This window comes from Leptodactylus fuscus, chromosome 1 (assembly GCF_031893055.1).
Source record: "Leptodactylus fuscus isolate aLepFus1 chromosome 1, aLepFus1.hap2, whole genome shotgun sequence".
NCBI classification, from domain to species: Eukaryota; Metazoa; Chordata; class Amphibia; order Anura; family Leptodactylidae; genus Leptodactylus; species Leptodactylus fuscus.
The window spans coordinates 241,189,291-241,255,566 of NC_134265.1; the positions used below are offsets into that span (position 1 = coordinate 241,189,291).

Genomic DNA, 66,276 nt, shown 5'->3' on the forward strand with positions numbered 1-66,276 from the left:
CCCCAGCACTTGCCGGTCCTGATTTCAGCTCATCGGCGTCCGTCGGACGCCGATGAGCTGAATACTTAAGCGATTAAAGCAGGAGCTGTGACAGCTCAGCTCCTGCTTTAAACGCTGCTGGCCGTCTGTAGGCGCGATGTGATGACATCATCACATCGCGCCTAAATTATTTCAGTGGCGTGAGAGAGGAGCGGTGGGGGATGCCATGGAAGAGGTAAGTGAAGGGGCCCATGAAACAGGGGGGCAAATGAAGGGGAGGGGGGAACGGCATGGCACTGTGGAAGATGAAGGGGGTGGGGAGAGCATGGCATGATACTGGGGCAGATGAAGGGGGGGGGGAATGGCATGACACTGGGGCAGATGAAGGGGGAGAATGGCATGACACTGGGGCAGATAAAGGGGGGAGAATGGCATGACACTGGGGCAGATAAAGGGGGGAGAATGGCATGAAACTGGGGCAGATGAGGGGGGAACGGCATGACAATGGGGCAGAGACGGGGGGACATGAAACTGTGGGCAGTTGAAAGGGGGAGAACAGCATGAAACTGGGGACAGAGATGGAGGGGGGACATGAAACTGAGGGCAGAGGAAGGGTGTATATGAAACTGGGGGAGAGATGGAAAATGAATGGGTGGAGTCAACAGAAAAGTGGGCGGGGCCCAGACACTTAGGCTGTATGGGGCCCCAAAATTCCTGATGGAGGCCCTGCTAGTGGCTGCCATATTGGGTTTCAATAAAGCTATAGTAGCCTCCCAAGTTTTCCTTAGGATCCCCTCAGATCTGCAATCCATTAGGTTCCAAATCTGAGAGGCATCCTCAAATGGCAGAGTGATTTCTTAAACACTTTGGAAACTTGCACATCACTCTTCAGGATGTCATCCGGCAACTCTGTATCCTCTTTAGCAAAGGGAAGCCTTATTCTAAATTCTTATGGAACCATAAGGTTCATTTCTGGATTACATCATTCATCTTTAATTGAAGAATATTCTTTTGTACAGGAAAAACTTTACATTTCTGAGGGTCTATACCAGCAAGTATGACACCTTGGATGAAGAAGGACTGCTCTGTTTCCTCTATATCCATGATAGCATGGGCAGTTTCCAGGAGTATATCAGTGTCTTCAGAAGTAAGGCTCCATTCACACAGAGTAACGTTGGCGTTTCTTGTGCTTATTTTGGCACATAGCGCCGCGTATACGTCGCGTTAACGCCGTTCAACGCGACCGCAAAATTGTGCGGCGCAAACGCGGCGCTATGTGCCAAAATAAGCACAAAAAACGCCAACGTTACTCTGTGTGAAGTAGTATTTTTTTTTTTTTTTACTTTTTCAGACCTTGACGTGAAAGGAACCTCTCCCTTTTCCAATGTATCACACTCTAAGGATGGAAGACTGGACTCCGAATCAGATGAAATAACCATATTAGGCTTTTTTTTTGCCAGAGGAGGACCAGAAGCTGGTAGATTAAAGGCTGCTAGAGATGAGCGAGTACTATTCGAAACTCCCGTTTCGAATAGCACGCACCCATAGGAATGAATGGAAGAGGACAACACGCAGACTTTGCAGGCGGCTTAACCCCCTGCGTGCCGGCTACGTCCATTCATTCCTATGGGTGCGTGCAATTCAAAATGGGGGTTTCGAATAGTACTCGCTCATCTCTAAAGGCTGCTATTGAAGCCTGGATTTCTTTTCTGATACATGTTCAGAAGCAGAGGATTTCTCCTGCTGCTCAATTTTAGAAGCACAGACACAGCATAGAGGCTGTGAGAAGGATACAGCATTCTGGAGTCCAGATGTATCAGCTCCAGGTTTCTGACATATGTGTGTCCAGGGCGGGTCTCGAGTAGGCCTCTGCACAGGTGTAGATTCTTGGCTCATTACTGGGCTAGTAAAGGTTGCAGCTCCTGCATTCCAGTGCAGTTCCATGAGGTGAAAGGAGGTGTATGGTTCTGTCCTGTAACCCTGAGTCTGGTGAGACAATATTGCGCTTGTTTTGTTTGTGTGGCTGAAAGTATGCCACACGTATAGTTAGGTTATCAGTTCTGTTTAGTTAGTTGCTCAGATAAGCAGGTTTTTTTTATTTAGTTTTTGCCTGAAGTACCTGAAGTTAAGGCTGTATTTTGTTTTGCTCATTTTGTGCCTGAAGTCAAGGTTTATTTATTTTTTCCTTAAATAAACCAGTTTGCTGCATTTTGTGTCCCTGTCTTGACTGTTTAGGTTCGCACCACTGCTTCTACTGAGCTAACTTCCCCACAAGGCTTATTTTTGTTTACCACTTTTGTGGGGGACCTTTTCCTCCCTATGACACAGTCTGAACCACCATGAACAAAACCATCAAGCATTATAAGAGGAACCCTGGGGTAACATTTCCCAAAGGACTTGGTACCAGAGCAGGATCTATAGCCTGAGCATGAGGCGCAACTTGACCTTTTTGTGTAGACATTTTAGCCACACAAGCATCTATAATTTTATCTGGTAACCTTTTAAAGATTTAAAATTTGGTGCCAAAAAAACATCTTCAGCTCAAAGCTCTGCCTTCCCTTGTTCAATGTCTTGATTTCTGGCTAGGAAATGAAACATTGGTGGTTCGGTATATGTGGAACTCTGATCAGAGAACAAAGCCCCTCCCAAGCAGCACTGGAGTCTGTGGCCATCAGACCAGGATATGAGGCCAGAAGTGCAGCCTTGCATAATCCCTGAACGCCTGGCTAAAAAGGTTAGGGGGAGCATGGAGCGAGCTAGGAATAACCTCCCTGAAGTGTCCTGGATCAGATGGCCTCCAAGCACCACACCACATATAAGCCTAGATAACCTTAGTGGGGCACAGTAAAAGGAGTCAGGTATTATTATTATTATGCTTACTTGTATAGAGCCATCATATTCCGCAGCACTTTACAGACATTGTCAGTCACCGTCCCATTTAGGGCTTATAATCTACGTTTCCCTATCAGTATGTCTTTGGAGTCTGGCAGGAAACCAGAGTACACAGAGGAAACCCACGCAAACACGGGGAGAACATACAAACTCCTTGCAGATGTCATCCTTGGCAGGACAACCCAGGACTGCAGCACTGCAAGGCTGCAGCCACCGTGCTGGACCTCACAACAAAGGGAAGGTTGACAGTCGAGTTCCATAGAGGCTGTGAAAAATAACCAATTCCTCTGCTGTTAGGATAAAAAGAAAATGAATGTACACTACCAAACACTGGAGTCCTCGTAGTGACCCAATACTAACAATAACAGAAAACACTGGGGAAATAAGTGAGGGTGGGCTCTGGGTTTCTAGTACAGAGCAGTGGATTCCCTACTAATACATATTTCAAAGTTTGGAACCCAGCAGGTGCCAATAAAGGATGCTTAGAAAATTGCATACAGTTATACACTGAAATCAATAATAAGTAGTGGTAGCAGCAGTATGAAGCAATGTTCCTCTAGTGGTGGCTACAAGGTAGCCACCATGTTTCCTTTCCAACCGGCTATGCAAAACTTTGAAGTTCTAAATTACAAAGAGTAGCTCTAAAATTTGACTCTCAAAGGGTAAACTCCCCTTTTGCTTGGCATTTCACTAAATGCCATACTTAAATTTTGCAAACTATCACATATTTTAATGGTGCTGCACTGATTTAGTACTACATGATATCTGTTTTGGATTGTGGTACATAATGGTGAATCGGATATAAAACATGGTGACGTATTCACCAAACAAAGAAAGAATGCAACCATTGGTAAGTAAATGCATTATTTTATTTGTAAAACATGAAATTAATGTAATTCATATTTTCACTCTTTTAAAACGTCATTCTGTGGCTAAACCTCTATGGCCTGACTTGAGCCAATAAATTATATAACTTTATCGGAACAGTGAACTAGTGACAATGGCAACAAGTATGAAAATATTTATCAGGGTGTCAAGTGTTTTAAGCAACCCTCCTTCCATGTTAAAAGACATTTGGTGCAAATAAAAGAAATAAGGATTTTACCAGGACTACAAATACTGATGCCTCCACAGGTTATGCTAAATAGGATAGGATCACTGAGGAACGCAGCTGTCTCAGGTGTGAAGGCACTAGACTTACATTTTAGGTCTACTACACTTGTATCAAAACACTCTAGAATTACAATGGGAGTAGGGAACAGTCCATCCCCCATTCCTTACTATGTCTATCTCTATATTAAGAGAAATCTTTTCAGTGTTTGCTGTGAAGAGGCCATAGCAGCAAGTTTCAGCGGAGACTACTAGATGCACAAGGGCTGAGGATCAGTTGACATTGCATAGCAATGTTTTGCACTTGGCAAGGGAAAGAGGGAGCACCAGAGAATAAGGTGCAATAACACTGGCAAAGAAATAAAAGACCAAATTTCCAAGCCATATTACTAACAAAAGAAAGACTTGGAAATGTGTGTACTATACTGAAGATGCATGGCAACAACTCTAAATGACTCCCTTTGGTTTTCACCTTCACATTGCCTTCATATTGTCCAATAGGTTCAATTAGGGGAATTACTAGAGAGTTTTATTACGGTAAAAAAACAAAATCAGGAAATCTGTTTGCACAATAAATGTCTCTACATATCGTCATCTCTGCTGTCTTCATCGTCCAAGTCATCTTCATCACCTGCATCTCCAGACTCCAAATCATCTTCATCCTCGACCTATAAAGAAGAAAGATGTTGTATTAGTCATAGAAAAAATATACCTTTGTACAGTATTAGCCAGTGGAAATGAAATGTAAAGATTGAGAGTTCTTAGTAGTTGATACCTTTTTTAATGGTTAACAAAAAATGATGACAAACTGCAAGCTTTCGGGACTGCTAGGTCCCTTCATCAGGCTGGTATAACACCATTTCTGAAGGCAAGCACATTTATACAGGAAGAGAGTGTTTGGACTCTCAATCTTTACATTAGGTATTAGAGTCATTCATTTTTTGCAATTACTTTATAAAGTTATATCTTTATTTATTGAATAACAGACATTTTGGTCACAAAAACTAAATAAAAAAGAAAAACTTGTTTCTCTGTAACCTCTCCACTCAGGAGTGCGAAGCCATCACTGTGCTAACTGACAGAAGTACCCACTATTCTAACCACCTTTACTTTAGCGCCAGTGTCTCACGTCTTACTTCATTTTAACCTTAAAATGCCTAACCTGTTCTCCAAGTTCTTTCAGTTTACTCTTCAGGCTGAGGATTTTTTGGTCTTGATCAGCCAAAAGTATCAAAAGATCATCTTGTTCCTTCTTGGATTCGGTAACTTCTTGCACTAGTTTAAGTTTCTCGTCTTGTAAAATGGCTGCAGTGCTGTGGGCTGAATCAAGCTCCCGCTTTAAAGAAGTCTTCTCCTCTGATAGTCCTTTAACTTCATCCTGAAGAATAAAAAAAAGTGCTGATTGTAAGTTTTACCAAGTTGTTTTAGGGGAACTCTAATATACATGCGTCATATAAAGCACAATATACAATAGTTATCTAACTCTCTATGCCATGGCAAGTATTGCAAGTCCACAATCTGGTATCCAATCATATGATACAATATTTCTGGCTGATTAGTCAGGGACAACCATTTAACTTAGAAAATAAAGAAATCCATACTGCTCCCACCTCTTACATGCTGTAGTCCATATCCTATTTATATTCCAAGTGTGATGAGGTACACAATAGGTAACACCATATTGTAGATCCTGACATTACTATTACAGTCAGCAATGGCTTTCCACCATCACGATCCAGATTGCCACAATAACGAGAAACAGAAGGAGACTACAGCTTGATATATTTCCTTAAGGTCTATTGGCACAATTGTTAGAGATAACCCTTTAAATTCACACTACCAATTATAGATAATCCATAGGGTTCAGTACTGTTTTAGATATTTTTTCCACAAGGTTCACATCATAACAGAAGCTAGTGGTATGCCAGGTCTGCTGCATGATTGGTACCGGGGGTACTCGATGCTCCACACTGAATAATTATGGGATCCATAAAGTCCCACCAAGGCGTCGCTCATTTTACTGGAAGAAATAGCATCGATGATGTGAATGCTTTTAGAATAATTTGACCCAAGTTATATTTCAGGGGTACTTTGGAAAATAAAAGCAGCAACAAAATTAGATGCAATTAGTCAAAGAAAACATTTGCTGAGAAGTAATAGATTCATATGATATGAGAAAATAAAGCAATATAATCATAATTATCCTCTGTATCTATAAACGGAAGAGAATATAGTGATCACACACATTTTTCAATCCCCGCTTAGGCTAGGGCTACACATCAACTTTGGTTGCTTCTCCCAACAGGCGATTGTTGAGTCACGTTGAGATTCACTAGCTCACGTTAGTGAATGAAGTCACATCGCAATGCCGAGGGTGCCACGTCTGAGACTTCCTGTTCTAAAAAGATTGGACATTGCAATGGGCCAATCCATTCAGAGTTAAAGGAAATCCCGCAATCTTTGGTTGAAGGAAAATAGTCACAGTCAAAGACACAGTGTACTTTTAGCATTATATGTTGCAGGTTTGCTGTAGACGTTTCTTTGTCTGTTCCATACATGTACAAGCTGCAAAAGCAACCTCAACCACATGTATGGGAACTTATTTTTAATGGTTGAATATTCTGCCATAAACCTGCCATATGTGAACATACCCTTACTATGCTGTCTTTCAGTTCAGCCTTGTTCTTAATATGCAGGTGTAGCATGCACTTAACTACAAGCAAATTGCTGTTACTGACAAACCTTTAAAGATTTAAGCTCCTGTAGCAAACTTGCTATTTTCTCCTCATAGTCATTATTTTTGGAAGCAGCGGTAGCACTTTCACCAGATGCTGTAACTGTAGTCTGTGGTAAAAATGAAGGAATAATATTATCTACTTGTATTTATTAACATAATAACTTTATTATTCAATAAAAAAAAAAATCAGACAAAAAAAGTGTAAACTTGTGATCCCAGTCTATAAGTTAAAGTTGACTAGTGAGCTGCAGTCTACTGTAACAGTCTGTGTGGGCTGGAATTTTTATTTATGTGAATAGTGACAAAAATAAAACCACCACCTTCTAAATAACATATACCAAAAATAAAATCTGATGGATGTGATGGATGTAAAATGCACCTGTTCTTGTAATTGGTCGGACCCCAACTGATTGGACAGTTACACCTTATTTTGTATAAAGGGGGTAACGTCATACCAGAATACCTCTTTAACCTAACAAAAGTGCAACTTACATTGGCTTCTATTTTTTGGAGTAATTCCATTCTTTCTGCTTGTAGTCTGTTGATTTCTGTAGACTGAACATGGAGCTGGGATCTTAGTGTTTCCATTTCCTGTAAAATTAGTAGACTAAATAATCTGTACATAATAAAGATTATCATCAAGTTTACATGATTTCAGATGTTTCCTGAGGTTTGTGATTTGACGCCACATTATAACTTATACATGTGAAATAATTCACAATGTTATTACTACTAACAGTAGTTATAGTAGTTATTAATAACTACTGTTATTTTTAGAGCAGTCATCTGCTGTTATCTGGTCTTATCAGTGTTAAGAACATTTATTAGTTTTTGTATATGTTATTTATATGTGCACAAGTTTAAGCACATGTAAATTAAATGCCAGTAACAAATGAACAGTACCTTTTGGAGCTCTGTGACTTGCTCTGACACTCCAGTGGTTTGATCTGTCTGACCTCCAACTTGACTGCACTTCTGTAGACAAATATAAAAAAAAAGCAACTTAAAGATGATGAGGAAGATTTACTAATACTGTCTAAAAGGTAAGAAAGTGCAAGTGTACAGTTAACAGTAAAAGTCTTAAAGTGAGCCAGATGTATTGAAATATCTACTGCTGAATGAAAATCGGGCATATATTTTAAAGGGATTCTCCCATGTCAGTCTTTCAGCCAGGCTGCATGCACTGTCTGCTTCTCCCCTCCTGTATTTCTTCTTCCCCTCCTGAACGGACACAGAACACGTAAGCAGAGCAGATAATATGCACATTCTTGTACAGAAGGACTCAGTGTTATCTGTGTGTTTACAGAGAGAGATAACAGACTCGGCTTTATCAGCAAACTGCAATTAGCTGAAAGGAGGCACTGAGTACAAGTGGCTTCACTTGTCCTATCTCCCAGGTCCGTGGTTATAGCAACGCTGTGTAAATGATGGGAGGAATAAGGTCACATTGCAGGCAAAGAAAGCAGAATTTCTAAAGCAATATGTTTAGGAAAAGTCTTCAATTTACATAAGCTACCAGTATAGATAGGATCTTTGAGATGGGCCATCCCCTTTAAGTTGGCTAAGTTTCCAATAAAAAATAAAAATTGCACAAAATATTTTGGGCATGCAATACATCTTTAAAAAAACAAACAAACAAACAAACAAACAAAAAAACTTTAGCAGTATATCACATTCAAGATTAAAGGGGTTTTCCAGCAAATGATTTTTATGCCTTAGCCTTAGGACAGGCCATCAATATCAGATGAGCAGGGGCCTGACACAGTGGACAAAGGGAAATTTGGCTCTGTTCTGTGTGTATTCGAATAACTGTGTATTCGAATATCAGCTTGTGTTCACTTGTATAGAAGATGAGCTGTAGTGACTCAGCTCAAAACATCTGATATTCGGGGGTCCATGGTGTTGGACTTCCAACAATCTAATATTGATGTGACTTATCTTAATGATAGGGAATCACTATTTGCCAGAAAAACCCCTTCAAATTAGAAAAACAACAACAACAACACATCTTTGTCTCCATTGCAAACCCAGTATCTCCATTGCATTCCCAGTTTCCTATGTAACCAAATAATCAAAAGATTTGCTGAAGATGAAAGGTCGATTTCCAATGTAAATTCTATAAAGCCACTGATAGTTTCTTCTGCAACTCTATGTTTTATAAACTCTCCCCAGCGGAATCCGTAAATTAAGAAAAATCTTACCAAGTTCTCTATAAGAGCATTCTTTTCAGAAACCTCTCCTTGTAGTAGTTCATGCTGTTTCTTAAGTTCTTCTATTTCCTCTTTTAACCGACTGACCTCTTCAGACTGGAAGCCATTCATCTGTGCATTGTTGTTAAGCGTGTTGTGATGCTGGCTATCTTTTCCTAGTTATAGAAATAAGAAAAAAAACTGGTGATTGGGCCTCGGCCTTTAACAAAAAGAAGAGAATAAATGTACGGTGGATTATTATAAATCATTTACTGAGAAAGGTCACATTTACCTCATGTTAGATGAAGCCATGGTCTAAAATAATGGTCTAGTCCTAATCTAATAGAATAGGCATCACTAAAATGCTGTAATGGAGACACCAGACATTATCATGTGGCTGCCACCTTATATAAAGCTTTATGTGTGTTAATTTAGAAAAATAGGCAGCTATCCCTTCATAGACTGTGTGAGTGGATGTGTTACCAGTATTGCTGTTTCCACCATATACCACGTAGGCCTGTCTATGTCAAGCTTCACTATTGTTTCACCAAACATCAGGTCAATGTGGCCTCTATCAGTGATACAATTTATAATAATGTCCCTTTCAGTGGCTAGCTTTTCATTTTAGCCTAGGGACAAGTTATGAGGATCTTTCGAGAACTTGTGCATTTTGGCCAAAATATCTAACTTGATGGTTAACTTATCCTTTGCAGGATGTAACAGTGCCCTCTAATATTGGATGAAGCAAAATGGCGTGCTGGTATCAGTGGGGTGTACATATACAGATGCTGAACAGTCCACCTGATCTAAAAGTAAGAGTAACACTAATAAACTGTAACCCAGAATTGTGAATGCCACATTATCATGTGACTGGCATCTTATATGAGTTTTATCTGTGTACATTTGGAATACCAAACATCCAAATACCCCCCATAGATTGTATGTGTGTGAGTGGATGTTATATCAGTATCTTGGACTTGTGCAACCTCCACCATACACCACTTGGATCTGTCTGCATTCTGCTTCGAACTATTGCCTCACCTGTGAGAATACACAAGGCATCTTCACAAAGAGTTTCACTTACATAAAAAGGACTGATACTCTACATATTGGTATTTATGTGAACATTACCTAACTGCACCTTGAGAAGATTGTACTGATCTTTATGTTGTTGAATCTGAGCCAGCTGCTGAGAGATAGTAGTCTGGAACTGTTCATTTTTAGCTTGTAAAGAAGAGACTGTTTGTTTCAGTTCTTCCAGATTTATGTCCTAAAAAATAGAAGAAGTATAGAAGAATAAATATTTGTCTCCACCCCCTAAATGTTCTTCAACTGCAAATGACCACAAGATTAAGAACGCTCCACTAAGCTTTTTAAACTATGCATAACATAAGAAAGTGAGGAGTGAGATTGTAGGGTAAAGGCCAGGCCACCATAAAAGCTGGTGCACAATGGCCCATCTCATTTTAGTAGTAGGCCAACTAAATAAAGTGTAGCTACTACACTATTTCCCCAAAAATAAGTCATCCCCCGAAAGTAAGACATAGCAGAGGTTTTGTTGAATTGCCTAATATGAGACACCCCCCGAAAGTAAGACATCCCCCAATAATAATAATCATTCTGTGCAAAGATTGTATGAAGCTGACACCGCTCGATACGCTCTATCCACTGTTCCTGCTGCTGTAGGATGAGCTGGGAGATGCCCGCTGTACATACACTAAGCATCGTATGTGGCTGGGTGGGGTGGGGTGGGGGTGGGGGCACTCTCCCAGCTCATCCCACAGCGGCAAGAACAATGGATATAACGTACGGTACCACAGCGTTCAGCCAGCTGCAATGTTTTTCTTCATACAGTCTTTATGCAGCAAGCACATCTCAGCGTAGCTCAGTGGCGGCAGCAGCACACAAAAATAAAATAAGACATCCCCTGAAAATAAGACATAGCAAATCTTTAAGACCAAAATTTAATATAAGAGACTGTCTTATTTTCAGGGAAACATGGGTATTATTCCATGAGTATGTCTTCCTTGACTTCCATTTACATTCAACTAGAACTACCATATTAGTTTACTGTATGTATTATGATATATATTTATGAAGGCAGGCGTATTCAATGGCAGTCCTCATATCCTCGGCGCTTGTGGAATAGCTGCCTCATTTTGCTTTGCTGGCAAAAATGATTAATAATCCTCTCTCTTTTATTTTCATTCACCTGCTCTCGGATGACGGTTTTATAGTGAGATATAATGCTATCATGCTGCTCCAGAGACTTCTTCACTTCTTCTTCTTTCTTATCTTCTTCACTGGATTTGTAAATAGCTTTTATTATGATCACTGGAGCCAAAAAGAGTGTAAGAGTTAATAGTCCATCTCTCTCCATACAACACCAGCTAAATAACGCGTCTTTTCTAAGCTCAAACACATAGAAATGTATAAGTCTACTAATTTTATGCATTACAATGCAAACATTATAAGCACATTATATAAACATAATATATATTAATATTACAATACATATTACAGGTATACTAAAGATGACCTTTCACCATTTTTTTTTTTTATAGGTCACAGCATTCTGAGCAATTGTTACAGCTAAAGCAGGGTTCACACTAACGTCGTGTCCGACGCTAATGTCCGTGCAAAATCTTGCACGGACATTAGCATCGGACACTAGCTGTATCCATTACATTTTGCATTATTTTAAATGGGACACCATGCAGTGTCCTTTACTGTTCGTGTCTGTCCTTAAGTGTCCGTTCACAAAGATGTCCGATTTTTCAAGCGAACAGCTAAACCTTACATGTAGGATTGACAGTATACAGCCTATCTGGGATGTTGGGCACAAAGCTAACAGCACTGATTACTTGGGAACTATGGAGGCTAGGGAGAAAACTGCACCAGAATCAGTTGAGCAGTGCCTATTAGAAGGATGAAAAGAGCTGGTTGGTGGAGGTAGTGAAAAGTTCTCTTTAAGGGCTGGTATCTTTCTGTGAACATAGGAATTAGCTAGAAAATTTCCCTCCACCAATAGAGTGTCATTACTTGCTTAGCTAAAGCTATGTTCAGATGTGTATGGGATGCACTGTTAGGAGCCTCCATTTCATAGTCTATCACAAAGATGGGGAAAAAAAAAAACTTAAATAACAAAATGTGCGGCATGCAGAAATATCTCTAGCAAAATGACAAAAAAAAAAGCAGATGGCTCCCTTTTTATTCACTGGGTCCATTGTATCCAATGTGATGGATGCTTTACTGCCAACATTTTTGGTTTTCTGTTCCTATCACTGAACAGAAAACCAAAGAAATCAAATGGAGATGTGAACCCAAATGAAGATCTTCAGGTTATTTCAGTTATATCTTTCGTATTCTTTTAAGAAAGTATATCCTAGAGATCCATGGAGTTATGCTTTAACAAATACTGTCAACGTCACTGAAATATATAAAAAAGTAATAATACAGATAGGTGGCTTACCCTCTAATTCCTTAACCAATTTGGTGAACTCATGATCAAACATCATGTGGTCAGGACTGGAGAAACTTGGTTGAGGTTTCTGAGCAGCCTTAGAATAAAATTCATGCTTTGTAATGAAGCCCAGCTTTTCCGTAAAGATTTCCTTCCCTATTCTCTTTTCTATCAATTGCTTCAACTTTTCTCTAAAGAAACAAACAATTTATTGAGGTTACCAAAAATAGCAAATCTTAACACATTTATATTTACACATCCACAAAAATATAAAAGTCCATAACTGAAATCCCACTAAGAAATAAGACACATAGGAGATCTATAAAAACTGGGACAATACCAGCACCCTATTGTAAATCAGCCCTTAAAGGAGTTGCACCATTAATGTAAATAAGGAAACTGAATATGTATTTCACATTCTCCTGTTTTCTTAGAAGGAGGCATATCATTTAGGATGAAAATAGGCTTTCTTTCTGTTGCCCACAGAGAAAAACTAGAATGGACCGTAGCATTTGTTACAGTAAAAGGTAGATTCCACACTTACTTGGTATTGTTTTCAAGCGAGTTATCATTATAGTATATGCAGATTCCCAGGAGCAGGGCACACAACCCCTGAACAAGCTGCTCCTCTTCTCCGAGGTTCTCTGATATCTGCGCTGTCAGCTGTATGTCCATTAAGGAAGAAAATTCTCAAAACAAATATAACCAGCTTTTAAGCTTTTAGTAATACTAAAGTTGAGGTCTGGGGGCAGTGGAGGGGTACTGCCCATTCTGAATCTGGCTATGGGGCACTGTCTTCTGTCTACGTCCCTAGGTACATTAAATTTGTTTATTATTTTAATACAATGATAGCTTTGATATTCTCTTTTCATTACTAAACTTGTGTTAGAAAATGATAATAGCATTGTTATTGACAATACACACTCATAAAAGGATACGAAAGGCACATTAGATGCATTGTGTAGGAAATGTGTAACGGCAATGGGACAGTTGGTTAGCCAAGTGCACAGCAACATTAAGAGTCCAACTCTGGTCTGCACCTTGCTACCCTATAGAAGTAAGAGACAATCAAAAACACTTAGCAAATCGTGCTCACCCTCTGTCCAGTGCTTAATAACAACAGACAGACTAAATAAAGCAGGTAAATGTCTTCTTACAGCCATTTTAGTACTTTATAGCCATAATAATCAAGTATATAAAACAATATTATACTAGACAATGGAAACACATATTTACGCATTAGATGATTGTCGGTCGAATCCACCATTTTCGGCAGGACCAGTCTATCACCTAATGTGTGGTGGTTGTCTCCATTTCGAATTTCAACATGCCACAATCCTTTTGTGCTCATGAGAGATACAAGGTATCCTATTACTGCACTCTTCCTTCTAAAAACAGCTGAGTGTGCTTGTGTCTTGGGATTTGAGGAAGTAAAAACAGACCGCTTACATGTATTTAATATGCCATCAATATCTGATCGATGTAGATCTAACTAGCAGTACCCCTGTGCTGAATAAAGAAGTCTTAGCCCTCCAAAAACTACTTTCTCTTCAGTGCAAGCAGCACATTTCTCTCTGCACGTTTCGTGCTGAAACCGAACGAAAACCACACGGACCCCATTATAGTCTATGGGGTCCGTGTGTTTTCCCAGGTAACCGCTTTTCTATGTGTATAGGTTTCCATTCAGGGGGTCCCCAAACGGAATCCTGAACCCAGATGTGAAGCGGGCCTTAGTGTCACAATAGGAATAATGGTAATGAACACTATTTTATCTCGTAGATGTTGAGATACTACTCGCTCACCATTGCTGAATCACTTCATTTTTCTGTTTGCTTAATTTAAGTTTTGGAACAAAAGTTGAATAGTAGTTAAAAAAAAGACTTTGAATACGACCATCCACACCTAAAGAGAAGAATTCTGAGCACAATGCGTAGAGCAAATTAGGGTGTGTTCACATGGAGGAATTTGCTGCAGATTTGTGGGTAGATTTTGTTTCTGAATCTGGAGCAAATTCCTCCTGGAATCCGCCTCAATGGGAGGCAGGGATGGCAGTAGGACGCAGAAAAAAGAAGTGTCGTGCTCGATCTTGCCGCGGATTCTGTGGCTGATTGAGTAGCGGGATAAAGCGACAGAATGCTCATACACTGCATCAGCATCCCTGCACAGCTAGACTGTGGCAAAAATGCCGGCAGCAGAAAATTTAGAGGAATTCCTCTTCATTTTCCACCGTGTGAACAGACCCTTAAAGGGAAGCTGGCGTTTTTTTAAACAATAAACTGGCCCCAGCATGTGTGGTATCAAGTAATGACCTTTCCTATAGCGCCCTTCACTAAGCTTTCATTTGCTTTAAATTGACATATGCAAATTAACCTTAGCTAATTTAAGGGAGGGGGAGCACATGTCAGGTCCAGTTTAGGGAAAAAGCACTTGACAGGTTTCCTATAAAGTGGTCAGTCACAAGATTTCACAATACATTATTAATTACGGTAGATGTCTCAGACCTATCAAAATTGGAGTCCTTAAGGTACAGCCACATGGTGCAGATGCAAAATACGGCCAAAACCCTACCCATCTCTGAAGACCAATGGTTGCATGAGTTTGAAGGTAAAATTTCCATTTTGTCTGCAAAATCACGCACACATTGGTGGAAAGGATGTGGACATTGTATGGTCTCGGGCACATGGCTTTATTTTGAAAATCCATGTCAAAAATGGCGAGATAACTCTTTTAGAAAGTTTTCTCACTTGATGGTTAACATGAACATTTCATGCGTTAACTTGCATGCCTTCCTTTTTCTAACTGTGTACAAGACATAACATACCAATAATATGTCTTGGCTTCTAGTAGTCACTATTCTTTCTAAAATCTTATTTCTAATAATCCGTGGGCACATCCATAAGTGAAAACTGGTAATTATTATTTGCCCACTTTTTTTTTAAAAGAAAAAAAAAAAAATCGGGTAAATAGGAAGAGTGACAAGTGAGGCTTCTTTGTGCACACAACAGGAAAAAAAAAAAAAAACACTCATGATATGATCTAGTTATAATAAAAGAAGGCCATTGAACAGTAACAAGTTAGCAAACTGTTTAGGTAGGACCACAATGCAATTGCAAAACAATTATAATGAGGTTAGTGCAAGTCAGTCAGTTTAAGAATCCATTGTTATACAAATTGTTATAAAACTTTCCAGCAATAGTAGTAATTTAAACATAAAAAAGTAATATTTATACTGCAACCATTCACATACAAGCAATACGGATGAATAGTGCAAATCACAATTTAAAGAGGACCTGTCACCACTTATGACATGCCTGTAAATACTTCCATTCCCCATTAAATAATTCTGGAGCAACTAACACAACCATGGGTTACCCCGTCAGAATAACATAGGCTTTGAAGACAATCACTATTATATCATGCAGAATCTCTACTTCAAATCAAGAAAGATTATCGAGCCTGTTATGTTCCATTCACATATGCCAATCTTCCCCTAAATTACCTATGGGATTTTCACTATATTTAAAATTACCAGTGCTCCTCAGAAATCACAGACTGAAAAGGAACTGGTTAACCTTGTCTGGTGCCATAGTCTACAATATTTACACCTTTTATTAAAGAGGACCTTTCATGTCCTCGGGCACACGTGGTTTTATACACTGCTAGAAAGCTGACAGTGTGCTGAATTCAGTGCACTGTCCTCTTTCCTATTATATGCCCTGGGACTGGAGATATCGGTGCAATTACCGATAGCTCATCACTGTAAGAAGGGCGTTCCTGACAGTGTAGCTGGGAACGCCCCTCCTGACAATACTTATCCATAGCGCTATACTGTCAGAGGAGGCGTTCCTTACCGTCCATTTGTATTCATTTTAAAGACCCATACCAGTCTATGCTCGCAACTGCACTATTTTTCAGTTTTTTATGGATACATCACAAAAAAAATGTATTTTTTCTGTACCCAGCTGCTGTTGACATCCTTGATAAAAAAAAAACAACAACAGATCTTGTGCATTCTACAAAGGAAAGTATGCAAACTGATGGTTTTAAACATCCATTGGAAGCAATGGATGTCTGAAAGGATCAGTTCTTATTGGTTCTTTGGTTCCTTTGATGGGACAAATAGCCGATTAACAAAGGAGGCCACAACACAGACATGGACACACCCCAAGGTTGGGTTTACATCTGTGCTGGACTCTGTCATCGTTGCTGCCGAAAATTCCCAGGGAAAAAAAGTGTTGCAAGTTGAATTTTTTCCTCTGGCAGTGTAATTTAAAACAATGGACAAGCAGAGGATCCCATTAAAGTCTGTCGGGCACCACCGGCATCCGCTGTTTTAATGGTCCATGTGTCTGTTGATCTGGTTGTCACAAGGACTAGAACAACTGACATCTGGGTGCAGATATGAACATAGCATAACCCCTTACGATGGAATAAAAGAATAAAGGCGAGAAAAAAAATTAAGAAAGCATAAACACTTTCTTCCCACAAATTAATGATATAAGGGAACATCTTCTTGCTAACAACTACTTCTTCAGTTTTTGTGATCGAATAAATCTTTTCAATGGCATGACCTTATCAGGTGTGCCAAGAATTACTTGTGGACGACAGTGGGGCACTGCAACGCTGAGGTGGGTCAAAGACAACTGTTCACTTTCCAGAGACATTAGATAGTACTTCCTTTAAAGGGATTTCAAGGAATTGAGTAACCCCTGTGGAGGCAGGGGGGGGGGGGGGAGATGTCCGTGTGGTCTAATGCCATGGCCTTGTTGTTGGATGTCCTGAGTCATACATGACTGCTGAGTGCAATCGGTGACCTCAGTGGTCACTGGTAAGGAACCCATGATGTTTGCGAGTCCCTCTTCAGCAACTGCTGAGGCTACTGGTTGGTCTCAGTGGTCACATGAGGCACAGGACTTCTGGCAAGGTGACACTGACACGACAAGACTGAACGAACACTGGCGGCAGACAACAGAGCGCTGGGGACAGTATAATAAATGTTAAACATTCCCTGGACAACCACTTTAAACCAAGAGAACCAGGTTTCACACAAATTCACTAAGCGTCTGCATGGGGATAAACGATAGCAAGACAGAAAGGAAGGATTTAGAAATGAAACTGTGCCTCAAGTTAAAGAAAGGTGTCAAGGACATTGAAACAAGATTTGGCTTGCTACTTTAAAGATGCAACTGTGGACCTTAACATTTATCTATATGATGATCAGAAAGCATCTTTAAAGAAGAAAGTAAGAGCTCTGTCCTTCACTTCTAATTTGGGAAGATCACAGGGTAGACTGTCTGAAAGAAAAACTCTTAGACAATGACAGTAGAGCTTACTTTTCAAGAGCAAACTGGGAAATAACAGTTGTTTTGTGCTTGGTTGCTATGAGCAACAAAGACAGTGCTTTCTTTAAGACAGCTTCATAAAATATCCCTAATAAAGTCCAGAATTATGGAGTAGTCATGCGACTATCTGTAAGCACCAGTGATGAGCCCAGCACCCTATAATAGGAATACCACTGCAGAGGAGAGACCATGTAAGTAATAGTCAATACAAAAAAGGGATTAAAAGGGTTAAAAAAGAAACAAAACCCATACTGGAGAAGCAAGTAAAGAAGCCCTGCAGTGTCAGCAAGCAGTGCCAACATATACATACCCGTCTGTCGAGCTTATCCCCCTGCAAATTATACGTCATAAATTTAAATTATTTCAAAATGATTATCAACATGAATATTGCAGTCATAATATTTCTAGAGGAATACATCTCAAATTACACAATGGCACAGTCAAACCCACCCCCTAGACTTGCCATGTGTATAAAAGTTACACTATGAAAGATCAAAATATAAGGATTTAAGTAGTAACCTTGTGGTCACACCTTGCCCCATCAACAACCATCAATTAAAGGGGTTGCATATTCTTGAGAAACGGTGCCACTCTTGCCCAACATTGTAGTTCAGTATCATCCAGACCAATGCGGTAAAGCTGTATTACCAGACACAGCCCCATTCATGAGAGTGGTGCTGTTTCTGGGTAGAAAAAACAGACACTTTCCCTTCTCCTATGTCCGATTGTATATTTTTTTTGCTAGCCCTAGTACATCTTCAGTTTACTTCAATAGAGATCTATTTCAGTCTGACTATATATATGTATTCCTTTTGATCAAGTACTAGAATTAATGACTAGTGAACGTATGGTTTATCAAACAGTTTTGTAGAAATGCTGCAATACCCTAAGACTGCTTTGACTTATTTCAGATGTGACGTGTATTCTCATACCTGGGCTAAGATGTTGGTACACTGCTGAAGCAGGGATACCGGTGGATTTCCAATACTTGTAGCCAGCTGGACTCTCAGCAATTGTTCTTTCTGTGTAGCATTCTCTAATAATGCATGAGCCAGTGCGACCGCAGCACACCAGTTTGAGAGAGAATCTGTAGAAAACAGACCTCCACAGAGGAGCTGTCCGGCAGACAACGAAGTAGCTGTGAGAAAGAACAAAACATGAATGTGCAGCCATCTCTTCTCTGTAACAGTCCCTAACATTGTTACACTACACATCAGCAGAATCCCATATCCATAATCACCAGATTTTTAGGAATAGTGTTTTACAATTAAGACCGTAAAATGTAATATAACCATAGGAAACGAAGCCTCCATAGAATATAACTGATTATTGTCAAATAATTGTGAAATATGACTCAGATCTTGGCCAAATCTGAGCTTGTGTCTTTTATTCAGCTGCAGTCTCCAGGAGGAGGAATAATTTAGAGTTTTGCAAGTAACTGGGCACATTTGTTTATGTTGCTTACATTTGCTCTAAGTTGGTTTTCCCCACCACAATTTAATGGAGTGAATAGATACAGTATAAATGTCTGGTTCGTAAGGTTAGATCAATTGAAAAATGCTTCCAGAAAGACCACTTGTCCTTGTGTCATTACACATGCACTGCTGGTTTGGATGTCTAACTTCCTAAAACGTCTATGTCTGCACATGTAGAATTGCGGTTCACCATGTGGTCACTAAAGCAATGGTTGTTCCACCATCATACTATCAAATGTATATGGCCACCTAAAGTGACAGTCACTTCATTTAAAGGTGTTTTCCGATCCCAAACTGATTTTTCATATGAATATCCTATGCACAGGACAGACTAGCTGTTCTAGAAGCTTCTAGTGGATGATGAGCATGTGCAGCACCACTCCTATTCAGGTAATATAAGTGACGCAACAGCCCCATCTTCTGCACAGTGTTGATTATGAGGAATTGAGCACAATTACTATTACTTGAATAAGAGTGGTGCTGCTTGAGCTTCCCATCCACTATCAGTTGTCAGTACCCGGAGGCTGCTAAAGAAGCTGATCTGTGTGGGATCTAGGTGTCGGACCCTGACAGATCACATACTGTTGACCTATCCTGTCACTTCAAGTCTTTTGGAAGATTTTAAAATACACCTACATACATTTTAATGTGGTTTTCCGGTTCACAGGCCAGTTTTGAAGCTCAGTGAAGAAGTGACAGCATTAGCATAGTCACTCTCCACTAAAGGGGTTTTATGGTCCCTAGACCAATTTTGATATGAATGACCTTTCCTCAGGATAGGTGCATGGAACCCAGAACAATCATCTGTTCAGTGCAGCTTCCAGTGCCAGAACATATACAAGGATTGGGACAGAAGTAGAAGGCTCCATCCCATGTATAGCGGGCATGCAGGAACAATGCAGATCTTCTCTTATTCAAGAAAGGTTTTGGTGCCAGAGGCGGCCAGGAATAGCTGATGGTGAGGGGTGAAGTGTCAAACTTCCAACAATTTGATAGGTCAGTAGTATCAAAACTGGACTGGACACCAGAAAAAACCCTTTAAAGGAGAGTTACCATCATATACTGTGCATGTGATGACAACATCTGCGGTCATCACTTGTAGGGGCACCTGTCTTTCTGTGGATTGATGAGTCCTTAGGGGAAGCACTCCCATGATCACTCTTTCATAGCATGTCTAGTTCATATGCTATAAAAGTCAACTGTGGTCCAATCATTTTAAACAATCTATATCTAAACCATAATATACAAATCATAAAGAATGCACAGAAACAGCCTTTACCATCAATAGTTGAAGGGAGAAGAGTTGCTACGATTTCTCCTTGACCCTTCTGATTCTTGTACAGGAAGCACTGAAAACAGTAAAGAACGGCACATCTCAGGACAAAAGGTTGCCTTTCATTCACCATGGACATTAAAAGAACAACAATCGCAGGCCTTCAGAGAAACAAGAAGAATAAGAAATGAAATTATAAGTATGAGAAGATGGATAAGAGCATAATTTTAACCTAAACTCCTTTTTCGGTGATAGGAATGATAAAATACCACATGAAAACATGCCACCACTTAGAATAAAACTGCCCTGCAAGTTCATTCCGATTACCAAGGATATTACCTTTCCACTATTTTAAGTTATAACATCTAAAGGGAAACTGCCAGCAGCATGTTAAAGAGGACCTTTCACCATTTTGCACACAGGCAGTTCTATATACTGCCGGAAAGCTGACAGTGCACTGAGTTCAGCGCACTGTCGGCTTTCCCGCTCTGTGCCCGGTGTGAAGAGCTTACGGTCCGGTACCGTAGCTCTTCTATGGTCAGAAGGGCGTTTCTGACACTCAGTCAGAGACATCCTTCTTCACAGCACAGCCAATCGCGCTGTGCTGTGAGAGCCAGGAGGAACGCCCCCTCCATCTGCTCGCAGTACTCGTCCATAGACGAGCATTATCAGGGAGGGAGGGGGGGAGTTCCTGCCGGCTCTCACAGCACAGCGCGATTGGCTGTGCTGTGAAGAAGGACGTCTCTGACTGAGTGTCAGAAACGCCCTTCTGACCATAGAAGAGCTATGGTACCGGGACCATAAGCTCTTCACACTGGGCCCAGATCGGGAATGCCGAAAGTGTGCTGAACTCAGCGCACGGTCAGCTTTCCGGCAGTATATAGAACTGCCTGTGGGCAAAATGGTGAAAGGTCCTCTTTAAACAGCAGGGCGAGTTCAGTAGACTGATACTTAGTTTAGTGGGAAAATATTCTGTATAGTTTGACATTTATTCACTACAATCTTTTCCCATTCAGGGCTTAGGAGTTCAATGGGTAGTCCTAGTCAGTTATAGACTGTCATACAGAATGGATTGTCAATCACTGAGGGCCGCCCACTTGTCAACCAAGCAAGTGGAGAGCAGGTATTTAAGGAACTGACTAGGGGAAGTTTCCTTTATATAACACATCACAGCTGACATTCATTGAAGACGTTCTTAGAAGTAATCTTAAAGTGTAACTAAACTTTCGGAAAACTTTTGATTTTCTGTATTTGTGTCATTAATTCATTTTGTTATATACTTCTTTAACAAATTTTCTGATTTCACTACCTGTGAATTCCTGCATTTTTAACTCTTCTCCTTGTGTCTTATATTGAGAGCTGTGTCTGCCACTCACTGAACACTACTGTGTACGGGAGTACGGGGCAGTGTAGCATGTAGAGAAATATAGGGGAGGGGAGGGTCATTTCAAATACTTATACCTCAGGTAAACCTTCTTTTAGCGTCATATGAAAGAGGAGATTCTCTTTTTTCATGTGACAATAAGGCTGCAGTGCTATGTAAACTATTTCCAGATAGATCACTGATTGAAAACAGATTCAGGATTAGGATATGTATAAGCATCTGTAAAATATATATGATACGAAAATCCCAATCCTGACTGTGTTTTCCACCAGTGAATTCCCTGGAAATGATTTAGATTGTGCTGCTCTTTCATATGACACCAAATGCAAGTGTATAGGTTTTATAATGTCCGAGATATAATTGTTGGAAGTGACCCTCCCTCCCCGCTCATTTTCTCTACATATTACACAGCCCCGTACAGAAACAAGGGAAAGAGTGAAAAATGCAGGATTTCACAGAAAGGATCCAAAATTTGTTAATAAAATATATTACAAAATTTATTATTAATTACATAAATACTGCCAGAAAATTAAAAGTTGTCCTAAAGTTTAGTTACACTTTAAGGGTTACCACACTGGAGACACTACTTAGAATGTTTTAAAGATTACCTTGGAGGATTTGATGGCGCATTTACAGATGCAAAATAGTCTTGATTAACTTGGCTGCCTCGAATGACCTCAGAGACTGTGTTTATGGTCTGTTAAGCAGAGGTAAATAACAATACTCAGTTTACATGTATGAAGTCTGCAAAGAAATATCATTACAAATTCAGTTTATGAAGACTACATAACATGGCTCAGGCTGTGTAAGGTTCAGACTTCATACAGTGCTGAAAATCAGATGTGAGATGTACCAGGTCTGTAGAGAGGTGTACTAGGCCTGTAGAGAGATGTACTAGGCCTGTAGAGAGATGTACTAGGCCTGTAGAGAGATGTACTAGGCTTGTAGAGAGATGTACTAGGCTTGTAGTGAGATGTACTAGGCCTGTAGTGAGATGTACTAGGCCTGTAGAGAGATGTACTAGGCCTGTAGAGAGATGTACTAGGCTTGTAGAGAGATGTACTAGGCTTGTAGTGAGATGTACTAGGCCTGTAGAGAGATGTACTAGGCTTGTAGAGAGATGTACTAGGCCTGTAGAGAGATGTACTAGGCCTGTAGAGAGATGTACTATGTCTGTAGTGAGATGTACTAGGCCTGTAGTGAGATGTACTAGGCCTGTAGTGAGATGTACTATGTCTGTAGTGAGATGTACTAGGCCTGTAGTGAGATGTACTAGGCCTGTAGAGAGATGTACTGGGCCTGTAGTGAGATGTACTGGGCCTGTAGTGAGATGTACTGGGCCTGTAGTGAGATGTACTATGTCTGTAGTGAGATGTACTGGGCCTGTAGTGAGATGTACTAAGTCTGTAGTGAGATGTACTGGGCCTGTAGTGAGATGTACTGGGCCTGTAGTGAGATGTACTGGGCCTGTAGTGAGATGTATTAGGCCTGTAGTGAGATGTACTATGTCTGTAGTGAGATGTACTGGGCCTGTAGTGAGATGTACTATGTCTGTAGTGAGATGTACTATGTCTGTAGTGAGATGTACTAGGCCTGTAGTGAGATGTACTGGGCCTGTAGTGAGATGTATTTGGTCTGTAGTGAGATGTACTAGGTCTGTAGAGAGATGTACTAGGCCTGTAGTGAGATGTACTGGGCCTGTAGTGAGATGTACTATGTCTGTAGTGAGATGTACTAGGCCTGTAGTGAGATGTACTAGGCCTGTAGTGAGATGTACTAGGCCTGTAGTGAGATGTGCTATGTCTGTAGTGAGATGTACTGGGCCTGTAGTGAGATGTTCTGGGCCTGTAGTGAGATGTTCTGGGCCTGTAGTGAGATGTACTAGGCCTGTAGTGAGATGTACTATGTCTGTAGTGAGATGTACTATGTCTGTAGTGAGATGTACTATGTCTGTAGTGAGATGTACCGGGCCTGTAGTGAGATGTACTATGTCTGTAGTGAGATGTACTGGGCCTGTAGTGAGATGTACTAGGCCTGTAGTGAGATGTACTAGGCCTGTAGTGAGATGTACTAGGTCTGTAGAGAGATGTACTAGGCTTGTAGTGAGATGTACTAGGCCTGTAGTGAGATGTACTAGGCCTGTAGAGAGATGTACTAGGCCTGTAGTGAGATGTACTAGGCCTGTAGTGAGATGTACTAGGCCTGTAGTGAGATGTACTAGGTCTGTAGTGAGATGTACTAGGTCTGTAGAGAGATGTACTGGGCCTGTAGAGAGATGTACTGGGCCTGTAGTGAGATGTACTGGGCCTGTAGTGAGATGTACTAGGCCTGTAGAGAGATGTACTAGGCCTGTAGAGAGATGTACTAGGCCTGTAGAGAGATGTACTGGGCCTGTAGAGAGATGTACTAGGTCTGTAGAGAGATGTACTGGGCCTGTAGTGAGATGTACTAGGCCTGTAGAGAGATGTACTGGGCCTGTAGTGAGATGTACTAGGTCTGATACCAGCCAGTCAGGTTACTGAAACCATGCAGTGCACAGAGCCAGAAGCAGACAGCTCCATCCACTATATGTTTGAAAATGGCTCACGGACGCCTCTATCTTTCTTTATCTTTTGTATAGATAATGCCATTAGTAGCATAGCTTTATTTATACAACTTGCTCTGCACATTCTTCAGCTTTGAGACCAATATGCAAGGGTCTTAGGGTATGTTCACATGACTGAAGTTGGAGCTGATTTTGAGTTGATTCAGCCTCAAACTCCGTAAGTTTAAGCCATTTTAAACTTAGTACACTTTTTTTTTTTTTTAATGTAGATTGTGAGCCCCACATAGAGCTCACAATGTACATTTTTCCCTATCAGTATGTCTTTTTGGAGTATGGGATGGAAATCCATGCAGACACGGGGAGAACATACAAACTCCTTGCAGATGTTTTTTTTGCCCTTGGCAGGATTCGAACCGAGGACTCAAGTGCTGCAAGGCTGCAGTGCTAACCACTGAGCCACCGTGTGGCCCCCTAAACTTAGTACACTTTGCACATTTTTCTGTCTCATAAATTTGTCAAAGTTATACACTTTTAAACTAAGCTTGGTGTACGTGTCAAGTCATTCGTATTTTTCTGTTCTTTCTGGTGCACACTGTTCATAAATACCATGCACCATAAATTTGATGGTAAATGTAAACAGAATAGTGTTGGATTTCTATTGATAAATATGCCTCATTGTATCTGAAACTAATCAGTGGGGAACGCCTTGGTGGAAAGCACATAAGTGGAAAATGGAGAGTAATCTGTGGTGGAAGTCTGCCTCAAATTCCTCTTCACCTTCAGCTGTATGAACCCAGCCTAAGAGTCTTAAGTGAACAGAATAAGTGCATTTTCAGTCATATAACCAGTCAATGTATGTGGCTATGAAGATACTTGCTTCTGTTAATATATCGGCAGGGACTCCGGTTGCCATCAAGATTATGCAGAGCTGCTGCAGCAAGCCACACTGGTACATGAACTTCTGACAGCTACTGGTTGCGCCTGGAGGATTCCCTGGGGATACCAAAACCCTTACTAGCTGCAGAAAAAAAAACCAAAATCAATTAATAGTCATAAATCAGAAAGCTTGTACATTATGCAAATGTAAAGTATTTACCATTAAATTAAACGTGGCAAGTTTAATTACTAAATTCTCTCACATCAAAAAAAAAAAAAAAAAAAAAAAAAAGAGAAAGAAAGGCCCCTCTGCTGTCTCTGGAGCCCCTACAGAAAGAAGGAGGATCAGATTTGGCTTTATATTGTGAGTCTCCTTTACGCTCACTTCACACAATGGCAAAAGAAGAAGAATTTGTCTGCATCAGATTCCTCTTCATTTTCTGCTCTTTCGCCTTCCGCAGCTCTCCACAGTAAGGGGAGTTATCAGAAGAGAGTCTTGACCCACGGAATCAGTGGAAGATTGAGCAGGATGTATATCTTTTCAGCGTCCTGGTCCTATGAGGGTGGAATGTGCCGTGGATTTGGGGGTTGGAATCCACCTCAAAATCAGCGGCATATTCTGCTGTGTGAACAAGCCCTTACTATTTAATCCTGCACAGCAGCTTCCTGGACACCCGTTGCGCAGGGAAAACTCCGAAGAAGATTCAACACTAAATCAGACCTATTTCATTTTCAGGAGCGGTAAGAGGCTAACCCGCTTGTAAAGTGAAGGCATATTTTAACTGGCAAATCCTTTATTTAATGTACAACTTGTATGTCCTTTGCTAATTAGAAAAAAAATCCCATTTTACTTCACTATTTTAGTAAGCCAATAGCTGTAATTATGGAACATCAGCCTCTGCGATCACACTGCTTTAGTCACTCACAGATACATATCAATATGTGGGAATTACCTCCCGCTAATAATATACAGGTACATCTATTTGCAGGAATGGGTTTACTACACTTGTTAATATCCTGGATGTATACCTGCAGCATCAAATGAAGATTTGTTACTTTCTGTGCAGACCAGCCAGAGTTGTCATCACCCACTTCAAACCATGGTTTCATACGTTGAATGTAGGAGCCCTCTTTAAAGAAGTTTTGATTGGAGTTGTTATACTTCAGTAGATTCTGGAGCAGAAGTAGGCAATCTTCTACTACAATACCTAAGACAGAAATAACACAAAGAAATCACAGTGAATAATAGTGTACAGTGCACATATTGTAGTAGGTTGGTGCAAATCACAAAGTGTGAACTGCAGTTCATACACTTACCACCATCGCTGTTTCCTTCTTCTGTAATAATGTCAAGGAGTCTCTCAAAAGCATTTTCAAATGCTACAATTTTCTGTATAGCAGCATTGCTTTTTGTCAATTGCTGTAGTAAAAGAAGTCCCTACAATAGAAGATAGAAATTCATTTTCCGCTCAGGTGAGTAAGTTTATGCCAAGTCATTACTGCCAGAGCACTAAATTATTTTAATGAATACAAGAATGTGGTGTTACTTTTATATAGAGGCTCACATTAAATATGAGAAACAAAGAATTTAAAGAAATAGACATCTTGGAACAAAAATAAAAAATCAAGCAATTCGGACAGTAAGCATTTATGGCACATCCACAGGAAATGCCACAGATACCTAATATCTGCTAGTCTTCTGGAACTCTCACCTATCAGCAGAAAGGGAATCTAGTGACCCCCCAATTACCAATTGTCAATGGCTGCAATTTCTGTATAATTCAATGCAGAATAAGGTGTTCTTGTGCAAGGTCCTCTCCATTAAGGTCTATGGCAATCATATCCTGCACCTATCAAGTATTTATGGCATAACCAGTGTGGAGATGCCAGACCTGCCAAAGATGGTAACACTTGTTGAAAGGTCTGCCTGGGAATAAAAGTTGTACCAAACACTGCACCTGGCAGTCCTAAGTAGCACATGGACAAGTAAAGAACATGTCATTTCAGGCCAGTTCTTCACAAAAAATACTGGAGCTAAAAAACTAGACTCCATCAAAACATAAACTATCCAGGGAAAACAACATTCCTCCAGACAGAAAAGCTATATCACTATGACAGGATAAACCACATAAACTGCAGTTACAACCAGCTAGATAGATGTGTCACAAGACAAGGAGACATAAATCAGGATCCAGAATAGGTGCCTAGTCTTTGACTTACATCATTACGGATCACCTCTCTAGAGTCATCAAGCAAATCCATGAGCCTGGAAACACCTGAAAAATATTCCAGCATTTTATATGTCAATTAATAAAATATTGGTCACAAACTTACGGTAGATACTACAAGAGACTTCTTTTTAGTCTTAATATTTGTTACCTTTTTTGGTTATTTAGTGGATACAATAAACCCTCTATTTTAGTCCCATTCAGGTAACATACTTGATATGTAATTTTTAAGGGGTGTTTTAGTTCATATATTTAACTTTTCCCAAGGCTTAAAATTAACAAACAATATAGACTCACCTCTCCGTTTGGCCAGGAATCCAGCAAAGAATCTCTATTTGTGCCCTCTCTTTTTTTATATTTATGTGACTGATACAGCATCACTGTTCAACCACTTATTTGCTGCATCGCTCACCATCGAGTCAAACATCAGGAACACCAGAGATTTAAAGTGAGACTCTCCACTGGAACCCTGGCTAAAAGGAAAGGCAAGTATACAGCCTTTCTTATCTTATTTGTCTTGTTACAAGTTAAAATAATGAACTGAAATCTCAATATCTATATCAGTCCCATAGAAGTGAATAAAGGATGGTCATGCATGTGCTCCTCTACCTCAGGGACACCATTCTTATGTAGGATGAAAGGAAGGGAAAGGTTTGCAACACTCCTTGGGTCTTTAAAAATCCACTTTAATTCAATCCATTAAAAACAGGGATAAACAATGAAAAAAGGTGCAAGAAAAACACAACAGGGAGGTGTGTTAAAAGAAACCGCTAACGATCAGATGATCAGAGGTCATGGCAGTCAACCCATCCATCACCCACCCTTGAGAATATCTAAAAAATGTATGTTATGGAAAACCTCTCTAAAGATGTCTGCAATAGGGATACATTGTCTTTAATAAATCCAGACTACAAAGTAGGTGAAAAGTTTAGAAAAGACCACAGTCAATGGAGCAAACATCACTTACCCATAGGGCTGACCAAAATAATCTGCTGAACTTGAGGTCCCTGTTGTTTCAGAAGACTTGTCAGTAGTTTTACAGCTGGCCAACGTACATGGAAGTCAAATTCCTGCAAAAGTCATTGAAGTAAAGATACATTTATCTGTATTCTGAAATAAAGCAAACAGGGTTCTGACTTTAGCACCACTTCACCAAAAGGACTATTAACAGAAGTGAAGCACTGTCAAGGGGAAACAACGTAATGAAAAAAAAAAAAAAAAATGATAAAAATAAAAAACAGAAATGTTGAAAGGAAAATCTCTGATGCCCTGGAGACCATCAGTATATTGAATTCAGAGGCATTTATCAGAGTCACTAATCCTTTATGTAGATAAATACATAGATGGAGTTTACTTCTCAGAATGGAATGAAAATGATCTTTAATAGCACAGCTATGATAATCTCAGAAAACTTTTGATGTTTCATAGTGACACGTCAGAGCTTTTGATTGGATGGGATCTGGGTGTTGAAATGGCTAAAGAAAGGTGCAGATACACCCAGCTGAGCGCAGTCCCTTTGCTTTGTCAGCTTGCTTGTCTGTCCATGTCAAATACTTCTGGAAGATAACATGAACACTCTTAACGTAAAGACTATCATTATGCACCCTTTGTTGAAAACAAGTTGACAAGAACAAGTTGGAGACAAGATACCCGGTCAGCAGGTTCAGTAACATAGACGTCCATCATGCTGCATTAGAGCTGGTCAATACAGTAACAAAGAAGGTGGTAGGAAGCAATGGAGGATGGGGGGAACCGAATAATAAATGCTACATAGAGGGATAAGGACAGATGTGCAAATAACTTTATCATGGACCTCATACACAGAGATCTGTAACAGGCCACTCTTACTAGTTTAGATACCACTGCAGTGCTCAAACCACTCACCTCTTAAGAGTTTTAAGGAACATGGGCAGAATGCCAATCCATGATAGAATATTATACATGAACTGTGGCATGACTATAAAATAACATTTAGATATAATTTTTGTTATATCTACAGACATGCTGCATCTATACATAGATACAACAATCTAGGATCAGATTTCTCTTTACCATAGACCCTTTTAGTACTGATGGCAAGCAAAGACTAACCTCTAAAATAGACAGTAACATTGTCACATTTTCCTGTTGTTTAATGAACATTTCTGTGAACTGGACTCCCAGATCATCCGTCTGTGCTTGCTGGTTCTCTTCTGTAAAAGGATTAAGAAAAACATTAGGAAGAAAACAGTAGAAAACTAGAATCAAAAAATTTCCGGTTATGCAATAATATTTGGCTTGTTCTCTGCTTGTCAAAGAGCAGATACAGTATAGTGGTATCTTCTGCTGGCACCTACATAGTAACTGCCAGCTTCTCATATTGTGAAGGTAAAGTGTTCAATACTTTATCTAAAGTATCCAATAAGGAATCAGGATTGAGGAGCTGCAGCTTTGCTACTTGCCCACAAGCCCCGGCACTGAGAAGCTGTTTAGATTAAATTTCAATAATAAAAAAATTGTATCCAAAAACATGTTTAAAACATTGAAATCTGACATTTAGGTGAATGTGAAAGGATTTACACAGAAATGGATTCACGGGATAATCTGTGTAAGGTCTATCTCCATCATCCTGAACTACCAAAGCTAAAAAGTTATAATAATGCACTTATTTTGTAAAAATACCACATCTCCTACACCTTGAACCACTTTTCTTCCCCAGCTCATATTTTAACATATTTTGAGCAGACTCATGTCTGTTTTACTCTGTCTCAGATTAGGCATCAAAGTAGTCTTTGGTCATAAGATGTACGCCCCACCCACAACCGACACTTACTGTTAGTTTTCTTCCTATGCTCAATCTTCAGGCGAACTCCCAGTGAAGTGAATGGGAGGCAGAAAAATGTGCAATTCTGCAGAACATTTCATGGCCGAATTTGGTCCAGCAGAAAAATTCAGCTTACTGAAGCTGAATTTTGTAGCTTCACAAATTCTGCCATGTGAACATACCCTAAGTGTTCAAGAAGCTCAACTACTGCCCTTCACAATTCTGGATCCCCCTATATGCTCCCACTAGTTTAACTGCCACTCCTACTTTTCTTGGATATGTTACAGGTTCAACAAAAGGAAGTATTCTATTGCCTAGCATTGCATGCATTAACACAAATGTGAAGTCCACAAAATATTTAGCTGAATATACTGGTTAGAAAGTCATAGGGTTAAAACTACCAAAGGCACATGGTGCCATATAGAATAGACTATTTTGCTGACTGGTTCACAAAGCAAGAATGTAAAGTTTTCAATATTGGTAATAGATGCTTGGTAGATGCAGGTCCCACCTCTTGGTCAGTCTCCAAACCCAATCCTACCTGGTGAGATGGCCGCATCGAGATCGAGGTAGAGTCAACGGAGAGGTTACTATGCCATACGTTTCTGTCTATTCACTTATGCAAGAGTCATACAAGCACACATGCTTGGCTAACTTCTACAGAAGTGAATGGATGGAGCCACACACATGCATCTCTCCATTCAACCATCCACTTTCTGCCTGGATGCAGAAGTTGGTGGCCACTCTGGCAATAATATGGACATGTTCTAAATATCTTTGATAGAAATACCACTTCATTTATATTGCGGTTATTGTTGTTTCATATAGTGTGTTAGTGTAGACCAAGAAGTGTTCTACTTATCTTCTAGTTACTGGTCCATCTGGAGATTTATCATTACAGCTTGATAAAAGGATCTTCCAGGATTATGTTGATCTATATCACTTGAATGGCAGTTGAATTGTAATAACCTGGCTCAGCCACTACAAGGTGTATGGAGCTGTGTACTTTCCCCAGTACTGTTGCAATAGATATGAGCTGATCGGTAGGTTGCTTGGTGTTCAAAATATTCTTAAGTAGATCCTGGAAAACCCCTTGTAAGTTAAATGGAGTCTACCACCAACACAGCCAATTCTAAGCCAGTCTGTTTTGGTTGAGGCACTGGATGACAACCACAAAAGAAAATGGATTCTCTAATAGGTGCGACCCGAGCACACTGGTAGCTTATGTGCACATGAAATAAAAGTTGACTTTCTCAGCCGTAAGGTTGTACTCAGAAGAAATGTATGTTCATTATGCCACTATCCAGCCGTATAACAGAAGATAAGTGGTTTAGAAGGGATTCTGGTCCTGGTAGACTTCCTTTAAGACAAAGTTCCACACAGCGAGTTGCAGCCAAAAAGCGAAATGCATTGCTTTTTTTTTCTGCAAGGCTTTTTACAGAAAGTGAACAGAGTTTTCCTCTGTGGACTTTCTCATTCTATTATACCAATACAGAAAATGACAGCTTTTTGTAGGTATAATGGACATACTGCAGTGATTTTTTTTTCTGCAATGTGTGATTGGAACCATCCAGAATCCTATCCACATTGCAGGTACTATAAAATGCTGCATTTTTTGCCGCAACGTTTTCTCAACGTGGGGCCTCGGCCTAAACGGATTTTTAAATTACAAAAACAGGGCTCCTTCCTTCTCCAGAAAGAGCACTGCTTAAATATTGCATTCCCATGAATGGAGATGAGCAGCAATACCAGAAATACCAGTCCATGGATAACAGGAAATAAGAAGTAAACCGTTTTTCTGATCTCATAAAATCCTTCAAATTCACCTGGAGCAATAACTGGTTTCAGTTGTCGCCATACAAGTGTAATAAAGTCAGAAGGTTTCAGTGATTAATGAATTAGTTCAGTAGGGAAATGGAAGAATAACACATGACAAAGCTAAGCCAACACCAGGGCAGTTAGAGAGAAAGAGGACTAAAACACCATGCAAACACTAAATTTTACCTTCAGATTCGGCTGCAAAGACATGAAAGAAAGAAAGATGATAAGTTTATAACACAAGAAAGATCAATGAAGGCTATAATTACCAATATAACACATCCTGTGATGATTGTAGCAAGCCATGTTAATAAAGCAACATTGTACCACATATTACAGGCAGTCAGCATTGCAAAACTGCAATAACGGAGCTCCTGGGTTAAATTAACATGATATTACACATTTATGGAGTCACTCTGATAAAGCAGATACAGAAGGAATTCTACTATCTAATACTAAGCAGGCAAAAAGCATTTTGCAGTAATACATAAAAAAACGAAAAACACAAACTTTCTGTAACAATGTCCGATAAGATGCTGCAGCGGACAATGATACGTGCATGCGTTGAGGTCATTGGACCAACAGAAGCAGCCTGTCTGTTTGCCAGAAGCAGTGTTTTCATAGGTGGCAGATCACCTGTATCTCTGGGAAGGAGGCTCCATGAAGATAATCGACCAACTGCATAAATAATTTGGTACAGGGATAGTGGGGAAAACATAAGGGAGCAAAATCAGAGTCGAAGGGAGTAAAGTGGCCATTACTAAAAATGTTAAGTTTGACATATCGCTATCAGATCTAATATAAACTATAAGTCACTTGAAAATACCATGAAAGATCTGTCCTAATAGTATCGACTAAAGAGCATACCATACCACAATTTCTCAAAGGTAAGTGCTGTCCAGTACACCCACCTATGAGAACAAGGGTCTATGTCCTTATTTGAACCATCTAGGCCCCGTTCACACAGAGCAAGAGGTGGTGGATTTTGACACGGAATCCAAGTCATAATCCGCCCCCTCACAATGGTGGTCTATGTAGACCGCTTGTATTCTTTTTTCCGCTAGCGGCAACCTGAGCTGAAGAAACGAGCTGCCCTCTATTCAGGCGGAATCCGTGGCTGATTCAGCCGTGGCGTCTGCCTCGCAGCAGCACGCTCCTTGCTAGGCCCATTCATTTGGGTCTACGCCGGACCCAAGTGCAGCGACTGTCAGAAGTCGCGGCAGGCGGATTTTGGCCATATTCTGGTGCGGATTCCCGCGTCAGAATCAGGACCAAAATCCGCCATCCACTCCCCGTGTGAACGGGGCCTATGGCCACAATGAGGAGAAGAAAATGCGGAAAAGAAGCCAGCATAAGCACGGTCTCTTTAATTGTAGTACAAGCAGGGTTACCAAAATAGCTTGGCAACCCCCATCTGCATACAAGTTTTGACACACAAAGGAAAATCAGGGAACAATTTACCGTATATACTCGAGTATAAGCCAAATTTTTCAGCCCAGATTTTGAGCTGAAAAAGCCCCTCTCGGCTTATACTCGAGTCAGCAAAAAAAAATATTTTTTTTTTTTTTTTTTTAGGAGGGTGGGTCTATGACCAACCATAATACCAATGTATAGAATCTCCCATAAAATAGTGCAAAAAAAAAAAAAAAAAGTTCTAAATCCCTCCTTTCCCTAGAATACATACAAAAGTAGAAAATTACTGTGAAACACAAACACATTAGGTATCCCTGTGTCTGACAGTGCCCGGTCTACTGAATATAGGGTATCTGAAGTGATCCTGTTCCGTTGGGAAGGGGTTAATAGGAGCACTGCAGATACCCTATATTCAGCCAGACTGAATTCCAAGTGGGGGAAGAAAAAACAGTCCTCAAGCTCAGAGAAGGGGCAGACAGACAACCAAAACACCCCCTCCCCTTTCCCAGCAACTACTGCACCCAAAAACTCCGACCATTTAAATTTTTGAAATTTTCCAGTAACTGCTGCATTCCCCCCCCCCCCCCCCCCTAGGCTTATACTCGAGTCAGTAAGTTTTCCCAGTTTTTTGTGGTAAAATTAGGGGCCTCGGCTTATTTTCGGGTCGGCTTACACTCGAGTATATATGGTAACTCCATTTTCTAATGTATGAGAATTCCAGCATGAGCTTCTCCGTCTAAAAGACATTCATGACGTATCGTAGGAGCAAAATCAGCAGTGTATCCAAAGCCAATATGACAAGGTTCTTCACCCATATAACAAGAATGGCCACCAACCAAGCCAAATTCTAGATGGAAAAACGTAATAACACAAATATATGCAATGTTTTGACCTCCGAAAGGTCTCTCTGGCCACCATGAAAATGTTGTATAAGCTGCAGGCATCATGTTCTAGAACGAGGGAACTAAGCAGATTGATGCATAGGTTTGCATAAATAGCACCTGACATTTATCCATTTAGGTCTATTTTTCCATGCTTTAAAAGGAGTGTTTGAGGCCAATGCACAGTCCTTTCAGTAACTGAAAGCTATCTCTGTATGTATCATCATAGAGGGGAGGCTTTTAGGTTGCTGTTAGGACCACCCACCAAACTCAATTACAAAAATATATAAATGATGGGTTATACTAAATCTATTCCCATAACACATCAATGTGCTCAGCTTCTTTTCATCTACAACCTTCTGCCGGCAGATTAGGTTGCATTTTCATGGTGACAGGTTCCATTTAAGATTCACTTCTAAAACCTGGAGTGTTGTGGCCTGTTCCTTCTTGCTGGTCATACCCCAAAGTCCGTATACCTAGTGTACCGCCCAAGCAAAAGGCAGATCCTGAATTTTTAGTTCATGTCTAATATTGATGTCTGATATTCAGAATAGAACAGCTGATTTCTCAGATCTAATATTGAAGGTCTGGGACATGATCCTTATTTTCCATAGAAAATGAAGCAACGGCTTTAGGTAATGCAGCGCTGACCAATCAATTGCAGGGCTACACTTTGTATGGTGAGTGAGCACCATGGATCCTGGCATGTAAACATTACCAGACGCCCCATTGTCCCAGAACAGCTGATCTGTGGGGTCCCAAATGTCAGACCTCCACAGGGACTATTTTTGACAACACATTCTTAGTAGAGATGAGCCGATCCGAACAGCACGCACGCATTGAAATGAATGGACATAGCCGGCACACGGGGGTTAAGCGGCCGACCGCCGTCAAAGCGGAAGTACCAGGTGCATCCATTCATTTCAATGCATGCGTGCTGTTCGGATCGGCTGATCCGAACAGTACTCGCTCATCTCTAATTCTTAGTTGAAATATCTATCATTTTTTTTCTTGCTACATTAGAAATTGATTGGTTGGTAAAGTACCTATCGCTTTTTTTCCCCATACGAGTTTGTCCACAAGTGAACCATACCTTAAAGAGGACCTGTCAGCTTTCTGAAAATGTCCGTATTAGTAACGGTGTCTCCTCCTCTTTCATTCCTACTGGAGCTTCATGAATAAATTGGGAATTAGGTGTTAACAGTTGAGGGACATTTCACTACACACTGCCACTGTCCAACCAGTGCCGACAGTATAGATTTGTATGGACACACTCCTAGTTGCAACTTTCTCAAATTTTTATTTTATTTTGCTGTAGTTCACCTGCAGATTTTATTGTATTATACGGATGAGATTTGTTTAAGCCTGTGCACAATGCTAAAGCTGTATATCAACGAGGGCTAAGCCACCTACAAATCGGTAGCCGCTAACCCATAACAAGTTCTCCCAGAGTGTCACCGGCCTAAGCATATCCTGATCTAGCAATATTTCAGGTTAAAAATAATTAGCAACATTTACATTGGAATAATAGGGATGCCACACCACTGTTCAGACCAGAACAGGCCCAAACTTGTTGGGATTATTTCAGAAAATTTGACACACTTCCAGCAAATTCTGGGTAGTAGGCAAGTATGGGTAAAAGTTCACGAAATAGTTCACTTTCATACATTCTTATTCCAAATTTATTTATCGCTACCACCTGGGATATGTTGAAAGTGGATTTCAAAAATCATTATTAAATTTATAAGCCCAAGAATTATTTTTTTTATAGTGTTCTGCAGTTCCTTAGTTATGACTGTATGATTTCTCTCAGATATGGAAAGATAGAAACAGGATGTGGCAGCCAAAATGGTGCACATAGCCTTTAACATCTATTGACTTCTACTTGCATCCTTTGCACACTAGTCCCATGATTTCTAAAACAGAATAGTTGGAATAGATGGAACTATTTCGATTCTAATGGTTTATTGGATCAGTCATCTTTCCATACACTTATCAGAAAACAATAATGCGGCAGACTACACTACTGCTATTGAAGCCTTAAAACAGCAAAGAAAACCTGAACAAGTAGACCCCCACTGTGTGAACAGGAAAAGTTAGACAAAAGAATCAAATAGGTAACAGGATTGTACACAATTAGAAATACATGGCTGCTTTCTTCTAAAAACACTGCTATACTTGATCACAGGTTGGGTGTGGTATTGCAACTTAGCTCCACAGAAGTAAATAGGGCAGAGCTGCAATACCATGCACAATTGTTTTAGGAATAAAGCAGCATATGTTAAAATCCTGCGCAACTTCTTAAAAAACAACAACAAAAAAACCCCACAAACATGCCAGCTATGTGTTTCAGGCCAGTTTCATGCTCTGTTTGTAGTATGATGTATACCCCGGAAATGCTGACGACGTAAGCCATAATGCTACTCACTATGCTTTCAGTAAATGTTTTATGCCTAATGCAGCACAGGACACAGTGTAAGTAGATTCTGCCTGCTCGATGTGAGCTAGGCAGTCTTATGTCATACAGATTATGACACCATGGAAGCAAATGGCACTGCAGAAATAAGACTACAGTGGTCAGAAAGCTACTTTTTTTTGAAGATTGTGAGCCCCATATAGGGATCACAATGTATATTTTACCCCTATCAGTATGTCTTTAAAGTATGGGAGGAAATCCACAAAGACACGGAGAGGACACACAAACTCCTTGCAGATGTTGTCCTTGGCAGGATTCGAAACCAGGACTCCAGCACTGCAAGGCTGCAATGCTAACCACTGAGTCACCGTGTTGCCCCTCAAAAGTTACCAATTATCCCTTAAAATCCACATTTAAAGCATCTGAACATTGAGAACTATGCATGTATCTTCTGCACAAAGGATAAGAATTCCCTAACAAATGCATGTACCTATACCCATATAAAAATGATCTATACATACATAATATATATAGAGAGAGATATCAGTGTAGGAAATAAACTTCTGGCTACAGGACAGACAGGCGCTTTCTGTTAGCTGAATCATGTAAAAAATTATTTCAGTGGATGGTGGTAGTAGTTTTGTGAAATCTTAATTTATAATGGAATGGAAAGTGAGGGCAGAAGCTTAAAGGAGTGGTATAGGATTAGAAAAACATGGCAGGTCTCTTTAAAAAACATTGGCACACCTGTCCAGGGGTTGTTTGTGGTATTGCAACTTAGTCCCATTCACTTCAATGGCGATGAGCTGCAATAACAGACAACCCATAGATGGGTGTGATGTCGTTTATGGAGAAGCAGCTATGTTATTCTAATCCTGAGCAACATAACAACATACATAGAACATATATGTGTACACATGACTTACCCGCCTCTTCTGCATCATTAGATAAGACATTGTAAAGTGTATCCAGAGCATAGCCAATAATTTCAGAATCAGCGCTGGAAGATAACACAACAATCTGATCAGACAGTTCAGGATTACAACTTGTTCACATGCAAGGTCTTGCTCCTATTGTTTGGTTTAAGTTTTCCACATTAGTGACCGGATTCCAAACAGAGGAAAAAGTAAAAGTCTTTCTTTTCTGATTTTCCTTACTTCAGGATGTAGTGTTATCTTCACATAAGAGCAGAAGACACACAAGGACAGGTAGACGTCTCATAGATTTTTCATTAAATGAGACACATTTTATCTCTACAATGATCTGACCCTAGGACAGACTTCTATAAGTTGGTACAGAAAACCCTTAGCTGGTGTTACAACTTCTATAAAGCAGCCTCCGAATGTGAACTGTATGCCAAGATGCAGCACAGAACCCATGCATTACACAATGGCATAAGCATCCCATAGATGTGGGCACAAGGTCTCAATAAGCACAATTGCTTTTTTCCTGGTGATATCTCACCTTCAAAGCAACATTTAAACATAACTACAGTATATCTAAAATCTTAGCGGATGACTGGCCTAAAAAATTGGATGGAAGATTAGGACCAATTCCAAGGTCCATTACATGTGGGTGGAACAATAAAACTATCACAAGACCAAATAACTGAGCCAATTATCAGGACCAAACATTAATAGGAACACACATTTCCAACAACAGCCCTATGTAAAAGACAAACCAACACATTTTTAGCATTTGTAAGGCATCGATATTGTTAATGTAGCACCACAAAAATAATTTTATATTAGCAGCATATTCCCTTTTGCACACAGGGAAGTGTTACCGACAGACAATAGTCTGTGTGCAAGAATGGTGTAAGAGATATAGGGATCACAATGTATGTTTTTTTTACCATTTTAAGTATGTCTTTGTAGAATGGGAGGAAATCCATGCAAACACAGGGAGAACATACAAACTCCTTGCAGATGTTGTTCCTGGCGGGATTCGAACCCAGGACTCCAGCACTGCAGCCTTGCAGCGCTGGAGTGCTAACCACTGAGCCACCATGTTTCCCCTTTCTATATACGCCATTTTATTCTATAAACTCCATTTCGTATATGTCATCCATTTTGTATCCTAACACATATACTATGAAATAAGGTCATTCAGAGTGTGAAGGCATGTAGGCACAGGCTTTCTGTAGGCCATTGTTTGTTATCTTGAAGGCTACACGGGGACATGGAGGCTGATTTTGACAGCTGCTCCATAAAATGTAGCCCTATGTGAATCGCTCGCTCGCTTTTTTTTTTCTGCTAGCTTGCTAGCAGAAAAAGAAGCGACATGACCTTTCTTCAGGCATTTAACGCCTGAAAAAATGAATTGGAGTCTATAGAGCGCTGAAAAAAAACGCTTGCGGTTTTTGGTCGCTTATTTTTGCTGCTGTTTTGGCAAAAACAGCGACCGAAACCGCTAGCGTTTTTTTATCATGTACTTTTTTACAGTGCAAAAAAAAAAAAGCTTAAAAAAAAAGCTTAAAAAAAAAGCGACAGAAAAAGCGTCAAAAACAACGTCCAATGCAAAAAACAGTGTCCAAAAAAAAGCGACGCTGAAAAATCAGTGCCAAAATCAGCTAGGCTTTTTTCACGTGTGAACTAAGCCTAAGGGAAGCCTGGCACCCAGCATGTCATCTTATCTTTCTTGCCATGATATATACATCTAAGATGTCAGCTCACACATAAGTATTTTGTATCCTCCTTTGTTTCATGAGAAAGCCCATCCCGCTCTGGAAAGTTATAATGAGATGCAGATTACATTAGGCCTCAGCCAATAGTTATGTGCCAGGCTTATCTTATAACTCTACAACCAATCATGTTATACTAATTAGAATAGCCAAGCCAGCTCTTTGTCTGAATTGTACTTAAATGACCTTTTTCCCACCATTAAATGAGATCACTTGAATACAGCATCTGAGTGTATGTCTGTGTTCTCCCGAGCGCTCGTACCCAACTTTCCCAGAATCGGATACCGATGGCATCTATCCCGGGGCATTTCCTCCGACACAGGTATCACTATTGACATCAACACTTTGATTTCAAGTGAAGAGTCCTTTGGGATTTGACAAAAACTTGTAAACACACTGACTTATTTATATAACAGTGCACAAAGCAAAATGGTGTAGATCACAGTGACTAAGGCTCCATGTACACAAACACTGACTTTGTCAGTATGCTCGCTGTATTTTTCACCAGCTAGCACTCTAATCTATTATTTCCTATGGACACACACATGCGTGTCATCACAGGCCCTATTCCTGTCCATTTTACAGCCCATGCTCACTGCAAGAATTAATGGGTCCATGTGCATATAGCCTAAAAAGTAGCTTTCTAAGTAGGGTATATGAGAAATAGCTCTTATTTTCATACAGCACACAGACATCCCCCATCAGCTTCCCGCAGAAAAAAAGGTTACCTAATAAGCCAATTCACCTACTAGGGCCATGTCTTTTGCATTTTGTTTACAAAAATTTGTCCACTTGTACAAAACTGTGCGTAATTAGTTCCAGATCCTCTTTATGTAGAAGATGGAATCTGACTGATTATCATAAAGCGAGATGTCTATGCTTGGTTAAATTAAATCCAAGAGTAGATAAAATTCCACTTTAGGTTCGCTGACAAGTTTTTAACACGAAGAATAAATGGAAAAAATTGGTATTCCGAATAAAATTTTACTAAGCAATGCCAAACAAGGCTCCTGGTACTTATAGTAGCATAAAAGGTTATAGGTCATTTTTAACTTTATAGCTAATTAAAAAAATATTATATTTACCGATCAGTCTGTAGTACATTTAGCAGATGGTCCATAGCCTGAGTGCCCACTTCAAGACGATATTTCTGCTCACAGGAAGGGAAAAACAGATTTTCAGGTTTTTTGTCTTTACTGACTTTGAACAATTTCTGTGCTTCAATAAAATTGCTGAGTATTTATTGCATAGCAAATAAGGGATTATTCCCATTTACAAAACTGACGCCTAGCCTTAACACAGACCATCAACTTTAGATTAGGGTCCAACTGCCAGGACTCCCGTGTATCAGCTGTTTCCGTGTGCGCGGCTGCTCGCTCACTATACTTTTAGTAGCATGAATTATGGGTACTGCAGCAGCGTTCTATAGACTTCAATAAACCCCATTGCAGTAATGATGACTGTTGCTAATAAAAGTACAGCATGCTCCGGGAAACAGCAGACCGGAGGAAGGCCCGACAGTCCAACCCAAGTCGCTCTAACATTGATAGCTTAAGGAAAGGGCATCAGTTTAATCCCTTTAAAACAAATATATTTCTAGGCTTCCATTTCTAAGACAGAGGCCAACAGCGTATGTGAGTATATAGGGCTAGTTCACATGGGGCGCGGGATGGTGTACTTTGGTCCTGATTTTGATGCGGGAAGCTGCGTCAGAATAGGGCCAAATTGCGCCTGAAGAAAGGGCAGCTCGCTTCTTTTTTTTTGTGAGTAGGAACATGCCGCTCACGGGAAAAAGTAAGCTAGTGGTCTACATAGACCTCTATTGTGAGGGGGCAGATTCTGATGTGGATTCAGCACCAAAATCCACCCCCTCTTGTCCCGTGTGAATTAGCCCTAACTTAATTTGCGGTGTATAATTGATAACAGTCAATAGAGGAAGCAACATGTGTGTAAGCTATGTCAATAACAAACCTTAGACAAGGATTTGAGGGCGCGTACGGCATCTCTTCGGTCATCAAGTAAGGTCGATGAGGCAACTCTGTCACAAAGCTTTTGGATCTGGGAAGAGAAGGAGATAATCCATTTCTATACAAAACTACACGCTCAGGAAACGTAAACTGACATATAACAGGATAAAAATGACCAAACCAAACGTTTAGCAAACATATTGTGCAGAGGTTTATATTATAAAACATTACTGCAAACACGTTTTTTTTTTCTCCACCACCAAGCAAATCTAGAGAAACTTGAAAAACCCTTTAGACATAGTATACAGGCACAATTCTTACATTTATAGGAACCCTGTATGTAGGAATTTACTGACAATATGCAGTATCAATTGGTGGATATCAGTGGATGCTACCGACCATGTCTTTGTGTCCAGGTAACATTTATATTTAATCAAGTTCTGTTCACACTGAGTCATTCTCAGTTGTACTGAATTTATTCCGTCTTTATAGTAAAACTGCAGTAAAGTATGTGGAGACAGTTTTACCATAAAATGGGAGATGAACGATCCTTTATACGTAAGACTGATTGTCCAGTCCATGCTTTTTATTTCAGTCCCATTATGAAGTTGTGGTCTGTGACTACAGATTGGCTGCACTGCCTACAAGTAGTCTGAGACACACCCCCTGTCTCATCGTTGGTTGTCCTGTTCCCTACCTCCCCTTGCAGCTCTGCCTCCTCTGACTGGCCACTATTTACACACAAGTGACTCAGAAGGAAGTCGCTGCAGATTTCTGTTATCATAAAGAAAGTACAGAATACAAACCTACCAGGAGAAAAAAGATGATCAAGAAACTGTCTCACATATACTGAGGCAAAGGATTGCACCCGCATAACCAATACAACCTGCTCCCCTACATGTGCCTCTCTCCTTCATATTCTCCATTTGTAACCCTGGGTTTCACTCTTGATTTGGTCAGTTGGTCTAGTCGTTTTATTTGCAATACTTTGAATATTTTGCCCTAATGACAGGGGCCTGATGGTCAGAAATAGGAGTTTTATTTATACAGAACTTTTGTTATGTGACAGCTGCTACATCAGCTGCTTGGAAACAGTTGCAATCCATAAAAAGCTACAAAGTTTGCAAAACTTTTTTCTCTTATCATTCAGCAACTCAATAATTGTCTGCAGACTTTTAGGCAGGCAAAAATGGACAACCCCTTTAACCTTTAAATCAGCCAGGGACAGTGAAAAAAAATATTTAAAAAATTTATATTCCCCTGTATCTGATACTCTAGTGTCCTCCCAGCATGTGTCGGTCCTTCAGCTACATAGGTCTCCTCCAGATGAAGCTGCTGATTGGCCTCAGTGGTCATGTGACCACTGAGACCTATCAGCGAAGGGTATGCCATGTTACTATCTGTGACATCATGGGTATATTCCTGAGGCCTGCTGAGGTCATGTGACCATTGAGGCCAATCAGCGGCTTCAGCAGACCTCAGGAAGAGACCCAGGAGAAGCCGTGGAAGCAAACGAATGCGATGCACGGGAGAACACCGGAGAATCGGAGATAGACGAGTATGCATTTTTTCCAGTTCAGACAGGCACACAACCGGATTTAAACAAAAAAAAACAACACTTCTCCAAACCAGGTAGAGCCCATGAGTAAAAACGTCACAGTTTCATAACTTTAAGCAACCCTTTAAAGACGGCCTTTCATCATATCCACCAGCCCCAGGTCTTTGCATTCTACATTAGCTGCTACTTCACAAACTTCATGTGAACTGGATTTTTTTACTCTCTACCTCACCATTCCTGAGCAACTCAGTGGAGTTGGTTTCAGCATCCAATATGCTAATAGGCACTGTACTGTCAGGTGGGAGGTCCTGGACTGGAGCAGACAGAGACCGTCCATGTCACAGTAGAGAGCATAATGAGCATATTGGGTACTGACACTTAGAGATATGATTGCTTGGGAACAGTGTGGGCTAGAGAAAAATATTGTAACTGGGCTGGAATCAGTGAAGCAGCATCTATTGAAGGATGCAAAGGTATGGAGTAGGTGGAGATGGTGAAAAATACTCTTTAAGCTGGGGCCCCATGGGATGCCGTAACTTGCCCATGGCGGAAACGCTGGGGGGAAAATTGCGGCGTTTTACAGTGAGGGCAAAGGCATTCTCTAAGGAGAGCCAAGCTGCATGATTAAAGGGGTGCTTATGTCCTTTGTTTTACCAATCAGTGGGGATCTTGACACCTAAACATCAAAACTTATCATAAGTAACTATAAAAAAATCCTGGTTAGCCTCTAAAAAGACAAGATTGCATGTAGACATAGACTTCCAAGATTCTGCTGTGAAGGTCTTTACTTGTTCCAACAGCTGCAAGCAAGTAACCAGCCCTTCACTATGCTGGCAATGGTTTAGCAGGTAGAAGAATACTGCAGACTACCATGTCCTGCCAGCCAAAATGCCTTCCTAATGAAGCAGAACTGAAAGTGATGCCAACTGATGGCATTTGATATCTGAAAAGTCCTATTAGGGTGAATGGATAACAGCTATGCAAACTGCAAAAATGGAAAAGCATAATTTAGAAATAAAAAAAACCTCTAGTATGAATATAGTGACAGATATGCTATACATACAGCACAGTATAGGCTTCAGCCATAGTGTCCCTCAAAGGTCACCATTTAACGTGGGTAGTAAAAAGACAGCTCAGCGCACCATCTAAGCTGTAGCACAAAGATCTGCACTCTCTCTAAGCCTATATGAGCTCCACTGCATAACGAGTGCCCTGTCAGCTCAGATTCAGAGACTCAGACTGACAGCACACCCTCATAAAAATGCCCACTTGAGCCACTAACACTATCTAAAACTCACCGGTAACTGATATTTTTTAGAGGTTCATATATATTTTTATTCAGATTCACATTATATTTATTTAGACTTAAAGGGTACCTGAGTTTTTCTGAAAAGTTTAAAAAGAGATCTTTCATGTCCTCAAAGATATTTGAGGTTTTATATACCACTCCACTAGAAATTGAGCTCAGCACACTGTCGGCTTTCCCAATATGCACCCTGGTGCTGGAGATATTGGTGCCATGTAGAGATGAGCGAGTACTGTTCGGATCAGCCAATCCGAACAGCACGCACACATAGAAATGAATGGACGTAGCCATCACGCGGGGGATTAAGCGGCCGGCCAAAGCAGAAGTACCAGGTGCATCCATTCATTTCTATGGCGCGTGCTGTTCGAATCGGCTGATCTGAACAGTACTCGCTCATCTCTAGTGCCATTACTTTCGGCACTAATATTTCCCCACTGTCAGAAAGGAGGGCCCTTACAGCTCAGCATACTGCTGCGAATATCCCCATTATGGCGGCATCACATTTTACATTGGTCTCTGACGCTATGGTCATGTACAATATGGAGCAGTCTTCTCCTCTCTCCCTATACATTATAACTACTACTGGTTTGTTTACAGGTAACTCTGTCAGGAGTAACTGTACAAGAGCACAATACAGGAAATAAGTACACTCAAGGTCCTTACCAATGGCCAATAATTATTAAAACTTAACCTTTAATAGCTAACTAGTTAAAAAAGTGACAGTAAAATCAGTCCCTCTTTATATTAAATATACAATCCCCCCCCCCTCAATAGATTTGTGTCAGGGGGAAACCAACAAATAAAGTATATCACTGTTGGTGATGGGTAAGGCAGACTGTGCCTATGTTCCTGGCAACCTAACAATCCATCATTATTGCCTTATCCTAGTCAAATTAGTAACTGCACATTGTAAGTGAAACAACTACGCTTAGATATTGCTCCATGAATAGATATTATAGTTTGTAAGCTAGGTGAACCTCTAAGTATGGCATAATTTAACAGCCCAGGTAAGTCAGCTGTCTTCATTCAATCTATTCAGGGATACAATGCACTGAAATGCTGTGGAGGACACCTATACATCTAGTAATCTCCTATGCTAGTGAATCACATATTTAGATTCCTCAACGCGTTTCCCTAAAAGTTCATCAGGAGGACTATATTCAGTGTATTGATGCCTGGATAGTGTGCGGTGAAAACTGCAGTTCTCGGGACCACGATGGTTGGCCCCGCTACTTAGGGATTGACTCAATACAGGAGATCCAGGAACAGTGAACTGCAAACATATGGCAAATATATACAGGCATGATGAAGCTAAAAGTGCAGTTTATGAGCACAGCCACGAAAAGCTGCTTGCTAGAATGTTATCCCATCTGCAATCACTAAAGCAGCCAGAAATATATAAGTAAAGTTGTCTTACATTATAAACTATAAGATGTTCAAAATAATTAGTCCAGTGCACAGAGAAAACAGTTTTCAGGTGTGTGTAGACTGTGAGGAGAATCAGTCCCTTCCCTCTCCATTCACTATGTGAAGAGAGAACAGTCCCTCCTCTCTCCACTCACTGTGAAGACATCCTGCTTTTTAATGTATCTATGGATGGGACTTCCCTACTAACAGAGAGTGAACTGAAAATTAACTGTAAGGCAGATACCTATCGTCCGGAACTTTAGTGAGGTTTTTAATTAAAGTGAATTACATTTTCGTTCAGAATTACATTATATTAAATGAGACTAAGTTGCCTGAAAAATTAGTGACGGTTTAAACTAATGGCAACTTCTTTGCTCCTTGAAGCTAGAGTTACTTCTCCTAGAACTGAGAATTGGAGAGTGATGTGGATAGACAACATATTTTAAAATGCTCCACCACATTAATTGTTTTTCCCATGGGAAACAACAGACCAACTGACCTTTATGGATCTCTAATGTTTACTGAGGACATTGGTATCAAGATCAGGAGAATGTACATAGTGCAACACAGACAGAGACATTACTAAGCAGCAGCTTCTCGAAGACCCTTAGCACTTGGAATCTGGATTACGCTGGCCATAGGCCAACCTGGATATCTTTCCTAATTACTCTCATAAACATGACCATGTTACGTCTACAGAGGGAGGAGGATACTCAGTCTTAAACCACCTCTGATACTCCTAATTTTTTTGAAAATAAAAAGATTGGAAATTCAATCTGTTCACCCCAAAATGGAGTGAGCTTCTGGTGAAATCAGTGGATCACCTGGCAGCCATCTTACATATGGTCAGCTTAAGGGTAAGTTCACACAGGGTTTTTTGGATCAGAACCTGAGGCGGAGGCACTGCACTGGCATCCAGCCGCGCACTCTGCTCCGGATTAGGCCCAATGAATGGGCCTAGTCCGGAGGAGGGTGTGTCTTCAGGCCGAATCGTGAGGTGACTCGGCCTGAAGAATGAGCACCTTGCTTCTTTTTTTCCGGGAGTCGGAAGAAACGGCCCCCGGAAAAAAGACCTGAGTGGCTACCATTGATTTCAATGGGAGCTGTCTTTTTGGTCAGGGTTTTGAGGTAATTACGGACCTTACAGATCTCATGTCAGCCATCTACTCCCCAGCAATCTTCACATTACAAAAGACCTAAAGGAGTTTTCCCATCCTCGATAATTATGGCATATCCACAAAGGATCCAATACATATGGCTCCCAGTCTATCACACGCCTACTGTGAGTGAAGAGGCAACTGTGCAATGGCCGCAAGATGAGGGTTGGAGACCTGCCTCTGTTGGACATTTATGTCATATCCTCTGTATATATTATAAACCTCAAAGATGAGAAAACTTTAGATATGGTCCTTGAGAGTCAGTATAAGAACAGGCACACAAATAAAGGGCTTGGTCTGTTGACAACCTCTGTAAACTTATAAAAAAAAAAATGTTGCTTGGAAAAAGAAGGAAAAATTTGTCAAAAAACATTATTTGTCTGGGAAGGTGAAAAGAAAAACAAAACTAAACAAAAAAAACATACTCACCTGTGCTCGATGATCTGGTGTCCCAGACTGCTGTCCAGTTCCATGGCTTGTTCTGCTGGAACTCTCTGCTACGTGACTATTGAGGCCAATCAGCAGCCTAAGGAAAGGAACCAGGACATCACAGATGTTGTATTACGATTGATGTCCCGTGTCCTTTCCGTGACTTCTGCTGGAACAAGCCCTTGGGCGCCATAGGACCGGAGAACAGCCTGGGGCACCGAAGCTCTGGGGACAGGGGAGTATGGGTTTTGGGTTTTTTTTGAGGGGGTTCAACTTATCTGGCCTCCAGAGAAAAAAAAAATAAAAAATTTTTCCTAGACAAACACTTTAAGTAAGAGTTGATTTATCTATTTTGAAAAAATCTATTCTCCAAACATGCTGGTAAAATAAATCTGGAGTAAACATGGAGTGCTAACATAGAAGTAAATATAGCTGTAAAGCCACATTACGTTCCTTTATGATGCAGCCACAACACCTATGATTTATTCATTTTGTAATGGGTCCCAATAAATCCAAGGCAAACCCTATTAACTTATAACAGGATTTGTTGGGGTGTCAGCATTTTTAACAGAAAGTGGCATAAAAAAATACTGATAGTAACTAGAGATGAGCGAACACAGCTGTTTCGAATAGCACGCTCCCATAGAAATGAATGGAAGCGGCCGCTTAACCCCCCGCGTGCCGGCTATGTCCAATAATTTCTATGGGAGCGTGCTATTCGAAACGGCTGTGTTCGCTCATCGCTAAATTTGTAACCATGCAAAAGACAAAATGAAACCTGTCTAAAAAGTACATCTAAGGCTCCATGTACATGACCGTGTGCCTTACCAGTGTGTTAGCTGTGTTTTTAACAGCTGGCATACTGAACCATTATTTTTGTTATGGTGCCATACATAAGCGTGTGTATTATCACAAACATATGTCCAATCATGGTTGTATGTTCATGTAGATGGCCATGAGCCTGCGGACTAAACTCAGGACAGGTCCTATTTCTATGAGTTTTATGGCCCAGACTCATTACTGAAATGAATGCTTCATTTGGAGGGCATGTTCAGCACACATTTCATCCATTTACTGACTTCTCACGGTCCTATACATAAACATATTTGTGTGCAGGTAGACTAAGCCCTTATTCCCACAAATGACAAAAGCAGCTGTATTTAAAACACTGACTGCAATTGAACAATTCATGTGTCCAATTTTATGACGGTCATTCTAAAACTGTGCCAGATTTATCACAGTGACTGAAACTGGATAATAAATTCAGAACATCCTTAGACTGTCAAATGCATACCTATTATTTATTGGCTTAGTTTGGGCCAAGAATTTGACCTAGAGGTTTGGTACATTTATAGTGCACAGTCATATCTTTTAGAGAGTCTGTCAGCACAGAAAATCAATATCAAACCATTGACTTTACCCTGTAGGGCTGCTTGTACACTTTCCAAAGATGTCTTTCTTATTCTACACTGCTGCTCAATTTTTCATGAAAATCTGTATTTTATTAGCAAATTATCTATAAAGGGCTTTAGGGGAGTTTCTTCTCCTGCTGGGACTTCACTCTTTGTTCTAAATAATCACCCCTAACTGCTGCCAAGCCCCCCCCCCCCCTCATTGCTTGAGTGACATCTCCCACTTTGTCTGCAGGCAGGGGCTGTGGTGAAACTTTGAAAATCTACCCCAATGTCTACAAGCCAGAGACCTCAATAGCTAGTGTAATCCTACTCTTTATTGGGAGCTTAGGCTGTGCTCACAGTAACAGTTACATTCCTAAAACTTTCCTACACATCCACATGTGTGACACTACTTGCGTTGCGATGAAAAAAATTTGCTGTAAAAATGCTTGGCATTTTCACAACATCCAGCACGTGCTGAGGATTTCACAATTTGCGTTGCAAAGGTTGAAATGCCGCAGGGTAAACCCACAGCATAAACTGACATGTCGCAAACCTGCAGCATAAATCAGATTGCACTGGGGATTTTAGTAGCAGCATGAAGATGCCAACCGGCTGTGATATACAGTAGCTATACAGTGGATGAGGTTTTATTAAATCTGACTTGCGCTGTGACAGCTACATGTCAACTTATGATGTGGTTGTACAGCATTTGTACAGCTACACAAACCACCCCAGCTTGGGAAAGTTTTGAGGCAGCCGCTTTCAAGGAAACACTCTGACTGTTCCAGCATTAGAAGTTCCCATTGAATTGAAGCATAGAGTAGCACTTTAAATTAAAGGGTGGGACTATCTACAACAATCTTCTGGCTAGAAGACTTGTCCTAAAAGTAACATGCAGAGCACCCATCTCAAGTCTGCATTTAGATTATTGTAATGTAAGTCTATGGTCTGTCTTAGTTCCTCTCCCAGATGAAGGGGCCCACAACAGAATGGGTGCAGCGCTGTACAGACCTTTCACTTTAGCTTCGGCACTCAGACAATCCCTATGATATAGAGGTTAGGCTGTTTTCAATAAAATCTTGAAATAGAGTCTGATAACTTTTATGTAGTTTCTACAGTGTAGTCAGTAGTTGGGTGGTGAGACAAGGCCTCCTGATGAAGCCGGTGTAAGTGAAACGCGCTTCAGGCATCCATATATCTTTCCCACTGGTGGTATACTGGGAAATCTCCCCTGAGCAGTCTATTGAGACCTTGGAAATATGTCTATAGGCAGGCTTGGACTGGCCCACCGGTGTACCGGGGAATCCCCCGGTGGGCCCCCCGAGCCCTGACTTAAAGTTTTGATTTTTACCAATGCAGATGCATTGGTCGGGGCCCGATCGGGATGGCCAGGGGCCCCAACCGGGCACCTGGCCAATGCATCTGCCTCCACACACAGGGCCCCCATTAGCTGATGCTGAAGAAGTACACATCGGAGGACAACGTGTCTTTCTTCAGCATCAGCTAATGGCTTCTCCCTTCACTTACCTGCAGCTGCTGTCCTGTGAGGTCTCCCCTGCTGCACGCACGCACGCACTTCCTCCCCCTCCCCCCTCCTCCTCACACTGAGTCCTCTTACATCGCAGCGTGTGGGGAGGACAGGGAGCCGACTGCTGAGTTCACTACTGCTGGAATAGGTGAGTAAACTCTTTGTAAAATCTGTATGTTTAATATGTATATATGTACGTTTGTGTAAAGTATGTGTCTTGTATACTGTGTGAGTACTGTATGTTTGTATACAGGTATGTGTGAGTATATACTGTATGCTATAATAATGTGTATGTATATATGTGTGTGTGTGTGTATATATAGTATTCATACAAGTATATATATATGACTTATATGGTATATGAATGTATATAAATGTATATGTGCTATAGTATTGTATGTGTATATTGTATTGTATATGTGTGAGTGTATATGGTATATGTTTAAGGCCTGGTTCACATCTGTGTTCGGTGATCTGTTTGGGGAGTCTGCATGGGAACCCCCTCCCCCTTCCCCCCGAACGGATTACCAAACGCATTAGCAAGCGGTGTGCAGTGAAAGTATGCGGACCCCATAGACTATAATAGGGTCCGTGTGCTTTCCACGCGGTGTCCGCATGAGTCATGTGGACAGGAAAGTAGATTGTAAAGTACTTTTCTGTCCGCATGTTGTATGCAGACACCGCACGGAAAGCACATGGACTCCATTATAGTCTATGTGTGCTTTCACTGCACACCGTCTGCTAATGCGTTCGGTAGTCTGTTTGGGAGGGTCCCCATGCAGACTCCCCGAATGGATTACTGAACGCAGATGTGAACCAGGCCTGAGTGTGTAGGTATATAGTGAGTGCAATCCCATCCACACATTGCAGAAAAACACACACGGCGGACACACTGCAATTTCCAAAACTGTTGCGGTTTTGGAAATTGCAGCATGTTACTTATATCTACAGAAACACCTGCAGTTTCACTATAGGTATAAGGCTAAGTTCACACGGGGTTTTTTGGTCCGGAACCTGAGGCAGAGGCCGCCTCAGGTTCCGGACCAAAAATAGGGTAGCCGCGACTGGATGCACCGGCATCCAGTCACGCACTCTGCTCCAGATTAGGCCCAATAAATGGGCCTAGATGGGAGGAGGGAGTGTCTTCAGGCTGAATCGCGAGGCGAAACGACCTGAAGAATGAGCACCTCACTTCTTTTTCTGGGAGCTGGAACAAACCGGCTCCCGGAAAAAAAAGAACTTTTTGGTCAGGATTTTGAGGCAGATACGGCCTCAAAATCCTGACCAAAAATCCCTGCGTGAACTTACCCTAAAGGAAACAAAGTCCTCAGAGGAAACCTCTGCGGAGTTTCTGCAATAAGCGCTGCAGGAAAAACTGATGTGTTGCCGCCGGGGTTTTTCCCGCAGCGCTTTTTGCTTTGTCTTGCTACATGGGGCTTTAGCCTGACGCTAGGTTCACACTAGCGTTCGGCAGTCCGTTCTCAGCTTTCCGTCTTCTGCATGTAGAAGACAGAAAGCTGTCAGACCGGGTGCGGCGGTGTGCGTTTTATGCTCTCCGCCGCAAAACCGTTTAACCGCTAAGGACAGATGAGTATTCTTTTTTTATTTATTTGTTTTTTTATTTTACACCTCCCTCCCACCACATGAGTTGCTCCAATTCCTGGACAACCACTTTAAAGGATTTATCCATCTTTCTAATATTGATGGTCTGTCCTTAGGATAGGCCATCAATATTACATCTGCGATGATACAACAGCCAGGACCTCTGCAGATCAGCTTTTCCAGGACACTTCAGCTACGGGTAATGGTAACATTTCTAGGAGCCATGCTGTTCACTTGCCATACAGGCTGTAGCAGTAGGTATATGTAGTGCGCATGGTATAGTGCGTGAGTAGCATGGCTCCAAACATGTTATTACCTTTAACCGCCCTGTCTCGGTACCGCTGATCTGCAGGGTCCTGGCGGTGGGCCCCTAGAAACAATTCCACTGGTGGGCCCTAGACATCCCAGTCCGACCCTGTCTATAGGTATGCACTTATGGTGAATTTTGTGATCCTTTTATTAGGTGTGTGTGTGGGGGGGGGGGGGAGGTTTCTCTATTTTGATGTTTACATATTAATTCCTTATTGGTAAGGTTTGCTATTACAGCATATTTAGTTAATCATATGGTTGATCTCCTCTATTGGTAAGGTGTGCTATTTTAGCATAAATAATTGACCATGTGCGTACATATATTTTAGACAGTTCTTCCAACTTTATTACTTTGCCTTATAGTCTGGCGGATATTTGTTATATTAGGGGATTTCTCTAGTTGATTACTAGTGGGAAGGTTACAGTATTGGTCCGCTAGTTTGTGGTGGACCCTCCTCTGTTTGTCTTCCTATGTCTGATATGTCTTTTATTATTTTGATAATGAATAAATATATCTGTATTTTTTATAATTTCTGGTCCCTTGTTTTTGTTTTGGTGGGACAAGGAAGCCTACACCAAATATATCTGATAACTTCTCCCTGTGCCCTCTCTCTCAACTGTTTAATGCTTTAACCCTTAAGTACTATCATGGTGTCTATCACACATCACTACCATACACATATCATTATGATAGACAACATGATAGTTCTTGAGAGTTAAGTAAAAACATAAACATTTGGTTTAAAATTGTGACACCCATAAACTTAAAAAAAAAAAAAGAAATGAGATATTATTTTTGGGCAAGAGTCAACCAGGCCTAACTAGAGGTACACTTGTAAACTCAGGTCAGGTGTCCAGGCTGCTCAGCATTATACAGGGGCACATCAATGCTAGGCTTCATCTCCCTGCACCACTGAATGACCAGCATGTCACTGGAATCCCTACAATACACTCACTCCCTACGACACAATCACTCACTCCCTACCACACAATCACTCACTCCCTACCATACAATCACTCACTCCCTACCATACTTCCCCTACTGTCCTAGCAGACCCACAATGGTAGAGCCCCTCTGTATGACAGCCTGCACATGATCTCTGCAGTCTCAGCCACGTCTATCACTGCAGCCACCTCCTATAGGTCACTGGCAGTGCAGTGCCAAGCTATAATGCTGGACACACACGTCATACAACCACGATCGGACATATGTTTGTGACGTCATATGGCTACAGGTATAAGAGGCAGCCAGGGGCTGCTGTCACTCACAGTCTCGGCTCCAGACGGCTGCACCCCGGAGCTCTGCTGACCTCCCATCACTCCCCTTAGGAAATTCATGGTGAAGGATGATGTCAGGTGTGAATATGCTGGAGAAGAGGGACCCGGGGAACAGCGATCCCCAGCACAGGACAGACAAGGTGCAGGCCCCGGTACTGTGGAGACGCGGCGGGGTGAAGGGTGAAGAAGGGGCGGAGGATACACCAGTGTACACACAGCAGAGGTGTGATGACGTGGGCATTCAGGAATGAAAACCAGGAAGCGGCTGTGGGCGGCGCATGCGCGGAGGACGTGGCGGTGACGTGTACGAGTACACCCGGTTCAGGCTGAGCTTGCTTATACAGCAGCTGTTGTCGTGTCCTTCTATTGGAGTCAGACAGCTGTAGTGAGCACAGCACCTCAGACTCGTCTGCTGCCATTAGCCAGAGTCAATGACATAGAGACTCGCTAACGGACGTCATTATTAGGGGGACAAACCTGTCCCAGATGTCATATAATACAGTGAGCGTCCCCTAGAGGTGGCTGCCGGCATCGTATTATGGCTATGGCACTGTTTGTGAGGGCGCCCTCTGCTGGCCGTCATACAATATGACCACATGTACCCTATGTTTGCACATTGATGGCGCTGTGATAAAGCGCCACAACTTGTGACTTGCTGGCAATCTCCGTGCCATGAATACGTTTTGTGAGATACTTTATTAACCCCTTCCTGTCGGATTTTGATTTTAATTTTTGACTCTCCGCCTTCCAAACCCCATCACTTTGTTATTTTCCGTTCATAGAGCCATATGAGGACTTAACGTTTGCGAAACAAATTGTACTTTGTAGTGGTATTTTTTAACCACTTCAGTACCGGGACCAGACACATTTTCAGGATTTTTGTACATGTGGTTTGAGGGATGTAACATGTTTATCATTTGGTTTATTCAACTAATTTCTGCGTCTTTTTCCGGTGACACATAGGGCTTTATTTTTATGTTTTTATTTTTGCATGTTTCTTAATTTTTATTAGATCTGGGAAAATATACACAAAAGAGGAGGGAAAACGTGTGTTTTTTTTATTTAATAGCACAAAGTGCTACTAAAAAGCTTTTTGAAATAGTTTTTTCCTTTCCGTTACGGTTATTTCTATTTTGTATAGTGTCACTGGGGGTGAGGCTAGAACCTGTAATAAGAGGTGTTTTTTATATTTTTTTTTTTGGGGGGGGGTTTACACATTGTGCCCCCATAATAGACCTTTGGGTACATCTGCTTTTTTTTTTTGTTTTTTTTTTGTCAGGGAGGCTATTTTTCCCCTGTAACTGGGACTGGTACATTTAGCCCAAGCGCTGCAGGAGGAATACAGCCTCCTGCCCATTTTATAAAGCTGATCAGCTAGACACTGATACTGGGACACAGTTGTTGTTTCCAGCTAGATACGAGGTTGTGCTTTACTACTGATTGGTGGCTACAATAGTATTTGCTGATATACCTATATGTGCAGACACTCTTTATTACATCCTAATGTAATTATTAAACCTAGGTGCAGGGCTTTTTTGAGATATTGAGACACTGATACTGAGACACAGTTGTTTCCGGCTAGATATGAGGTTGTGCTTTACTACTGACTGGTGGCTACAATCAGGGGTGAACCATGGCTTTCTGCCGCCTGAGGCGGACGTCAGAAAGCCCCCCCCCCCGGAGGAGGGGGCGGGCCGAGTGGAAGTGGGCGGGGCTGAGTGGAGGGGGCGGAGCGAGCGTCTTTAGCAGGCAGAGAGCAGGCACGGAGAGGATCTGCTCTCTGCGTGAGTGTGAGGGGCGGTCGCTGGAGCAGCGCTGCTCCAGCTGCCTCCCCATCCACCACTCAGTAACGGTGACCCTAAGCCAGGACAGCTTGTCCTGGACTGGCTTAGGTCAGCAAAAATGCCGCCCTCCCCGTTGCCCTGGCATAGCACCGCCTGAAGCGGTCGCCTCATGGGAGGTGCGGCGCTGGCTACAATAGACACTGATACTGAGACACAGTTGTTGTTTTCAGCTAGATATGAGGTTGTGCTTTACTACTGACTGCTGGCTACAATAGCGTTTACTGATATACTTATATGTGCAGACACTCTTTATTACATCTTCATGCTTATTACATTACATCCTTATGCTAATGTGCTTTTTTTAACTTGGAGTGTATTCATAAACACCATGTGATTCGGCAATATAATGTCTTCATAAAGGGACGATAAAACTGTGGCTAAGCGGATCCTTTGTGGGAATTGTTTCCTGTATTGTGTGTGTGTTTTCTTGTTATAATTGTATCAATATATCAATAAATATTTTTATATTTTTCCATATGCAGAGTGTACAATCTAACTTGTTTTTGTTTTTTTCTGGTGTTATATGTTTTTGAGGTAGAGACACGCAAATTAAGGGTTACAGATAGTCACAAGAGGACCTTTAATTTTTTTCCGTCACATGACATGTTCCTCTGTGTACAGCACAGTGCTATGTTTTTGTTTTCTATCTCCAGCACTTGTCAGTACTACTCAAGTGTTTGCAAAAAAAAGCTGATCTGGAGTTCTATACCAACGGGATACAAGTTTGTAATGGTTCTCTTGTAAACTGATACACCATGGGAGTTTTTCAAGATATGGTCAACCTCTTAATTTGAGAGACTATTCTGTAGGTCTTCTTCCCAGGAGGATAGAAAAAGTGTTGTGCTTGTGGTAAGAAATCGGGTCTATGAAGCGATGTAGAAAGCAAGAAGTTTTTCGTAACAGACCAATCCTAGAAGCCAAGAGTTTCTTAAATTCCATTAACTGAGTCTGAAGTGTGAATCTCTGCAACAAGTCCAAGTGGATCTGAAGATTCTTCTTATGCAAAAAGAACAATGAGATGTCTGGGATCAAGGTCAAGATGTTTTCCAGTGGCATAATCCCCATGTCCTTGATGATATCACGTAGAGTGAGATGGTTCAATTTAGACCACAGGAAGCAGTAGAAATCTTCTCTTTTTTTTTTTCTAGTAGGGTTGGTGTCAGACCCACAGGAAGTAATGGAGATGGGTGAGGGGCCAGGATTGGGCTAAGTTCTGACCAGATGGCTGCAGAGCCCAATATTAGAGGTCAAGTCCTGGCTCGATTTAGTCAAGTAGATTTAGGGAGCTGGAGTTAAAATGTGAAAGCTGTAGGGAGAGACTTCTGTAGCAGATGAGCTAAGAGGGAGGATTTAAGAGGAGCTACAAGATCTGCCCACCAATTTAACTGAACTGCCTTGTAATATTTCTGTATGTCTGGTAAGCTGATGCCACCCTGTAACTTCTTCCTGGTCAGTTGGACCCACAAAATTCTAGGTGTTTTACCCCTCCATATACATTTTGTGAATAAGCTCCAAAGAGATTTGAAGAATGAGATTGAAGACCAATGGGGAGAATGGAAAGTCTATACAAAATTTGTGGAACTATGTAAGTTTGGATCAAGTTCTAGTGTGTTGTAGGATGATAAGTTCCTATTCAGTTCATCCAGCAGTGGATGAAAATTGTTCTTGTAAAGATCTTCTAACCTTGGGGTGAGCTGTATTCCCAGATACTTCAGAGAAGTGTCAGTCCATGAGAAAGGCATAGAAAATTTAAGTGACTGAACCACAGATTGTTGGTGTGTGATATTAAGGACTTCTGATTTGGCAAGATTGGCCTTGTAACGGGAAAGATGACCAAAGTTAGTGAGCAGTTCCACTAAGGCCCGTAGGCCCTCCATTGGGATCATGGCTATAAAAAGGACATCATACGAAAAAGAAGTGGCTTGAAGGGCGGAATCTCCTAGCGACAGTTCTTGTACTCTAGGGTCTTGACGTACGGCTTGTAGAAGTGTCTCCAACGCCAAGATGAATAGCATTGAGGACAGCGGACAGCCTTGACAAGTCCCATTGGAGATAGTAAAACTGTTGGAGAGGGTGCCATTAATCTTTTAAGCTTGACAGAAGGTTGGGTGTATAGTGAGAAGATTGCCGTGATGAATGGGAGTAGAATACCGAATTTCTGCAGTGTATCTTTCATGAAGTCCCAATCAACCCTGTCAAAGGCCTTCTGTGTCGACCCCTAAAAGAACCAAGGGTTGACAGGTCTGGTTTGATACATGAATAAGTGGAAACCATTTCACTGTATTATGATGACCTTCTCTGCTAATCACAAAACCAGATTGTTTGTCATGTTTCAAAGCAGGGATTAAGGGTTGAAGCCTCCTAGCCAGTATCTTCGCCCCAAATTTTTATGTCCACATCAAGTAGAGAAATGTGCCTGCAACTGCCGCACATAGCAGGGTCTTCACCTTCTTTAGGAATCAGGGTGATGTGTGCTTTCTGAGCCTGGAATGATAAGGGGGAGCCTAACATTTCATGCTTTAACCCTTTCACTGCCAGAGTTCTTCCTTACAGATCCTCTCCAGTTCCGTCAGGTTGGATGGTTAATGTTGGCGGACAGCCATTTTCAGGTCACTCCAGAGATGCTCAATTGGGTGTAGGTCAGGGCTCTGGCTGGGTCAGTCAAGAATGGTCACAGAGTTGTTCTGAATCTATTCCTTTGTTATTTTAGCTGTGTGCTTAGGGTCATTATCTTGTTGGAAGGTGAACCTTCGGCCCAGTCTGAGGTCCAGAGCACTCTGGAAGAGGATTTCTTCCAGGATATCTCTGTACTTGGCCACATTCATTTTTCCTTCAATTGCAACCAGTGTAAGCCGATGGCTGGTCAGGTAATGGAGGGGGTGTACATCTCACCCAGACTATTAAGGTGGGTGAGATAAGAAAACTCCAGGAATGTTTGTTCTCCGCAGACAACTTTCATCTGCTGAGCATGTTGGTAAATGCTCAGTACTGGGCTGGATTTTTAGGAATGACAGGTAGGATTGGTAGTGGGACCTGTCATTCCATCCCCCTCCAGTCCACACTTTGGGGATGTGTCTGCTGAGCATTTTGGTAAATGCTCAGTATTGGAAAAAATCACAAAGGGTACCCATCCTTTCTAGTGGTAACAGGCTAAAACATAGCTTTTATTTCTAAAGGGTTAAAATAAGGCATTATGTCCCCCCCCCATTGGTCGGACTCATTGCAGTACTGCAACCTACCATCTAGATCACAGGAATTGTGGTTTTCACCGCAGCCTTTATTATTTTTGTTATCTCCAACTATTTACATTACTCTCCTCATGAACCGATGAGAAATGCGTTGAGAGATTATAGATAGAGAGGTACATGTCTCTTAAAAGTTCATAGGCAGTGTAGCTTACCTCCAGAGAGGAGTGTCCCAGCTGGGTGTATATTGAAGGGAGTGAACCTCATTGACTGCTGGGCTTGTGCTCACCGACCCACAGGTGGCAGTATAGGCGTAAACTCCCTAGTCAGACTCACCACAGCAGCTAAGGAATATATTGATACTGTCCTCAATAAATATCTGGAATACTACACTGCTTGAGTATATTGGAGCTTTGAATATGGGGGAATGGAGTGGGTGACCCTTTGCTATCTGAGGCTGAACCGTGTTACACATTACTCTTTGGTATATTAGCCATGATTCTAGTGGGATCTCTCTACCCCCTTTTTCTATCTATTGATTGACATTTGAAAAGGGACTAGGTGTTCATATGGAGTCCTATCTGTTTTTAATGGGGGGGAACATAATGCTTTCTTTTAACCCTTTAGAAATAAAAGCTATGTTTTAGCCTGTTATCACTAGAAAGGAAGTTTTGGTACTACTAACCCAGTGTATACAAATGCTCAGTATTGGGCTGGATTTTTATAAATGGCAAGTAGATTGGTAGTGGGACCTGTCATTCCACTTTGGGGATGTTCCAGCAGCGACTCAGCTGTTGAGAGTCTCCTTGTCAAGGAGGCTTAAGAAATCATCTCCAGCAGAGTTTGACTGGAGAGCCAAAGAGAGAGGTCATATTTTTGGAGCTGTGTCCTGAATGACTCAATTGGCTTCTGGATTTCTGTTATTCTAGGTGAGGTAACCTATTCTATGTTTAGTTAGAGCCTAGCCGGGCAGGTATTTATTTTTGTATTGTTTCCTTTTGTTGCTGCACTATATTTTTGAGTAAAAATAAAACTCTAGCTTTGTTTTGGACTAAAGAAACTGGGCTTGTGTGTCTATGCCACCCCATCTAGCAACCCCAGACCCTGACACCAGTTGTCCTGTCCCTGCAGCTGAACCCCCACCCCCGTAGCATGATGCTGCCATCACCATGTCTCACTGTTGGACTTGTATTGGGCAGGTGATGAGCAGTGCCTGTTTTTTGTCCACACATATCATTTAGAATTAACGCCAAAGAGTTCTATCTTCGTCTCATCAGACCAGAGAATCTTATTTCTCATAGTCTAGGAGTCCTTCATGTGTTTTTTGGCAAACTCTATGTGGGCTTTCATATGTTTTGCACTGAGTAGAGGCTTCCTTCGGGCCACTCTGCCATAAAGCCCTGACTGGTGGAGGGCTACAATGATAGTTGACTTTGTGGAACTTTCTCCAACCTCTCTACAGTATCTCTGGAGCACAGCCACAGTGATCTTTAGGTTCTTCTTTACCTCTCTCATCAAGGCTGTTCTCCCACCATTGCTTAGTTTGGCTGGACGGCCAGGTCTAGGAAGAGTTCTGGTCGTCTCAACCTTCTTACATTCCCATTTGGCCACAGGAAAATGGCCGACGCACATATGCAGTCGGCGCTTTTGGACGAAGAGAAGAGGAGCATGAGAGAAGAAAGCGTAGGCACAGAAGAAGACAGAGGCCATTGCTGGAGAGTTTTCAAGCAGCACTGGGGACGCCCCCAGTGCTGTGAGAACTCATTTACATAAGGAAGAAAGAAGATATTTCTCAGGAAGGACTGTGCGGATCAGAATAATAAAGGTAAGAGAAGTATGGCCTTTCTTAATTTAGTTTAAAATTATGGAGGTCACTGTGCTCTTAGTAACTTTGAGTGCTGCAGAAATTCTTTTGTAACCTTGGCCAGATCTGTGCCTTGCCACAAAAGAACCTCATGATTCTCATTTGCTCTGACATGCAGTGCGAGCTGGGAGGTCTTACTGTATATAGACAGGTGTGTGCCTTTCCTAATCAAGTCCAATCAGTTTAAAGGGATTTGATCATTAAACCCCCATTTTTTTTTTAATATTAACACGTAGGAATAGCCTTAAGAAAAGCTATTCTCCTACCTTTAAAAGTCTTCTCCGCGCCACCGTTTCGTAGATATCCTGGTTTTCTTCGGTATGCTAATGCGTTTTCTTGCATCTCCGCATCTGAACGCATTCCTCGGGCCGTGCCCTTGATTGTTCAGGCATCTCAGCAGTTTGTGGGGAAGCCATATAATGAGCGTGTTGTTGGCATTGATGATCCGCATGCTCTGGCGTTTCGGCAACTCTCAATCTGGCCTGCCTCTGAACTCGTTCCTTGCACTGAGCCCATGATTGTTGAGGCATCTCAGCAACTCGCTAGGACTCCATATAATGAACCTGTTGTTGGCATTGATGATCCTTCTGCTCCAGCATTTCATCAGCTCTCCAGTTGGCCTGGCACTAAAGTTGTTCTTCACACCGTGTCTGCAATTGTTCCGGCATCTCAGCAGCTCGCTGCGATGCCATATAATGCAAGTGTTGTTGGTGGCAATGATCCCCCTCAACTCCGCTTGAGAACTGTGTGACTTCTGGCTACTTTCATAGCTCTCGTTGAATTAGATTTTCTTTTTCCAGGCATGTTTAAAATTGACAAACTGCCAATTTGGATTAAAGGTGTTTGCCCATGTCAGTTTGTCTGCATTGCCTAGACCAGATCAGATAATATGCAAATGTGTGTACACTGAGGGTTAGTGTGTGTTTACACATAGAGATAACAGACCTGGCTGAGATAAGGCTGCTGCAAGAGCAGTGTAATATAGTATGTGAACATAAATTCATAACATGAAGCCATGTCATTTACCGGGATAAAAAGTAGCCTGTATTTTAATCGAGCAAAACAAGATGAACGGAGTCCAGCGAGATCCTCTTGAAGTTAAAAAATCACTGACTTTATTTCAAATGAGTAAAATTATCCACAACATATGTACAAAAAGGTACACGGACATGAACGAGGGTCAGAGAGAAAAATGATCAATCATAGTTGCACCTAGCTGACGCGTTTCGAAACTATAAGTTTCTTAGTCATAGCATGGTATAACCAGAAGAACTCTCTTGAGTGTATATATAAGGGAGGAGTAACAAAGAACACAGCTGAAAATGGAAACCGACAAATTGCAGTGAGATCAAAGACGTCGTATAAAGACTCCTCCCCCACATACATACACCCATAAATAGCAAACAAATACAAATAAAACAATTAAAAACATGACAAACAAAACCGATTGATTGATCCTGATGTGAAAATAGATGCTTGATTGAACAAGAAATATAATAATGTGATACAATATACAAGTGACCAAATGTGCAAATATAAATTTATAAACCAAATACGAAAGGTTACATTTAAACTGATAAATGAGTCTGCACTTATATCTTGCATATATGGGTATATGAGAAATGTTAGAAATAATATTAAAACTCAAAAATAAATCTACGCCTATGTTTATATGAAACAAGTTAAAAATGTTGACACCTATAATGAAACAGCACTTCCATAGAGAAACGCAATAACTGATCAAAAAACATGTGTGTGTATATATACAAACACAATACATGCGTTAAAATGGCCTACAAAATGTACTTTATGAATATAAGAAAGATGAAAAATACAAAAGAGGTATGCCAGAGAAGAAAAATAGAACCTACCTCACTTGAATCACACCATACTCCCTAGAAAGAAAATATCAAATCCCGAGATGTGTTGCCAGGATGAAAAACACAAAAGGACTGTGCCAAAGCAAAAAATGGAGCCTATCTCACTTCAATCGCGCCATGCTTCATAAGAAGAAAATAACAAGTCCCGAGATAAATCACCAGGATGAAAGTTATGGTAACTGTAGCGGAAAACGGCAAGACCAGGTAAGATTCAAAGCGCATGCGTGCTCACGCACCCCCGTAACAGACAGGGATGCCCACGCACACAGCGTGCCAGTGCTAAAGATGGAATAATAACGAGGAGATCTAATAGTGCGCCTGCGTGTACATACTACGAAAGAGAAAGAGACATGACCAACCAATCTAATAGCACGCATGCGTGCCCTAACTCCAAATAGAGATACTATGTAGCGAAACAATCCCAGACACGGATAATTGAAAAATGATGCCAGAATGATTTTTTTGCAACTAAAGGATACTAACTTAAATTGAACATTAATAAATGTATGAGAGATCATTTCGTCTGTTCATACCTCTGGGTGATCTGGTATTTAATTTTAATATCCACTTAACCTCCAATTTTTTCAAATTATAGTCACGATCCCCTCCACGGGCCAATTTTTTACATTGGTCAATAGCTTTGAATGAAAAAAAGCTGGTGTCCCTATCATGAAACTGTATAAAATGGTGCGAAACACCCGTGGTTTTAGTACAGTTAGTGCTGGTAATGCTATACAGATGTTCCACTATCCTAACTATTAGGGGGCGACTTGTACAGCCTACATAATCAAGATTGCACTTCGTGCAGGTAACTACATAGATGACATATGTACTTGAACAGTTCAAGAATTGTCTGATGGAAAAGGTTTGTATTCTCATAGAGTCTTTAAATTCAATAGTTTTTATGGCATATTTACATACGTTACAGCGGTTGGAACCGCACTTAAAGAACCCACTAAGTTGTAACCATGTGGATGTAGCTTTAGGTGTATTTTTAGTGAATAGACTGGGAGATAGAACATTTCCCAAGGTACGTCCCCGCTTGGACACAAACTGACACCCTCCATTAAGAATCTGGCATAACACATTGTCCTGATTAAGGATGGAAAGATTGTGCTTCACTATACCCACCACTTGAGAGTAGTTAGTACTAAAAGTGGTAGAAAAAACTACCTGATTTACCCCTTTAGAGTTCTCTTTGGGGATAGATTTACCTATAGATTGCCTATCCCTTTTAGAAACGATTTTTTTCGCCCTGTTCAACGTCCACGGAGGATATTTCCGATCCAAAAATCTTTTAGAAACCTCCTTAACACTCTCCTCAAATTTCCGATGATCCGTGCACGCCCTCTTTGTCCTGATGATTTCCCCAACAGGAAGGGAGTTTATAGTATGTCTGGGGTGCTGACTATGTGCGTGCAATAGCGTGTTTCCTGATAGAGGCTTTCTGTAAAGGCAAGTTTGGACCATACTTGTGTTGTCATCAACTGATAAAGTAATATCTAAAAAATTGATACTGTTTTTTTCTACACTGTAGGTAAATTTTAAATTGAAATCATTAGTATTCAAATAATCTACAAAATCTTGAATATGCTTGTGACTGCCCTGCCAAATAAATAATATATCATCAATATAACGGCCAAACCATATGATGGATTCACGAAAGGGATTATGTTCATGAAAAATATACACGTCTTCCCATAATGCCATAACAAGATTCGCCAAGGAAGGCGAGATTTTGGCCCCCATTGGCGAACCCAAAAGTTGTAAAAAAAATTAATTATTGAACATAAAAAAAATTGTGAGTAAGCAAATAATTAACCACCGACAAAAAATATTCACAGAAATTAGGAGAAAAATCAGAAAATTTGGTCAAATGGAATATAATGGCCCTCCGAGCAACATCGTGAGGTATGCACGAATATAATGACGTGACGTCACACGATATCCAAACGTAATCACCCCTCCACTGAAACCCATCTAAAACACGCAGCAACTCCTTAGTATCCCTGATATAACCGGGAATGCGTGTTACAAGTGGCTGCAGCACTTTGTCTGCCCACTGACATAATCTCTCATTGATGGAATCAACACCTGAAATAATGGGTCTCAGTGGAGGGGGAAAAACGCTCTTGTGGACCTTAGGAAGGCCGTAAAAAATCGGAACCAATGGACACTCCGGCTTCAAAAATTTAATTTCAGCTTCTGAAAACACACCTAGAAAAAGACCTTCATGTAGGAGATCATCCAAAGTTTTGGAAAAAATTGGTGTGGGATCACTAGTTAAACGTCTATATGTTAGAGGGTCATTCAAAATGGAATACACTGACTCCTCATAGTCGGATGCATTTAGAATCACTACTAGCCCCCCCCTTGTCTGCTGCTCTGATAATAATATCCTTGTTGTTTTTTAACTTGAATAAGCTCTGCCGCTCCTCTCCAGATAAATTATCTTTAACTGGGTTGAATGAGACTTCCCTATGTAAATTAGTCAATTGGTTTTCCACCGCTTGCTGGAACTGGTCCAGCACTGGTATTCTGGACACAAGGGGATTAAAGTTAGGGTTCTTAGTATCAACTCCCACATTGATGTTTAAAGTTGGATGACAATCTCCCAAATCATAGAGATTCCTAAGGCAACATTGTTCCCTAAAATTTTTTGAAATGAACTCATTATCAAATTCGAACTTATTTTGCCCTTGTTTCTCCTCACTCATGAAGAAATGCCTCTTCACAGTGAGGTTCCTAATGAACCGGTTCAAGTCCAATAGGGTATTGAACAAATCAAATTTACTTACTGGAACAAATCCTAGTTAGAGATGAGCGAACACTAAAATGTTCGAGGTTCGAAATTCGATTCGAACAGCCGCTCACTGTTCGAGTGTTCGAATGGGTTTCGAACCCCATTATAGTCTATGGGGAACATAAACTCGTTAAGGGGGAAACCCAAATTTGTGTCTGGAGGGTCACCAAGTCCACTATGACACCCCAGGAAATGATACCAACACCCTGGAATGACACTGGGACAGCAGGGGAAGCATGTCTGGGGGCATAAAAGTCACTTTATTTCATGGAAATCCCTGTCAGTTTGCGATTTTCGCAAGCTAACTTTTCCCCATAGAAATGCATTGGCCAGTGCTGATTGGCCAGAGTACGGAACTCGACCAATCAGCGCTGGCTCTGCTGGAGGAGGCGGAGTCTAAGATCGCTCCACACCAGTCTCCATTCAGGTCCGACCTTAGACTCCGCCTCCTCCGGCAGAGCCAGCGCTGATTGGCCGAAGGCTGGCCAATGCATTCCTATGCGAATGCAGAGACTTAGCAGTGCTGAGTCAGTTTTGCTCAACTACACATCTGATGCACACTCGGCACTGCTACATCAGATGTAGCAATCTGATGTAGCAGAGCCGAGGGTGCACTAGAACCCCTGTGCAAACTCAGTTCACGCTAATAGAATGCATTGGCCAGCGCTGATTGGCCAATGCATTCTATTAGCCCGATGAAGTAGAGCTGAATGTGTGTGCTAAGCACACACATTCAGCACTGCTTCATCATGCCAATACAATGCATTAGCCAGTGCTGATTGGCCAGAGTACGGAATTCGGCCAATCAGCGCTGGCCAATGCATTCTATTAGCCCGATGAAGTAGAGCTGAATGTGTGTGCTAAGCACACACATTCAGCACTGCTTCATCACGCCAATACAATGCATTAGCCAGTGCTGATTGGCCAGAGTACGGAATTCGGCCAATCAGCGCTGGCCAATGCATTCTATTAGCCCGATGAAGTAGAGCTGAATGTGTGTGCTAAGCACACACATTCAGCACTGCTTCATCACGCCAATACAATGCATCAGCCAGTGCTGATTGGCCAGAGTACGGAATTCGGCCAATCAGCGCTGGCTCTGCTGGAGGAGGCGGAGTCTAAGGTCGGACCTGAATGGAGACTGGTGTGGAGCGATCTTAGACTCCGCCTCCTCCAGCAGAGCCAGCGCTGATTGGCCGACTTCCGTACTCTGGCCAATCAGCGCTGGCCAATGCATTCTATTAGCCCGATGAAG

At 41.2% G+C, this 66,276-nt stretch overlaps 1 protein-coding gene across 4 annotated transcripts; it reads right to left on the bottom strand.

Moving 5' to 3' along the window:
* Window positions 1-3,718: 3,718 nt before the first annotated feature.
* Window positions 3,719-53,689, bottom strand: USO1 (USO1 vesicle transport factor). Of its 4 annotated transcripts, XM_075284828.1 has the most exons (27): window positions 53,437-53,689; window positions 41,479-41,565; window positions 40,593-40,657; window positions 37,751-37,824; window positions 32,751-32,792; window positions 32,301-32,312; window positions 29,585-29,685; window positions 28,461-28,563; window positions 27,486-27,541; window positions 26,583-26,703; window positions 26,295-26,473; window positions 25,267-25,407; window positions 22,453-22,541; window positions 20,467-20,621; window positions 18,645-18,850; window positions 18,023-18,043; window positions 13,309-13,419; window positions 12,915-13,033; window positions 12,380-12,561; window positions 11,120-11,241; window positions 10,039-10,177; window positions 8,920-9,083; window positions 7,622-7,693; window positions 7,211-7,309; window positions 6,724-6,825; window positions 5,144-5,359; window positions 3,719-4,649 (listed from the first exon to the last, which is right to left on the bottom strand). In XM_075284828.1, exons 1-27 carry the CDS (start codon window positions 53,503-53,505, stop codon window positions 4,563-4,565), a joined length of 2,934 nt encoding a protein of 977 aa, XP_075140929.1. In that variant the 5' UTR covers window positions 53,506-53,689; the 3' UTR covers window positions 3,719-4,562. The 4 variants fall into 4 exon arrangements, with proteins under 4 accessions (XP_075140929.1, XP_075140936.1, XP_075140941.1 ...); XM_075284835.1 differs by lacking the exon at window positions 18,023-18,043; XM_075284840.1 differs by lacking the exons at window positions 32,301-32,312; window positions 32,751-32,792 and having other exon boundaries at window positions 53,437-53,688.
* Between the last annotated feature and the right edge of the window lie 12,587 nt (window positions 53,690-66,276).

Coding starts and splice junctions, on each gene's coding strand:
- USO1 (XM_075284828.1), bottom strand. CDS start 53,505: ATGAATTTCCTAAGGGGAGTGATGGGAGGTCAGCAGAGCTCCGGGGTG. Junction 37,825..40,592: donor AATGTACTACAGACTGATCG/GTAAATATAATA, acceptor GTTATCTTCCAG/CGCTGATTCTGAAATTATTG. Junction 5,360..6,723: donor AGGAGCTTAAATCTTTAAAG/GTTTGTCAGTAA, acceptor TTTATTCTTCAG/GATGAAGTTAAAGGACTATC.